This window comes from Podarcis gaigeae (genome assembly GCF_964106915.1).
Source record: "Podarcis gaigeae genome assembly, chromosome: 4".
In the NCBI taxonomy this organism is placed as follows: Eukaryota; Metazoa; Chordata; class Lepidosauria; order Squamata; family Lacertidae; genus Podarcis; species Podarcis gaigeae.
In genome coordinates, this window is record NC_139677.1 from 736,424 (window position 1) to 808,512 (window position 72,089).

The window sequence follows — 72,089 nt, forward strand, 5'->3', positions numbered from 1 at the left end:
TTGGTGGTTCGATAAGCTGGGCAAACACAAGATGAAAGTTAGCTCATGGTTACATGCTTGATCTTCTGTTCACACCTGAAATGGTAACAGAATGGAAAGGTGTCTGAGATCAGAAATGGGGAAATGTTGTAGAAGTATGAAAACCGGAAGCACAAGTTTAGTAGTATTTCAACAAATTTCCTCCAAGTACCCCAATTTTCCAGGGACAGTCCCAGAATTATGAAAGCCAGAAAGTTCCTCTTTCCCCCGCCAGTGCTGCTGCTGAGCTCAGGGAGCGGGATGAGCTGTGACTTGTCCTGAGTGACAGCAGCTGCGAAGGGAGCATCCCGTGGCCTCTCTGTGGCTGCTGGAGTTTGACAAGGGGCTGCTGTGGCCGAGGCCCAGCCCCATGTGCCAGGCTGGCCTTGAGGGGCAGGCAGAGGGCACGGCTGCTTTGGGTGAAAAGAAATGGGAAGGTGAGCAGAGGGCAAGGAAAATTGGTTTTTTTATTATTTAAAAAGTGCTTTGTCAGACTGTGTCTAATCTTGCCCCTTTCTAAAATTTATTTACTGGTGTGTGCTTTTCTTTTTGTAAATCTAGAATAAAATTAAGTAAAATCTGGATTAAGGGGTGTCCCAATGATGTAGTGGTGGAGGAAATGTTTTGTGGTGGGGGACAGGCAACAAAAAATGGGGGGTAAAGGAGGGTTAGTTGGAGGCAGGGAGTGAGAAATGTCCCCATTTTCATCTGAGGAATGTTGGAGGGTTTGCTGCTAACTTCTCAAATATTTGAAGTTAGTGTAAAGTAAATCAGAATAAAGTTGCACCAAATCCAAACTCCATTCAACAGCAGGGCTGCTGCTGGCTGGGTTTAGGAATGAGTTTAGGATCTAGCCCACCTCCCCTCCCCAGTCCCAGCCCTAAAGGATTGCTTCCTTAATCTGAGCCTGTTGATTTACAAAGTCTGCTCTCTGCCACTCTGCCTCCTTCCCAGTTCGGCATGTTGACTTTCCCCGTGAAGTTATTGGGCTAAACAGGCTACACACTGAAAACAGAAATAAATAATAGATCTCATTTATTGTAAACACTTAATCCTCTTAATAAAGGAATGCTATCAGTGGTTCTTCTTAGCAGCAGTTTATGAGTTTATGTGTTGACACCATTAACCACACCCTCCCCCCAAATTTAATTTGGCATTGGACGTTTTAGGAAATGCTAAAAATGTTTCTTTTTACAGGCTGGGATTTTGACAACCCCGGGGAGGCAATAGTCTCATAATGATTCTTTGCTTTCAGCCACCTTCATTTTTCTCTTTCTTTCTTTTTTATTACTACCAGAAAATGCAGGGCCTTAGAAATACATTTCCTCTGATGCCAACTTATTTATGCCCGCCATAATTATTTGGCTTATTGGAGAAGGCTTTTTTCCTTAATTAAAATTTAAATATTTTAGAGTGTAGGAACCAGGTGGCATTTTGCTGTTTCCTCTTTCTTGTCTTCCACTCAGATATTTATTCTTGGCAAAATGATCATGCCTCTTGGGCACCTGGCAGTCTGCAAGGTCACAATTCTTGTTCTTTTCTCATGTTCTTTACCATTAGATATCTTGAATTTCTTTAGATACCTTGAATTTTTAGATGCCTTGACTTTCTTTAGTACTAAGTAGATATAGAGAAATATCAATAGATAGATGGCTATATCAACTATATCAACTCTGCCTTTTTTCCTGACAGGACTCAATTCTTCCTTGATGAAGATCCAAGCAAGGAGAAGCTTGTGCAAGTGTCTCGCCTGCTTGACCAAATCCTCTTGGCACCTCTGCCCACAACAGACATATGGCTTCAGGGTTGGGTTTGTTGGGTTTATTGCACTATTCTATTCATCCTCCTTGCCTACCTCTTCTCTGTCTGTCTATCACATCCTGTCTATCACATCTTGATTAAAATATTGCAAGTCCTTGGGGCCAGCCAGATAAAACTGTCCTAGAGACTATCAGTAGCCATATGAAAATGCATGTTCTTATGTCAGTGGGATTCCTCTGCTTTGAGGACCTAATGTAGCACCCTGCTTGTGGTTAACGCTTAGCTGGAATGAAATATTCAACGCAGCAATAGAGAAAATAAAATAGTAATTTATTTGTCAGACAAATAAATGAGAGGCACAGTGGTATATGGTTACCAAGCTCTGGCCTGGCCTCCTGCCATTCTGGCCAGCACTTATATTTCCTTAATCCAGCCCCCTTGCTCCTCCTGTGGCTGCCTCTATCCAATCAGCCTGGTTGAAATTCCTATTGGCTGTTTGCTAGAACCAATCACAAAAGATACACCCATTTCCTTTTGTCCTTTTATGGGACACAAAAAGCTATATATTCTTATATCTATAAATGACAAATAAGTAGTAATATATCTTACATGTGTCTCAACAAGGAATCTTAATTACCAGCTCACCTCTTGCCCTCCTTGCCCTATTGCCTTCCAAAACAGATGGTTAATCTTAACTTTTTATCTTCAAGGATCTTGAGTTCACATCATCATTGAAAGATCTCCTTCATTTGGAGGTCTCTAAACAAAAGGCCTGACAACCATATATCAGGAGTGCTTGATGGCGTCTCCTGTCTGGCAGGAGGCTGGGCTCATTTGCCCCTCTGGTCTCCTATTGCAATATGACTCTATGAAATAAGAATTTAACATTTCTTTCTTTCTAGATCCTTTGCATAATTACATTTAAGCTAATATATTTCATACATTATCATAGGTAGCCTTTTAAAAGAATAAACCTTCTCAAAGTGAAAAGGAACAGTTTACAGCCTCAAAATAAAAGAGGGGAAAAAAGCCTCTTCTTCTGTTTACACTCCCCTTCCAGCCAGTTGCTTTCTTTTCCATTTGCTCTTGGCCTTTTTAACCTTGGGAAGAAGATATGGCTCATTTTTAATGGGAAGCACATGGTGTTATTTTACTATTTACCCACTCTTAATTTTGACCACTCTTACAGCTTAATTGTACTCTGTAACATGCAAGGTCAGTGTCCTGCTCTCAGCCTGTAATTCCCTTTTTACGACTTTGAGAATTGTTTTCTGCTATAAATCAGGGGGCCCCCTTGTCCAGGAGAATAAACATTGCCAAGGTTCTCTAGGCAGCTGGTCTTCTGCCTGGCATGAAACATTTGAAAATCTTTAAGCTCATTTTAAAATACAAGCCCTGATCAAACATATAAGCTTTGATAAAAAAATGCAGGCTTATGATTAGATGCCTCACTAAGGCTGTAGATGTTTTAGACAAGATAATTTCTGCTGAATTCTCAGAATACTGATGATCTCAGAATAACCTTTTCCACATCTATATTCAGACAAGAAGGACAACACTTCTAAGCAAAAGTGAGTAACTCAAGCAAAATCAATGAAATTATCCAAATGAAGAGCAGGAAGCTTCAACAACAGCATTTTGTAGGTTTATTATACAACCCAGACAGGGATTTATACTGAAAGTCTGACAGCCTGGAGACAATGTGTGTGACACAGGGCTCCACAAAGTAGAGCAAGCAACAGAAAGTGCCAGTAGAATGACAGCACACTGACCAGAATAGCATTAAGCAGCTCTTAGGCCATTTTGATAAGATTATACAATTTTCCCGCAAGGACTCATTTAAAAACACAGGATATAGCACTGTTGCCATATCATAAAACTGATGGCTGCTCACAAAATACAGAGCAAGGCTTTGGGCATTGGAGTCAGGTGACCTCCCACCAAAAAGGTAACAAACACAGCAAGTGAAAGATTGAAGTTCATAGCAGGTTATGTTGCTATGCTTTTTTGTTTCTCCCAGTGTGAAATAAAGAACAGCACATTCTGACGGGGGGAGAGAGAGAAACATGTGCATTGAATCTTAAACATTACAGTATGCCTCTGTAGTATACTTGCCATTTCAAGGAAGGGTGCTGGTGAGGTTTTTTTTTTAAGTGAGGGGGGCATGACTGATCTTGTAAAGGAAATAGCCAGAAAGTGTAAAAATAAAACCAGTAACTACTTTGCAGGATTCAGATAGTTGGACTGAGATCAAAATTATGTATACTCTGTACAAGTGTTATGCATTCTAGATAATAACTGTACTGGTAGTTTTACTAAAAAAATACCCCCCCCCCCCCAAAAAAAGCAGCTCAAATTTTGAACCATGAAAAGCAGATTTGTGAGATCAGATTAATGTAAAATGGGGTGGCCTTTGAAAGAGTTACTGGAAACTACTGCTAAGCCAAGAGGCAAATGGAACCTCAGCTTTCATTTTTTAAAAATTCTCTAGCTATTGCAGAACGCTATATAAAAAACAGAATTATGGGCCCTGTTGTCCTAGACCACTCCTACCTTTCAATGATTTCACTATTGTACGAAGGCATAGCAAAGACTGACATCTAGGAAAAGACATCCAATTTAAAGAAATAAAAGGTTCAAGTGAAAACCCATTGCTTAGCCTTTTAGTTGTTAAGTATAATTATTCAATTCACACTGAAATGGGAAATGCCTAAATGTAGAAAAGGCTAAAAGCTTAAAGCTAAAGAAGTGCTCTCTGAGCTGATCTGAGTTGAAAACTTATTGTTCTCAAGTCGCTCCTGTGTAGATGTTAAGGTTTCGGAAGGGTGGTTGCTGGACATCTTTGTTCTCAGACTGTGAGAGGAAGGATGTAAACGACTCTCCAGGATCTGCATTCCCTAAGGCCAGTGGAGGTTGGAATGCAGGCAGTTGGGAGAGACAGACCTCTGCTTCTAGGACTGTTGGAATTGTTTCATATTTTGCAAGATGCTGAGCCTATGTCATATGTTATGGAACTGTTTGGATGTATCATTTGGTGTTCCTGTTCTGTTATGAAGAAAGTTCTGTAAGTAAAGTTTTTGAATGTCTTATGGGTCTGGACAATGCTTCATTTCCAAAAGGAGTAAGTTTTCATGTATCTAGTCACTTCAATATGTCCAATATTAATATCTGCAATATTAGTTTGGTCTTTCCTTAGGGAGAAGGCAATTCCTGCCCGCTAGGAAAATAATCACTGTCACATACGTATGCAGGATTTTAGTGCAGCTATGATTGGGCAGTTGTCCATCTACCCAGAAGCAAAATGTAGCAGCAGAGACCTTTCTTAGATCTAACTTCATACCCCCCCACCAAAAAAAGTTATCTTCCATTTGAGTTTTTTAAAAAATATTTTAAAAACTACTGGGCGAAGGCATATAAAGTCCATTGGACCGTAGCTGAGAAAGTGTGAGTTATGCAAAGTAACCCACTGTTGTTGTACCTAGTTTGCTGAGTGGAGGGAGTTGCTGGAGACAACCTTGAAGTGCTGTTGTCCTGATGTGTTTGGGGTATTTTTGGCAGGGGGTGAGATCTAAACATACAGTGGGGGCTGTAAAATTGACTGTAGCAGTTGTACAATTAAGAGCTGCAGAGGGTGAAGAGAGCCCAGGAAAGAATTGGGGATTTCAATGGCAGTGGAAGGCATTGTTTAGATGCCAGGTCTGTCTATAGATGCTGGACTGCAGATCTACTGGGAAATACCAGTTTCTCAGTGTCCAGATCTCCCCAGACCTTGTTGCTGCTTAGTAATCAGATCTACAATAAATTATGACCTTTTCTGTGCTACTAGTATATTTATTTTGCCTATTTACTTTGTCACCCGACTGCAGGAAAAAATCCTGCAGGAAGCCTGGAAAATCCCTTCACACGAGTATTTCCTAAATGCTGGTTTATATCTCTCTCTATAGAATGCATTTCAGGAATAAGTTGCTTTGTGAAGCATTTTAAAATAGTCTATTCTGGTATCCAAAGGACTGTGCATCTATTTTCTTTTACCTCAACACTGTCTTCAGTAACTTCCATTATTGTTATTTAGTGAAGTTCCCCCTGGGCCAGCAGGGGGATACTGTAGATAGTTTTCACTCAGGTCTGTAGATAGTTTTCACTCAGGTCCACGTCAGTTATTTTAGGCGGGAAACTCTGGGTTGTTGTTGCTACAATGTTGACAGCCGGCTGCCTATAAAAGCAGGCCGGCTGAGCTGTTTGCTGTTCAGTTTGCTGTTCCAGCTTACAAAATAAAGAGCTGCTTTGGAGACATCGCTGTGTTGTCTGCCATGTCTACCCACTATTCTACAATTATATTCCCTCTTCCTATTTCCAATCTCTCAATTTATTAGCTACATAACCAATCACTAACACATAGGCAGTGCCAGGAATGCAAATCCTACAGAGTCTTTTCTTTGATTTTTAAAGAGCCTCAGGACAGTCAGCTGGATGCATCTAGCCAATTATTCTTTCTTGAGGTTTTCAGAAATTGTAATAATTCTATTTATTACATGTCCTTAAAATGAAAACATTGTTCAGGGTTTGTTTTTTTTGAAATGCTGCACTCCACAGTAGAGGAGACAAAAAACTTAATGACATCGTGAATTTCACGTTAAACAAAAAGGCAAGATAACTTTCCCCCTCTATTCCACACCAGGAACACATAACCAATAAACCTGTGTACTGGAGTAAACTTATTGAAATAGATGATTGATCGAAGTTTTGTGTTGCTTTGCTTTGTTGGTGGTGTTCCTAAAACGACCTATATAACCACCAGTTCTTCCCCTCTCAATATGAACTGAAGACGGGGGGGGGGGGGATGGTGACATCATCAACCAAGATGGTTACTTAAATTGCCGCTGAGCTTCTTCCTGAGAACAATAACCAGCACAAACTGAGACAATGATGAGTAAGCACTTAAAAAATAATTCCCCCTGTTAGGTGATGAGCTTTAGGAAGCCTGGATTGCTAAAAGGGACCTTAGATTCGTGGATTTCACTACCTTCTAAAGAATCTCCCTCAGGCACAGGCCAAGCACTAGCACAAGCACTAGCAGGCCCAAAAATGGTTGCCAAGGCTTCCAAAAATGACAAAGCAGAAGCAAGGAAACTGATAGGCCTTGAAAATGCATAAGGCCTAGTAGCCCTAATCAGGAAGGAATTAGCCCAAGACTGGGCAAAAGCACTCCTCCCACTGAGGGAAGACATTGCTAAATTAACTGAGACTGTGAATGATGTTAAAACTACAGCTAACACAGCAATGGAATAAGCTTGAAAAATAAAACATATATTTAGACTCTGAAACGTGTGCAAGCAGACCTTAGAATCCAACTGGAAGACTCTCAAGATCGGGAAAGGAGACTTAACTTGAGGGCCAGGGGCCTGCCTGAAAATTTTGAAAGAAAATGTGAGAAACTACATCTACATAATGTGGTCCTCCTTTATTACATATGCATCAAAGACAGAACATGCATTTAGACTGAAGGGAGATGGGAAGGGTCACTCACAAATATTCTCTGTACCTTGTACCTAAGAAGGAATTTTACTTGCAATATTATCGGCACATAGTGAGTTTTTCGTCAAGCTTACTTCTGCATTTGTGGTCAGTGGCTGTTGGCTAAGTCTGTCTGGCAGGTCGAGAGCCCATTTCCTGCCTTGCATTTCCTGCTTTAGCAAAGAGACACGTACAAGCAAAGAGGGGAGGGGGGAGTGCTTAGCTAGCAGAAAGACACGTATGAGGAATGTTTAGCAAGCAATATAGATGTGCCATATAAGGGAATAAGTTGAACATTTGCCAGCTGATTGGGGAAGTTTGGAGAAAGTATGGGAGGGGGGAGAATGTTCAGAAAAGTATAAGAAAAGTCTGCTGAAGTACATTGCTTTGCAGCCAGTCTTTCAGGAGGTATCCTGCTGGTTGTCTCTGTGCACAGATTGCAATAAACTCTTTTCTCCAAAGAAGTTGCTTTCCTGGTACTTTTGTTCCCTCCATGGTCCAGGGGATGGCGAGGCTGACGGATCCCTAGGTAAATAAGGCTTCAAAACCACCTAAGGCACATGGGAGCATGTGGAATGATTTTTTAAACTAGCAACTGTAGAAATAATTTTTATTTGATTATATTACTAATGTAATTACCTGGGTGTAGTTGGGGCTGTTTTTTGGGGGGCGGGCGGGTTAGAGAAAAATGTATTTGATAGCTTATATTTGATTATATGTTTTTCTTATATTCAACTAATAAAATATTTTTTTAAAAAAATGAATTGAAGACAAGCCTGAATTGAGGACTCCCCTGTTCAGTGCCTAAGAGCCCCAGTCCTGCCCCTCACCATCTGGCCTAGGGCGGGGCCTGATGGGCTCTATAAAGGACTGCTGCTGCTGGGCAGAGAGGTCTCCATTTTGTTTTTTGTTTAAATTGCTGTTACTTTTTACCTATCTCGTTTTAAGCTGTGGTATTAATGCTGTATTCTTAGTTTTAGATTTTGATTTATGTGGAAATTGTTTTCCATTTAGTTTTGGTGTTTTTTTTATGTGGTTTATTTATTGTTTATGACTTTTGTAATTATGTAAATCTTGTCATGTAAGCTGCCTTGAGCAGTGTTTTTAACTGTGGAAAGGCGGCATACAAATAACAAAAATGAAATGGAAAATGAAACCTTTCCAGTTTTCTGTCAGGAGGGAATCTTTAGTGTTCTATATGGCCAGAGCTGTCGAGTGCAATGTGTAGCCAGGCTCCAATGTGTGCAACACTGGAACTGCAGCTACAACTCTTTTTAATACACCCAAGTCTCTCTGGTATTTATGAACAACTTAAATAAAATGCAAGTAGGGAGAAACAGACTTCTGAAAATGCATGCACAATCTCTTCGCAGGAGTTCATGAAATCTTGTAAAAGTTAGGTTTGGTTCTCCAGTTTACAGAGCAATCCTATATGAGTGTTTATTCAAAAGCCAGTCCTACTCTGCTCAGTGAGTCTTGGTCCCAGGCATGTCTGTAGGAATGGAAGGTTTTTCAAGCCCAGTGATAATTATATGCCATCTTGAGCATTTAGTTGCTGGCAGCAGCTGCTTATAACAGTCAAGGGGGAAAAAAGTATTATTGTCCTCTCATTTCTCACCCACTTCCCCACTGCCTCCCCAATTCCATTGTAGGTCTCATGGAATAATCAGAGCTGACTTCTGAGCAAACAGGGTTGGGATAGCAGCTGATGCTTCTAAGAGGAGACTAAAAGGTTTCTGGTCATTTGACAGCATGCAGTATCTACAGCAGATTTAAATTTACTAAGTTATAGAGCTAAGTCAATGATTAAGTTTCAGCACTTGTCAGGAAAACTTTCAGAAATCACCAAACCGTCCCTCTGTTTTTCTTGGTTTTTGAGGAGAGTTGAACAGGAACTTTCAGAGTAAGGGCAATACTGACCTAAGAATAATGCCCTATGATCTCAATGGGCTTTGTGATTCTATCCTATGACCGAATAGGATCAGTTATGCAGCTTTATGTATTTATTTCTAAGTCATTTTTATTAGAAATATCCCAGAGTACTATATTGTAGCATACAATAATATAGTAGACAAGAAACAAAGTTTATATGGGACTGGCAGAAATGACCGGCAGAATCCGAGACCAGGGAGAAGAGTCAGCGGAAGAAGATTGGAAGAAATTTAAAGACCATCTACAGAAATATTATAAAATCAATGAATGTTAGAATTATGTTGGATAGAAATTAAGTGGTTTCCAGCTGTAATGTTATAAGAGAATACGGAAAAAAGGTTTAGAGGTAGGTTAAAAAAAATATTGATAAGGATTTGCTGAATTAACAATTGAATTGGAATACAAAAAAGGGAGGTATGAGGAGGTCTGGGAAATAAGTTAATGAAAAATAAGTTATTGAAATTTTGTGTGTTTTTAAGTATTTTCTGTTTTGTATTTCTGTTATATTTTTCTTTTTTCTTTTTGATTTTCTTTTTACTGTATTAATATTGAAAACTTTAATAAATATCTTATAAAAAAACCCCCAAAGTTTATATGAAACCAGTATTGCCTTAAAACAATAACAATGAACAGGTGCAGTGATGTCAATGTCCATGTCTGTGTGAATAAAGGATATGTGGCTTCAACCAGAAATGTCTACAGCTGAAGTGCCATCAGTTGGGCCCACTTCATGCATGTACTGCCCTCATGCATAGCAACAGCAGGGAGTGGAGCCAGGATTCTAGCTCTGTCCCCAGCACGGCATTCCTTTTACTATTCCATCACCAACCTTGGCATTTTAATTGAAGGTTTGTACAACCTTCAGCGGGTGGCGCTGTGGGTTAAACCACAGAGCCTAGGGCTTGCCAATTGGAAGGTCGGCGGTTTGAATCCCCACGACGGGATGAACTCCCGTTGCTTGGTCCCAGCTCCTGCCCACCCAACAGTTTGAAAGCACATCTAAGTGCAAGTAGATAAATAGGTACTGCTCCGGCAGGAAGGTAAACGGCATTTCTGTGCACTGCTCTGGTTCACCAGAAGCAGCTTAGTCATGCTGGCCACATGACCCGGAAGCTGTACGCTGGCTCCCTTGGCCAATAAAGCGAGATGAGCGCCGCAACCCCAGAGTTGTCCATGACTGGATCTAATGGTAATTACCTTTACAAATAGCAAAATAGGTCTCGTGTGTTCTTTCTTTGCCTCGGATCATATTTCCAGGAAGAAGACAACCAGCAAATATGGCAGCTGGCAGCAGCTGATCAGGAGACTGTTACGATATGGATGCAATGCGACCGCGAGCAGCAGGTGGCTTGGAAGCAAAACATAATGGGAATGTTGGAACTGTTCCGTGGGAACAGAGGGAGGGTCTATTTTCAATGCAAAGCACCGGAATTAGCTCAGAGCGAAATATGACCTGTACAGGAAGTACAGGAGGTGGAGTTTCTCTCTCTTCTGATGGACTCTGATGAGAGCAGACATGTTTTCTCTGTAATGCTGCAAAGACAGAAATAAAGGCATGTAAATACATTTCTGTCTCTCTCTTTCCCCCTGCCTGGGAGGGCGGGAAGAGCGGTGTGTTCTTCTCACGCTGAGGAGGATCGCCGATCGCGACCTAGCCTGCATCTGCCAGGGAATGCAGACAGGGAGGTCACCAGGAGATCATGCCGGGTGCCTGGAGAGTGGCCAGTTTCTCCAGAGATTTGGCAGATTTCATAACATGACTGTTGGATAAAAAGGAAGTTTAGGAAAAGCATTTTTCTCCTGTATGTCACCCTCCCCTACTCACAATGGGAAATATTCAATGAGAAATAAGTCCCTCACCATTTAATCATACTTTCCCTATGAAATGAGAAAAATGTACTTATGCAAAAGTATCCAAAAATTCTTAGCACCCTCACCAAGCTACAACACACTGGATTTTTTGCAGGGTGGGAAGACATAGGAGTTATACAGTAAAACCACATCTGTGTATAAAACAGATCTATAGTTTGGAATGAAGCCAAGGTAAATCCCAATGCATATTTTATCCCTGCTGCAGAGTCTGGGAATATGGCTCATGATTGCACCAATCCATTCAATTATGTACATAGAACTCACCTCTCTTTTTTGTAAAGTGGATCCTATGGTTTTGGTTCATATGGGGAAGGGTAGTTTCTCATGGCAGAACATCTGCCTTGCCTGCAGAAGGTCCCAAGCTCAATCCCCAGCATCTCCAGGTCAGGCTGGGAGAGACCCCTGCCTCAAACCTTGGAGAGCCCCTTCTGGTCAGTGTAGACAATGTGGGAATGTTCAGGGAGGGAGAGGATATATTGTTTATTAATATCCTTCCTAACTTGCACTAGCGAGTTCTATAACTTATCAGAGTTACATACCCCTTTTAAACACACAGCAGGCTTGTTTAAGCCTCTTAATATTAGATTCCTGGTAAATTCCCTTATATCCCTCTTAAAAGAATAGACATGCCACCATATTGTGTAAAGCATATAAAAGAAGTTTACTCACATCATCAGTTCACAGTTGGATCCCTGAAGGCAGATTTAGTTACAAAGTATATACATGTGGGTCTATTCCATATGGAGATAATCCTAGTATCATCTGTTGGCTGAGAGCCAACAGAGCATTTTTAGCTAAAAAGAACTGCTCCAACGTGGAAGTCAGAAAGAGAGGGTGTACTTGTCCTTTTGTTACCTGGACAGGTAAGGTCATGTCCACCTCTAGTCACATGCACAGGAAGTATGTCCCAGCCAGGAGGAAATGAAGTTTTTGACTGGCTGGAGCAAACATTCCCCCGCATGTCCACTCTAGAAAAACAAGGAATGTTGTACAGTGGTTCCTCGGGTTAAGAACTTAATTCGTTCTGGAGGTCCGTTCTTAACCTGAAACTGTTCTTAACCTGAAGCACCACTTTAGATAATGGGGCCTCCTGCTGCCACTGCGCCGCCGCCGTGCAATTTCTGTTCTCATCCTGAAGCAAAGTTCTTAACCCGAGGTACTATTTCTGGGTTTTTCAGGGGGTTGGACTAGATTGCTTCCAGATGCCCTTCTAACTCTTCAATTCTACAATTCTATGATTCTAAAATTTCTACCAGGATCTCTCCAATCACCACCAGTGTATAGAATTAACACAGTGAGAAACCAATCACTAATATGAGCTTTAATTTCTGTATAATCCTTTAATTCCAATTCTCCATTTTCTTCCTTTAATACCATTTTATAGGTAGCCCAGTTTTCTTTCATATTTAATTTTTTCACTGCGACAATTTCTGCTGGTGATGTCCACCAAGGAGTTTTCGGTTCTAGGAATCTTTTATATTTCTCCCATATTTTATATATAGACTTTCTGACTATATGCCCTAGGAAGCCTTTATGCACTTTGACTTTTTCATCTATTAGATAGGCATGCCATCCAAATCTCGTCTCTACTCCCTCTAAATCCAATACATCCGAGTCATCTAATTTGATCCATTCTTTTAACCAAGTCAGACCCACCGCATCATGATATAACTCCATGTCAGGGAGGCCAAATCCTCCTCTCTCCTTATCTATCATTATTTTGTGTTTTATTCTTGGTTTTTTCCCTGACCACACGAATTTAGCCAAATCTCTTTTCCAATTATTAAAACATTTATCTCCTCCTAGTATTGGGATACTTTGAAATAAAAACCTCATCCTTGGTAATATGTTCATCTTTATTACCGATATTTTCCCTAGTAAGGAAAGATTTAATTTCCCCCATATTTGCAAATCATTTTTTATTTCATTCCATGTTTTCCCATAATTCTTGTTACTTATATCTATAGTGTTTGATGTTAAATTTATTCCAAGATACCTTATTTTCTTTTTAATTTCCAATCCTGTAATTTCTTGTAATTTCACTTTATCTTTTTCTTCCATATTTTTCACTAGTATTTTGGTTTTCCCATAGTTTAATTTGAATCCTGCTAATCTGCCATATTCATTTATATATTCCAATATTCTAGGTGTGCATTGTAGGGGATTTTCTGTTGTGATCATAACGTCATCTGCAAAGGCTCTTAACTTGTATCTTTTTTTACCAACTACTATTCCTCTTATTTGGCTGTCCTGCCTTATTTTCTTTAACAGAACCTCTAATACTATTATAACATTGGGGATAGGGGGCATCCTTGTCTTGTACCTTTAAAGATATTGATTTCTTCTCCAAATTCTCCATTAATAATAATTTTTGCTTTTTGTTGGTTATATATTGCATTTATACCTTTTTGGAATTTTTCGCCGAGACACAATTCTTTTAATAGTTTTTCATAAATTCCCATGAGACTTTACCAAAAGCCTTCTCCGCATCGATTGAAATCAGGGCTGCTTGTTTATCTCTTATTACTTGTAGATATTCCATTATGTCTATTATATTTCTAATATTATCCTTTATTTGTCTTCCTTCCACAAATCCAGCCTGATTTTTATGCACTATTTTTCCTATAATTTTTTTCACCCTGTTAGCCAATAATCCTGCATAAATTTTATAATCCGAATTCAACAACGAAATGGGTCTATAATTCCAAGTCCATGCCTTGTTTTGGCAGGAGCGTTATATACACTTGAGTCCAAGAGTCTGGAATATTCCCCTTCTCTACCGCTTCCTCTATTACTTCTTTTAGTGGGTCAATTAATTCATTTAACATTTCTTTATAGTATTCTGCTGGTATGCCATCTGGACCTGGGGATTTCGCTATTTTTAATTTTTGAATTGATTCCTTAATTTCTTTGGTCGATATTGGTTCATTTAAGAATTTATGGTCTTCTGCTATCTCTATTAATTTATTTTTCTTTATATATTCCTCTATTTCTTCTGTTGGCAATTCTTCTTTTTGATATAATTTTTTATAATATTTTTTGAATTCTTTTTTAATTTCTGTCATATCCCTTATTGTCCTCTCTTCTACTTTTATCTTATTTATTAATTTTCATTTCTTTGTTTCTTTAATTGCCAGGCAAGGATCTTGCCTCGTTTATTTGCCCATTCAAAATTTTTATATTTCCAAAATTTAATTTGTTGTTCTACTTCCTGTTCTATAATTTTATTGTATTCTACTCTCAGTAATTTAATTTCTTGATTTAATCTCTCTTTATTTTTGCTTGCATAGGCCAATTTTTCCTTCCTTTTAATTTCTTCTAAAAGCTCCCTTTTCTTTTTTTCTTTATTCTTAAATGCTATTGAGTTTTGTTGTATGAAATATCCCCTAACAACTGCCTTCCCAGCATCCCACACTGTTTTTACATCTATCCCTTTCCTCCAGTTGTTTTCAAAATATTCCTTCATCTACTTTCTGGCTCCTTGTATTACTTTTTGGTTTTTTAATAGGAAAACATTCATTCTCCACCTTTTCCCCCCTTTCTCCTCTTTTCCTTTAAGAGTTAATGATACTGGATTATGATCTGTAAGTGGTTTTGGTAATATTTCGGCATTCTCTGCTTTAATTGTCATATCCTTGTCATATCCATATACTATCGATTCGACTATATGAATTTTTAGGTTCTGAGAAATATGTGAACTCCTTTTCAACAGGATATTTATATCTCCATATATCCACTAAATCAAAAATCCTTACCATTTCCACAAAGCTTTTTGGCAGCTTCCCTTCATCCCCCCCCCCCCTTTTCTTCTGCGACCTATCCAATTCTGGTTCCATTACTCCATTTAAATCCCCTAACACAATAATTCTCATATCTATATATTCCATTAATAACGATCTTACTTTAAAATAGAATTCTGATTTTCTTTCATTTGATCCATAGATTCCCGCTACTACAATTGGCTCCCCCTCTAGTGATATTTTGACTATTACAATCCTCCCCTCTTTATCTTCATATAACAATTCTGGTTCATATTTGCTTTTAACATACATTACAACCCCCCCTCTTTTTTCTTACATCAGATGTGATGAATTCTTCCCCTAACTTTGGTTTTACCAATAATCTTTTATGCTTAGTATTGATGTGGGTTTCTTGTAAACAAACAAGGTCCCACTTCTGCTTCTCTAAGATACATTCAACTTTCTGCCTCTTCCTCCTATTGTTTAAACCATTTACATTCCAAGATAACTGTCAGGGGTTCAGAAGGAGAGACACAGGAGGGGGAGCAAATGGAGAGTGAGGAGGAGGAGTACGAGGGGGGCGCAGGCAGTGACAGTGGCCAGAGTTATTCCACAAGCCTCTCTAGCGAATCGGAGGACTCACAGAAGGGAGCGCCGGTGGCCAGAGCAAGGGAGATTCCAAGGGAGAAACCTCAAGAGGGAGGGGCCAGCGGGGAGTCCCTGAACAGCAGCTGGAGATCAGGGCCAGCGTCTCCACCAGAGCGCAGTGGGGAGGGGGAGTCCCAGGAGTCGGGACCAGTGTCCTCACCACCAGAGGGAGGAGAGGAGTCAGGTTTGGCAACACCCACATCAGGAAGCGGGGAAACGGTCAGAAGGAAAGTCACCGGCTGGGCGCGCGCGCCAAGTTCAAATGTACAGGAGCGCGGCACAGCGGGGAGCCCGGGAAGGGAGCCAGGTCCTAAAGCCCGCCGGAGGGAGGGGCAAGACTCAGGAGGCTCCTTCCAGTCCAGGAAGGAGGGAACCCCAGAGGGCAGAAGGACCCAACGCAGGAAAGAGCAGCGCAAGAGGTGGAGCCGGGCTAGAATCTTAAACTGGTGTGGGTGGAGCAGTGAGTCAGAGGGGACTTAGCCGGTCTAGCGTTAAGACGTGGGCCTGCGCGCCCAGAGCTTGGAAATGGAAACTAAACTTCAATAAAGACTTTTGTATATAATATCCACTGGGCGTTGGTCCTCTGTGAGCTGGGACCTAGCGGCAGTCCTGACAGTAAGTCCCCTCTCTATTTTCACCAATTTTGCAACCTCGTGGAGTGCGGGAAAGCAGCGAGGGGTGAAGATTGGTGCTTCGCGAGCTCACGAAAAACAGGGAAATGACTACCGAAGAGAGGATAGCGAGTTTGCAAAACGCAGTGACGCAGCTGACTGCAGAAATTGCGGCTTCCAGAAAGAAAGAACAGGAAGCAGCTGCTGCCTGCCAGGATCTGCGAACCAGGTTAGAAGTGCTAAGTACACAGAGGCTACCGGCCACCAGACCAGAAGGGATTGGGCTGGGAAACAGAGGAGGGAGCCTGGTATCTCACTTCAATGGGGACCTGCAGGAGTATCCTAACTTCAGAGCAGATGTAATTTATGCATTGCAGCTGCTTGACAAAGACTTTAAAAATGAGGAAGAGAGAGTGGGATTTATTATTTCGCATTTACGGGGGGAGGCAAAATCGTGGCTGCGCAATCTATGGAGAGACAAGGATCCAGCCCTCCAAAATGCGGCTGCCTTCATTAAAGTGATGGATGCGTGTTTTTTATCTGAGATTGATGTGGATATCGCTAGGAGGGAGATTCACGGACTAAGACAAGGTAAAGCCACTGTGAGGCAATATCATTCACGTTTTTTCGGATTGGTGAATGTACTAGCCTGGGAGAAAGAATCGCCTGCCGTCAGAGACCTGTTCTGGGAGGGGTTGAGCGGAGCTGTGAAAGACGAGATCGCAAGGGGGGGAAGACCCCAAACCACCAAGGACGTGGTGGAACGGGCACTCTCCATTGGGGTTCGGTTGGAAGGACGCCCTTGGGGCAAGGAGGAAGGGCATTTGGGACGCACGCCAGCGAGAGGACTGCCTCCCTTCCCCAAGGAGGCGGCGCGCGCTCGATCCATGCCTCCGCTGGGAGGGGGAGAGGAGCCGATGGAGATAGGTGGTGCTAAGGCTCACTCCACAGTCGGAGCCCTAACTCCGGCAGCAGTCAAGATGAAGCCTCCTAGAGGAACCAGGAAGTGCTACATCTGCGACAGTGCTCAGCATATGGCAAAAGAGTGTCCCCAGCGGTTTCACAAGCATACTGCAGCCGCAGCGACAGTAACAGACGCAATTCAGCAGAGGGAGTCGCAGCAGGAAAACTCCACTGTCTGGCTGGAGATGGCGTCTCTGGGGACCAGCCAGACAAGTCAGTGAAGCAATCCCCAGGGATCTTACAGCCCACCGACCCCCTCCCACCCAAACCAGTAGTGCAGCTCACCGCATCCCTTCAGCTCCCCAATGGGCTACTTGTGGAAATTCCCATCACCATCGACTCGGGGAGCAATGCAGATTTTATAGACATGCAGTTCATCCAGCAACATGGCATAGCCCTTCTGCCAGCGGCGGTACCTCTGAAAGTCGTCACAGTGGACGGCAGGGAGCTACTGGGAGGGCAAGTGCTACAGCAGACGCCGCCAATGGTGATGCGCATTGGAAACCACCGTGAGGTCATCAGCTTCAACGTCACCCGCCTGTCAGACACGCCCATAGTGTTGGGAATGAGTTGGCTGGATAGGCACAGCCCGGCATTAGCTTGGTACCAGCGGCAACTGACCTTCGGCTCCTCTTACTGCGCAGAACACTGCATCCTGGCGGACTTGGAAGATGAGGGGCACGAGGATGGACCACAGCTGAACTTGGGCATGTTGCAAGCGGTGCCTAACAAATACAAGGAGTTTTTGGAGGTCTTCTGCGAGAAAGAGGCGGATAAGCTGCCACCCCACAGACCCTACGACTGCAAGATCGACCTCCTGCCCGGGGCGACGCTCCCGACGGGGAAACTGTACTCCATGTCTGAGGATGAATTGCAAGAGCTCAGGGAGTTCATAGATCACAACCTGAAGCGGGGATTCATCCGGGAGTCCAAGGCGGCAGGAGGCAGTCCCGTGTTCTTTGTAAAGAAGAGGGATACGCCCCAGAAGAGGCTGGTCGTTGATTTCCGCTTCTTGAACCTCAAGACCAAGCCCTCAGCCTTCCCTATGCCCAAGATCGATGACCTGCTGGCGACGGTGAGGAAGGGTCGCATCTTTACCAAGTTGGATCTGCGCGGAGCGTACAATCTCATTCGCGTACGGGAAGGCGACGAGTGGAAAACTACCATGTTTACGCCGCTGGGCACTTATGAATACAGAGTTATGCCTTTTGGATTAAAAAATGGTTCCCACTGCTTTCAAGCCTTCATGCATCATGTCTTGGCGGGTCTCCTCTACAAGAAGTGCGTCTGCTTCCTGGATGACATCCTAATCTTCTCGGAATCGCCGGAGGCTCACGAGAGAGATGTTAGGGAAGTTCTGCAGAGGCTGCGGGAGCACAGGCTGTACGCCAAGCTGGAGAAGTGCCAGTTCGACAAGACGGAGGTGGATTTCTTGGGCTACAAACTGTCCGACAAGGGACTGGCTATGGACGGTGCCAAGGTACGTGCAGTACTGGACTGGAAGAGCCCACGCAATAGGAAGGAAGTACAGAGGTTTGTCGGTTTTGCCAACTTTTATCGCAAGTTCATCAAGGGTTTCGCCATGCAGACAGCGGCCATCACCGACACCCTCAGTTCCAAGAAGAAGAGGTTCATCTGGACGGAGCAGGCAGAGCAGTCCTTTCAGAAGCTCAAGCAGCTCTTCGCTTCCGAAGAGAACCTACTGCACGTAAATCCCAGCAGGCCCATGAGAGTGGAGACGGACGCCTCAGACAGGGCCGTGGGAGCCGTTCTGTTGCAGCAAGACCACCAGGGGGACTGGAGGCTGTGCGCTTTCTACTCCAGAAAACTCAGCAAAGCGGAGCAGAACTACACCATTTGGGACAGGGAGTTGCTGGCCATACATGCAGCCTTCAAGGCGTGGCGGCACTTCCTCGTCGGAGCCAAGCACACGGTGCAGGTCCGCACAGACCATAAGAACTTGGAGTACTGGCGCACGGCGAGGTTCCTGAACCAGCGACACATCCGCTGGGCGGAGTTCTTTGCAGATTTCGACTTCAGAATTGAGTACATCCCAGGAAACAGCAACGTCTTGGCGGACGCGCTGTCCAGAAAACCGCAGTATCTGGAGGCAGAGGCACCGGCGGCGGCCAAGCACATTTTCACACCACAGGCGTGGGCATGCGCGTCAGCCACGGTGGACCTGGACGCAGTGCGCCGCGCGCTGCAAACGGACTCGTTCGCCCGAGCCAAGATGGAGGAGGTGTGCAGTGGCAAGGCGAGGGGCGACGAATTCCAAGTGCGCGACGGCCTGCTCCTACGCAAGGGAGTCCTCTACGTACCAGGAGACAGCCTCCGCGCGAAGGTCCTGCAACAGCTGCACGACGCGCCCAGCGCGGGGCACTTCGGCAAGGAGAAGACGGTGGACTTAGTAGCCAGAGACTTTTGGTGGCCTAAGATGCGGGGGGATGTCGCGGACTATGTCAATAGGTGCGACACCTGCCAAAGGGCTAAGCCTGTGCACCAGCCGCCGGCGGGCCTGTTGGAACCGCTACAGACACCGTTCGTACCGTGGGAGAGGGTGGCCCTGGACTTTGTCACAGATCTACCCAGCTCAAGGGGCAAGACGGCAGTGCTCGTGGTAGTGGACCTGTTCACCAAGATGGCCCACTTCATTCCGTGCGCGAAGGTGGCCACGGCCGAGCAGACCGCTAAGATGTTCATAGACCACGTGTTCAAGGTGCACGGCCTACCACGGTCTATTTTGTCCGACCGGGGGCGCCAGTTCATCTCCAACTTCTGGCAAAAGCTGATGGGATTCCTGAACGTCAAGGTCAGCCTGGCGTCGGCGAGACACCCGCAAACTAACGGGCAGGCGGAAAGGGTCAACGCCATCATGCAGCAGTACCTGAGATGCTACGCGAACCAGCAGCCATCGACCTGGGTGGACTATCTACCGTTGGCCGAGTTTGCCTACAACAACACGAAGCACGGGTCCACGGGGGTGACACCATTTTTCGCCAACTACGGGAGGCATCCCAGAACCTTCCCGGGTCTGGACACAGTGCGGGAGGGGGAGCCACAGGGAGCAGAGGGCGTGGCAGCGGAGTTGCAGGAGATCCACGAGCAGCTCAGGAGGCAGTTAGAGTTGGCAAAACAGGCTTACAAAGTGCAGGCAGATCGACACAGGAGGGTTGGGGAGGACATCCAGGTGGGAGACTGGGTCTGGTTGGCAGCACAAGCAGTTCCAGCCAGATCGTTAGCCAAGAAGAAACTAGGGCACAAGCAGCTAGGGCCTTACCAAGTAGAGGCGCAGATCAACCCAGTGGCCTTCCGGTTGACACTCCCGGAGGGTTCCAGAATGCACCCGGTCTTTCATAGATCAGTGCTCACGCCCTACAGAGAGCCCCACAGGTTTCAAGCACCGGGGAAGGCGCCAGACCCGCTCAGAGAAGCGCCCAAAAAAGGGGGGTCGCCGAAAGGGGAGCCACTTAATGAAGCCACTGAGATTTTAGACTCAAGGTGGGGGGAGGACGGGATTGAATATCTTCTCGCCACAGAGGACACCCCGGCCAGCGCCAACAGGTGGGTGCCGGATTACGCAGTGGAAGAGCAGTTGCTCAAGGAAGAATTCCACACACTTTTCCCGCACAAGCCTATGCCGGCGGGCTTTTTCGAGGATTGTTTGTTCACACCCACACTCTCGGCCAGCACTTTCCGGGGTTTCTCGTCAGCTGAGGACTCGGCTCCGGGAGGCAGCTCCCCGGAGGGATCACTTTCAGGTTTTGGCACGGGGGGATCTTATTGGTGGGAGGACCAACCCGAAGTGGGCTGGCGCAGAGACATGCCGAAGGGGCCCTGGGAGGTGGACCCCCATCAAGCAACAGGGGGAGGAGGGCTCTTGGGTGATTTGGGGTCGAGCTCAGATTTCGAGCACACCGCGCAGGAGATGGAAGCGGAGGAGGTCGTCGTCGACGAGCCCATGGGGGACTTCCCGGACTTATCTCGATGGTTGCAAGCCTCAGGGGACGAGCTGTATCCTGGACTCACCCCTACAACAATGGAGCACCCGGAACCCGCACCGGAAGAGGGGGAGGGGGGAAGGGGGGGCTTCGAGGGGGGGATGGATGTCAGGGGTTCAGAAGGAGAGACACAGGAGGGGGAGCAAATGGAGAGTGAGGAGGAGGAGTACGAGGGGGGCGCAGGCAGTGACAGTGGCCAGAGTTATTCCACAAGCCTCTCTAGCGAATCGGAGGACTCACAGAAGGGAGCGCCGGTGGCCAGAGCAAGGGAGATTCCAAGGGAGAAACCTCAAGAGGGAGGGGCCAGCGGGGAGTCCCTGAACAGCAGCTGGAGATCAGGGCCAGCGTCTCCACCAGAGCGCAGTGGGGAGGGGGAGTCCCAGGAGTCGGGACCAGTGTCCTCACCACCAGAGGGAGGAGAGGAGTCAGGTTTGGCAACACCCACATCAGGAAGCGGGGAAATGGTCAGAAGGAAAGTCACCGGCTGGGCGCGCGCGCCAAGTTCAAATGTACAGCGGGGAGCCCGGGAAGGGAGCCAGGTCCTAAAGCCCGCCGGAGGGAGGGGCAAGACTCAGGAGGCTCCGCGTCAGAGGAGTCCAGGAAGGAGGGAACCCCAGAGGGCAGAAGGACCCAACGCAGGAAAGAGCAGCGCAAGAGGTGGAGCCGGGCTAGAATCTTAAACTGGTGTGGGTGGAGCAGTGAGTCAGAGGGGACTTAGCCAGTCTAGCGTTAAGACGTGGGCCTGCGCGCCCAGAGCTTGGAAATGGAAACTAAACTTCAATAAAGACTTTTGTATATAATATCCACTGGGCGTTGGTCCTCTGTGAGCTGGGACCTAGCGGCAGTCCTGACAATAACAATTTAAATTTAATTCTTTATTAGTTATAGAGTTAGTAGAAAGAGTTAAAATTATCTGCAGTGGTAAAGGAAAGGGGTTTTGTAATAGTTATTGGTCTGATTATTTACCACTGGCGTAGTTCTTTATCCTTCCACCCTTTGCTGAGCTCTTTCTTCTTCTTTCTCCTCATCTGATAGCTCTCCCTTTTTCCTTCCTCATTTCTTCCTTCACTTTTCCCTCCTCCTAATTCTCCTCGATACTTCCTCCAAAACATATCTGCTTCCTCAAATGTCTCAAATCGTCTTCTTTTTCCTTTGAAACTGAAGGAAATCCCCACTGGGTATTCCCATCTGAAGGATATTGATTTGGCCTTTAGTGCTTTTGTTAGAAATTGGAATTGCTGTCTCTTTTTTATCAACCTGGGTGGGACCTCCCGTAAAATGATTATTTCCTTTCCATCGATGATTAATTTGTTCTTACTCTTTGCTTGGAGGATCTTATCTTTCATCCAATTCGATGTAAATACAATGATGCAGTCTGCCGGCCATTTGTTCATTTTTGCTTTTCTTGAGTTCACTCTGAAGATTTTCTCTGTCCGTTCTGTTATGTCTTTTTCCTGTAAATGTAGCCACCTTGCTAAATTTTCAGTCATCTTCTTCCAAATATCCTCTCTTTCCTCTCCTGGAACATTTCTGAATCTCAAGGTTTTCTCTTTAATCTGCATCTGTATCATTGCTAGCACATCCCCAGTAGCTTCCTGGATTGCTTTTTGTTCCTCCATCTCCTTTTTTGATTTGTCCATTTCTTTTCTTTGTTCCCTTTGTTCTTTGCTAATTTTCTTCACCATCTCTTCCATTTGTTGATTTTTATTCTGAATTTCTTGCACTTTCTTATCTGTCTCCTTCATTCCTTCTAAGACTTCTGTTAATTTTTCCTTTATTTCTTCATTTTCTTTTTCATTTTTTCCCATTGTTTTCTAATTTTTCTAATTTCCCGTCAATTGTATTAATTTTTTCTTCCAACTCTTTTCTCAATGCTCCAACATCCAATTTCAACTAATAAGGTCCCTCAAATCCATTTCTTCAAAGCCTGAGTTTCTTCTTAATTGTTGCTGTTGACTTCCAGTTCCAGTCTGTTTTTTAATTGCATGAGACATTTTGCGTTCTCTTTTTCAACCACCAGATGTCCTTCTATTACTTCAATTTTCCTTTATTGCTGCTTTTCCTACTTTGTCCACTGGGTGGCACTGTGTTCTTATTTACTCAGCTTGCCAGCTTCTGCCCTCCTTTAAGCCTCTGTTTCACTGTTTTGTCTTCGTCACTTCCTCCTTCTTTCTCCTTCTTGGTGATTACTCAGCATCTTCAGACACTCAACGCCATCTTATCTGTTAAATTCCCCTCCTTTCCGCCACAGCGTTCCTTATTCCTTTGTCCTTATCTTTCCTTCAAGGACATTCAGTTTCAAAGCAGCTGCTTTACTCCACCCAGCTCCAACAACAGGCAGCCTGCACTGCTTTGCACTTTGTAGTAAGTCCGTTTCAGATAGTGTGCTTTTAAATAGTTTAATTGCAATCTGAGTGATTTCTTTACACTCTCTCCATATATTTTTTTTCTGCTCTTCTGTCTTCCCTTTACTTTTGTGGTAGCATTACTTCCCCTCCACTATTTTTACTCCTTATTTTGTTTTGGGTTTACTCGCTTCTTGAGGGGTTCCCCCAGAGTTTCCTTTTTCCCCCTTGTCTTATTTCCTTTTAGGTTTTATTGTTACTGCTACCACTTTACGTTTATTTTAATATAGAAATAGAGATTTTACCATCTTGTCGCTGCTTCAGTGATGTGAGGCTTTTCACCGGTCTGTTTGATGTTCTTCTCTGTGCCTGGATTCCCCCCCCCCCACCTCAGCCTTTTATTCTTTTGGTGAGGGGTGCCAGGACTCCAAAAAGACACTGCCGAAGTTTCTTTGGCTTGAGCTTCCTTCCAAGCCTTTTCAGAGGTTGTTTAGCCAAACGTTGCCCCTCACAGTACCGGTGTACGCCCTGACTTGCTTACTGCAGTCAGAGCTCACACTGTTGCAGCTGTTGTAAAAGTGGAAGTCTTTCAATATATTCAAATTAAGTACAGATTAGCGAAAGACAAAAAGTTAGGATTTGAAAAAGAAATATCAAAATTCGATAAATACTTAATACAAGAAAAATTTAAAAAAATCTAAATTGTATAATCTGATCTTAGAGTGGGAAACAAAGGATGAATTGGTTAAAGCATCAATGATCAAATGGGTGCAAGATATTGGGAAAAATATTATGTTTGAACAATGGGAAAAATTGTGGAAGGAAGATATGAAATTCACTATGTGTTATATATTGAAAGAAAATTATCTCAAAATGCAACACAGATGGTATTTAACACCTGAAAGAATAGCAAAAATGAATAAAAATTGTAGCGATGTCTGCTGGCGATGCAACACTGGAAAAGGTACTATGATACATATATGGTGGAATTGTTTAAACATCAAACAATTTTGGGAAACAGTATATAACAAAATGAAAAAAATGTTCAGATATTCATTTAGGAAAACACCAGAAGGTTTTTTATTGGGAATAGTACCAGGAAGCCTAAAGGAAGAAGACAAGACCTTATATTTATATGCAACAGTAGCCGCAAGGCTATTGATTGCGAAAAATTGGAAAAGTGGTACTGTACCAACAAAGATAGAGTGGCTTGCCAAATTATTGGAGTACTACAATATATCCAAAACAATGGGAGAAATTGGAAGGATCTCAAAAGAGAAGGCAGACAGGGACTGGAAGGTGTTTAAAAGATACTTGCAAAACTATATCAAAAAATCAGAACTCCTATTAGAATAAACAAGTTTCGTTTCAAATATTGGAATACTAAATAAGATGGATAACAATGTGTAATAGAAAAAGAAGTATGAAATTAGGTGTGTGAAAGAAAGTAATAGAAGTGGAAAGAAATTGCAATTGAGTAGATTGGAAGTCTAACACAAAGGGTGAGGGGTGGTGGATGGTGATGGGAATTATCTGTGGGATTGAGTGTAGGTATGTTGTAGGTATGTTGTATGTATGTAGGTATGTTGTATGAAATGTATGTTTGTATGTGTATTAATGTTGAATTATTTTAACAATAAAAAAATTAAAAAAAGAATTAACACAGTGAGAACATATATAATCTGGCTTTATAGCAGGAGGGAGCAGGAATCTAGGAGTTTGATGCTGATATAAAAACTATTTGGTGATTCACACTTTTTAATGATATGTGCCACAGGTTTAGGTGAACAAATCTGTCTGTTTCTGGATCATGTAAATTCCATATCTTTTCACTCATAATTCTGTTCTTTTCACTTTTCACATTAAACTGCCGTTTAAAAACCCTCTGAAAATATGTATTTAAGTAAGCATCTCAACACATATTTAAATGTGTATTTTGTCTCAATGTAGTATTTAAATGTCCATTTTTATATGCTTAAACTGTTGAGAAGTGCTAAATCTGGTGAACAGCTAAATTGTAATCTGAACAAAAGTCTGGGAACTGCAGACTTAAGTGCATATAGGAATGTGCAAAGAATTAATTCCTCACATGTCTGGAAGCTTAAAGATGCTGCTGTAGCTTTAAGGGTTTGTTTGATGCAGAGGAAGAGTAAGTGACCCAACTCTTGGTGGTTTTTGGTACACTTGCTCAAATTGCCCCAGTTGCCTGTTTATATAAGCAGGAAATGACCCTGTGGGGAAAGTCCCATCAATTTAATGTGGCCACAATTTCACTGTTTGTAGCTATATTGAGCAGTGAACACAATGCTGATGTGATAGAGCAGCAATAATTAATTAAACATGGGCCACATCCTTAGAAGTAATAAGCAGCTGCACAACCAGCATTGATGTTGACTCTTTTCAGGAATCATCTCGTTAATAATGGAGAGGGGCATAAAATAGTAATACAGAATTCTGTATTTTCTCATTACCCTAAACATCAAGCTCTTGTTTAACACTGTTCCATTCCTTTTTTACACTTAGTACATGCATATGCATCAAGATGTGTTTAGGAATGTGGTCACATGATTTCTGCATGCAGGCATAACCATCAGCATAAATTAAGATCCTGCACGGTTTAAAATTTCCCTTCAACAATTTTAGGTATATTAATTCAGTTTTCCCTCTACTACACAACTTTCAACTGGGAGCATATCTCCCAGTTATTCATGTCCCCATCAAACAGTATTTATAAATCAGGATTGTTTTTAAGCAAGAATGGCAAACATGTTTGAAGCATATGCAATAGAAACTAGATTAAAATGCAAGCTCCACAGAAGCCTTCCTTAGGTTGATCTCAAAAGAAAAGAAAAGAAAAGAAAAGAAAAGAAAAACAGAATAAATGCTTGTGACACTTGGACTACTTTGTAGACTTTCAGTCCTAAAACAGGGAATTTTAAATAGGCACTTAAAGGCAATGAGGCTTTGGATCATGACACAAAGTTGGAGAGCAGTTTGGCAAAATGAGCACAAGAGAAACCAATGTCCTGGAGTCTGCATTTCTACACAAAACATTTACAGTTTTGAGCTGTTGAGGGGTTTAAAAAGATTTTTCCTTGCCTGCACGGTGTTGTTTTTTAGGAAGAAAAACACAACTGCTGCTAAATCATTGACTTGGAATTGACTCTCTTAAAGTTGTCATTGTTATTTACTGTCCACCTTGTTCCAGCAGAAGAGCATGTTTTCCCATCATTTTTCTCCACAATGACTGTGTGGCCTGTCAATGTATTTCCCATTTTACAGGTAGAGAAACAAGGCTTGCCAATGGCCAATACAGAACCTATTGCCAATTCGGGATGTGAATTTAATCTTTTCATCACCACATCCAGTTCTTTGCCTCTTACACCATTGAAGATCCTTGACTTCCATACTTGGCAGCAAAGATCCTCTCACAGTTCATCATTTAGGAAACTATTGCCGTAGAATGCAACTATTGCCCTGCTCATTCTTCATGCACAACTCTTATTTTCGTGCTTTCAGTTTTCTTAAGGAATACAGCAGAGTGCCCTGAAATTACAACTTTCCCTGTTGGCTTTGGTATTAAACAGCAGGCTATTTTGGGGGGTAAAATTATAGTTTTATAGTTTATTTTATTAAGCTTATTATACTAGGTTTTTTTAAGGACTAGAATATTGATTTTACAATAATTACTTCCTGCTCTGCAAGCCATACTCAGGGAATATATAAAAGCTGGCAAATGGGTGCCAATGTCAACATTTCCATGCCTAGTTATGAAGTGTTGATAGAGAACCGTTGTTATGGAGAACATAAAGGCTCCAGTGAGCAGTAGATAATTCACTTTCCAAAAAGTCATCCCTATTTAGTAGTAAGCACTGAACTGTAGTGAACATTACCAACTCCAGTGATTTGGAGTAGGAAGAGAATTGAAAATATAGGCAGGAAATTTCAGTGCAAAATATGTGAGAATGAGAACAGATTGTATGTCTAAAACTCTAAAATGGAAAAGACAGCAAGGGGAAAAGAATGTGAATATTATAACTGTAGTGGTTGATAAACAAAACCTATAGTAAGATAGAAAATAATATTTATTTTGTATACTTTGACTTTATTTATATTTGGGGAAAAATCTACTTTTTCTAAGACTCTTACTTTTTGCAAAGTCTCAGAACTAATCTGCTTCTATACTTACTAAATATCCAGCCGGCCTTGTTGCATAACTGTTCTGTTGGGCATTTTAATATATGTCAACTGAGAAAATGAATGCTCAGAGGTGCCCCACTTCTGTGGCACCCCACATCCCTTGATGCCCTAAGCTTGTGCTTATTTTGCTTGATCCAGCCCTGCCTCCTCCTATAATTCTACCTTGTGGTCCCATCAATAGCTGTTGAACTGCATTTGTTAAGTCTCGTTACTCCAAGACACACTTCCAGTGTGGTGATTCATTTATAGTGCTTTATCTCTTGCACTTTTTATTGGTGCTTAATTTGATATGTGATTTGTTTGTTTGTTAAGTATAGATTCATTTTAAAATGCGTCTTGAGGACACATCAATATGTAGGACAGAAATTTGATAAGTAAATATATCACTGTTTTCTTGAAGGTAAGTAAATTTTGTAAGTAAATATGACACATTTCTTGAAAATATCAATGAATTCAGTCTCTTGTAGAAAGTGTGTGTCTCTCCAAGAAATATTTATTCTGTCATAGTGCATTCTTCAATATTATACTCCCATTACATTACATGGCAAAAGATAACAGAGTATAGTGAAATGCACATATCATCTGAAACCCAGGAAACTTCAGTTACACTGACTAGAGACTCACAAGTTGTACTTAGACAATAGGGGGGGGGGGAGAGAAGCCAAATACAAAAGATCTGTTCTGCTGACCTGACTTGATCCTTGATTCAAAGACAAATTGAAAGGCGGCTTCAATGGAATTCATGGGACCAAGAAGCTCTCTGGGATGACAGCCCAACCCATGTCATTGCCCACAATTACCTTTTGCCTCTTTTTCTCCTTCCAAGTAAAAACCACTAATTAGTTCATCTTCAAAAGGTTACACTTCAGACTTGGAGCAGCTCCCTGAGCAACGATAGCTGGTTGTTTTTTACAGAGAGAGAAAGAGAGGCAGCTGCTTAGACAGTGACAGAGAGAGAGAAGATGGGAAGAAATCTGTATGCATTCTTTATGGCAAACCTTTCCCAATATTGCTACCAGAGGGAAAAGGGCTGCGAATAATGGATATGATTTTGTGCATCAGAAAGATTAGGATGAGGTCATTTCTCTAACAAAATTCTAATGATGAGCAAGTACAAGGAATTTTGAAAGACTGTTGGTATACATAGGAAATACAATTAACCCTCACTCATTAGAAGCTCTTAAATCTGGACTTATTGTAGACAAGCTTTAGGTCTCCCCTCATTAGGGACCTACAAGCAAAGTGTACCCAATATGGTTGCTAAGCAGCATAAGAGGATGCACTTGGCAAAGCTTGTCTGGATCCTTGGCTCAATGAAGAGAGATAGCATCACCGCTGAGAATGCAGTGCATGCTCACCCTCTGTCCACAAGCACACTGCACTCTCTGGAGCTCAGAAAAGTATGCCACACCAGAAATCAAACAGTGATTCTTATAGCGCTGCATGGAACGCCAGCAATGCAAAAGTGACTTTGACAGCAATGATTGCTGCCGGTATGTATGAATTAGTCCAAAGTGTGACTAACATATAACAGGCTTCATTCCCACCAGCTGTTCTTTTATAGATACATTTGTGGTCTCCTTAAAGAATCTTATAAGTTCAACAGTTCCTGCTTTTCTATGCAGCCGGATAATGCATAGCTCACATTCCTAAGATTCCACCTGAGCCACAGATGGCCATGCAATGGAATTTCACTAATCACAAGGACAGAAGTTCAAGGAAAAGATCCTAAAACATGAAGAGAAGTCTACCAGCCATGGATAATTTTCTTTAATACAAATATAACTTAGTCATACTTCATGCTTTGTTTATTTCCAGCCCCCTAACTAGACTCTCTTTTTAAGCCTGCTTTTGGGTCATAATTTAAATGAACATTTTTACTGTCAGGGGAGTAGTTTCTTTAGTTTGCTTTAGTAATTTATAATAGTTTCAAAGATAATTAAAGAAAGGAGGCTTGGTGGGTCTTTACCCTAGAGATAAACTCTAATGCTATTAAATGATGTTTGGGAGGGCTGTATTTACTTCCACTCCAGACTCACCTGTCTGAAGATTTCTTGATCCCGCAACAGATAATGATCCTTTTGGAAGTTCATCGCAACATTATCTCTGTCCTAAGAGATAATAATGACAGATAAACTATCATAAATCCACCACTTAATTACATCAGAGCTTTTGACAGGTACAGCTGACCAGTTCTGTTGCCTCCTCAGAAGTCTGTCTCCTTAAGGGCTCTTGATCATACACTTCAAATGCTTTTGTGAGAGACACTGAAGATAGGCAAAGCTTCAAAAAAATTCCAAATGCTGCAACTGAATAAACTGAGAAACTAGGGACTGAACTGCAATGGCTTAGATTCCTTCAGAACCCCAAGTCTGACTCTGGCTTTTAGAGGAGACCTGGAGTATCCTTTATCTCTTTTTTCAGGAACCCTGGGACCCTCATCATCTCCAAGACTCCCAGCTTCAACCTGTTGGTTTTTTTTTGTTTTGTTTTTTTGGGCCATCCAGTCTGATAAGACCTTAAATGGGGAAGAATTTCAGTTATAAAAATGAATGTATTGCCAATAATGTTATTTTTATTTCAAACAATACCCGTGGTCAGCGGAGAGGGACACTTCAAACAATGGCAAAAAAATATTTCCAAATTTATCTGGCAGGGAAAGAAACCAAGGATTAAATATAAACTATTAACAGATACCCCTGCCCCCCAAAAGAGGTGGCTTGTCTCTGCTGGATTTGAAATTATATTATGAAGCGTCATTTCTCTGCTGACTACGGGAGTGGATAACTTTTAAAAATACAGATATCTTAGACCTTGAGGGTCATGATAACAGATTTGGTTGGCATGCATATTTATGGTATGAGAAGACCAAAGTGCATAAAGTGTTTTTGAATTATTTGGTAAGAAAAGCAATTTATGGACTATGGGGAAAATATAAAAACCTGTTAGAGAAGAAGACATCATGGTGGCTTTCACCAGTGGAAGTGATATCCCTGAAAAAGACTAATGCAAAAGGTGAATGGGCAACCTATAGAGAGTTGCTCATGGAAGTAGAGCAACAATTGAAATCGAAAAGTTTTGAGGATATAAGACAGTAACAGACTGGTTGCAATATCATCAATTAAATGATGTGTTTAAAATAGATAAGAAAATTGGATTCAGTAAAGAAATGTCATGGTTTGAAAAATATTTAATGGAAAATAACATGAAGTTATTTTCTAAAATGTATACCGTATTTTTCGCTCTATAAGACACACTTTTCCCCTCCTAAAAAGTAAGGGGAAATGTGTGTGCGTCTTGTGGAGTGAATGCGGACTCCATGGCTTCAGCGAAAGCAACGCGAAGCCTCTGGAGCACAGTGGGAGCTCCTGCTGCGCTTCGAAGGCTTCACATTGCTTTCACTGAAGCCAGGAGAGCAAGAGGGATCGGTGCACACCAATCCCTCTTGCTCTTCTGGCTTCGCTTCGCTGGAGAGGCGTTGTGCATCTTTCCCTCTCTGCGCAGCACCCTTTCAGCGAAGCTGGAGGAGAAATGGAATGAGCTCCACTTCTCCTGCCGCTTCGCTGAAGGGGCGCTGCACAGAGAGGGAAAGAATGTTTCTTTTCTTGTTCTCCTCTAAATCTAGGTGTGTCTTATGGTAGGGTGCATTTTATAGAGCGAAAAATACGGTAAATTGTTGCTAGAGTGGCGTACCAAAGACGAAGTAGTTAAATCGGTAATGATACATTGGGCACAAGATATTGTCAGAAACCTGGCTCTTCAGGATCCAGCAAACGAGGCAGGAGACGGGGCAGGAGAGGAGAGTCAGCTGGCAGAAGAGACAGAAGGCTTGGCTTTCCAACCCCCCCCCCCCAGATTCCACAACCCTCCCTTTCTAGACCTGGCACTCCATTACCGGTGGAGGGGAGAGGGCTGGAAGAAAGCCCAGAAAGCAGTCTGCCAAGGGTGACTCTCGTGACTCCGGAAACACTCTCTAGCAACAGTGATTGAGAGCCAATTAACACTCTCAGTCCAAAGTCCTCACGTTGGACAAACCTACAGGAAGAATGTAAGCACAGAGGCAGACTTAAGGGGTTTTGGCACCGATCTTGTTGGAAACGTAACCGCAAAGACTCCGATTAGGACATCTTTGATGTATGATGGATATGTGTGAGAGCAGTTCTGTGAATATGCTTGTAAATAAAGCTTAATTGAATTGATAACCGTTCACATGCTTGCTGGCAGGGCTGTCTTAAGCAAATGTGGCGCCAGGGTGTAAAAGATCCACCCAGCATCCCCCCCCAGGTTGCCCAGTCCCAGGCGTGCAGGAGGGTGGAGCTAGCCGGCTGCCTCAGCGTCTTGCTGGCTCAGTTGCCCCCGAACTTGTGGCGCAGAGCCACCTGTAGCAGAAGAGCCCGTCACAGCGCTCTGACTGATGGGCGGCCTCTTCCCCAGACTCAACTGTCGGGCCCCGGACTCTCGGCCTGGCGCCCCTAAGAGCCTGGCGCCCAGGTGTCCTGCACCCTAGCACCTATGGATAAGACGGCCCTGCTTGCTGGGCTGTTCACTGCTAACAATCATTATAGATATTGCGCACAACATCCAATTTTCATCTTGGGAAAAGTTATGGAGGGAGGATTTAAAATTTATAGCATGCTGTGCGTTGAAGGAGAATTATATGAAAATGATGTATCGGTGGTATTTAACACCTGTAAAATTAGCAAAAATGTATAGAACTGCTTAAATTATTTTTTTTTAATGTAAGGAGAAAGAAGGCACATTCTACCATATGTGGTGGATGTGCAAGATAACAAAAGCATTCAGGGAAATGATTTACAATGAGTCGAAAAAAATGTTTAAAATAACATTTGTGAAAAAACAGAGGCTTTTTTTGCTAGGTATTCTAGGTACAGAGATTCCAAAGGAGCAGAAACGACTATTCGTGTATGCGTTGACAGCAGCACGGATACTACTGGCCCAAAGATGGGAAGAAGATAAAGTTCCAAGCAGAGACGAATGGTTGATGAAGATGATGGACTATGCCGAAATGGTGAAACTGGGAAAATCAGAAACCAGGAAGAGAAGAATTTTAAGAGGAAATGGGAAAAAATATAATGTATTTAAGAGAACACTGTAAACAACTAAAAACTTTGATCAGGATTTGAGTAATGCATGTAATGTAATGTATGAAAAGCTATGGTAAAAATGTTTACCATATGTTTATGGTAAAATTTTTTACGTTTCTTAAAAAATTAGAGCAAATAAGGGAAGCAGTTGGGGGGGGAGTTTGAGAATGGTAACAATGGAAGGGCGGAAGGAAGTCAAAGGATTCAGGGAATCCTAAATAATGATGTGGATGATTTGTTTGCATTTAAATTCATTGTGTAAAACTTAATAAAAATATGTGTTTTTTAAAAATAAATGTTATCTGCTTTCTCTCTATCCTCCCTTCTACCCAGATCTGTGAAGTTGGGTCACATAGTTCTCATATTATTTCCCTCCCCCTTCACTGAGTCCCTTTCTGGGGTTTTCTCTCTTCCTACATTGTGGGAAAAGGCTCCCACCTGTGCATGCTGCTGAGAATCCCAGTAATAATGCAATGGCAAAGCTGAGAGCCAAACTCCCAGCACTGTTCTCTCCCCCCGCCCCCCGGCCATTTGCCACTCAACTGGGATGAAGCATGCAAGGGTTGGTGGAGGTGGGAATTGTGCATCCATAGACTGGACTCCAAACATGACAGCAGTTGTGGTTCATTCTTAATAGCACATTGGATAGTCTGAACATTAGAGGAGGCTGTATTTGGATGCTGGAGTCAAAGCTTGAAATAAGTGGGGACCATAACTGCAACAGCTGAGGCAGAATGCTGCTACCAGGCTGTTCATAGGAGCCCGTTATTCAGAGCACATTACCCCAGTGCTGAGCACAGTGAAAAGAGTAGCTTGTAAAATAGAATATTTGAAGCCTTAAACCAGCCTTCTTCAACCTTGTCCCCTCAATATGTTGCTGAACCACAACTCCCATGATCCCTGGCTATTGGTAATGCTGGTTGGGAGTGATGGGGGGCATCAGGTTGGGCAAGGCTTCCCTAAGCAGTTTGGAACCAGGATAATGGATAGAATGCCTGCTAACACATGATTCTGCCCAGTCATTGATATCCTTTGGAGCCTTTCTCCATGTTCTACCACCATCTTGATTAAGGCCAGTGGGAATGGGGGACAGGGTTTTCTTAGCTGCGGCAGCCAGCCTTGGGAATGTCTTCCCCTTGGAAGACAACCTTGTTAGCAGTTACGAAGATTGTGGAAACTGTTCTGTTTTGATGGGCCTTCAGCACTGGATGATTTCCTCACACCACTCCCTGCTTATTTGAGTGTGTCCTTTTTGTTTCTATACATTGGAATTGCTTACATTGTTCCTTGTTTTGAAATCATGTGTTAGTTATGACTATGCTGTGTTGGGGGACCACATGGGCTGAAGAGTGATCTATATATATATACATATAAATAAAAATAAAATCAAAGTAATGTATTTTCTTAAAAAGCAGGAAAGGACTTCAGCTGTAAGAAAGCAACACTGCCCCCAAGTGTTTATGGAACCACTAGAGGATGAGAAGTCACCATTTATTTCACCTGTAGTGAATATGGCATGCAAAACAATGTTTCTGGAGACTTCAATGAAAATAAACCATTAAAGTATTCAAGCTTTAGTTCAGTCAACTTGTTTGAATTGGCCAATCAGTTTTCCTTGGAAATGCAATATAAAATGGTGGTGGAAATAGATTTTGCACAAAACCAACTGCATTTGGGATACCAAGATAATCTGAATGACTTGATTTTTGATGCAGAATGAAGTTGTGTAGTTCTGCTGGTGTGGACAATTATTTTGAACCCACCTCCAATATACTTTCCATCAGGAAAAGGATTATTGGAGCTAGATGAGCAAATTCTTTGCACAGCTTGTCAAGAGGTATAAGCGATATTGAAAGAAATGGACAGCTTCTGAATTTGAAAATCCATGTTGATGTTAACCAGTTTACATCTGCAGTCTCTATAAGCAATGGAGTCTCTATGGATATCCAAAATAATGAGGCTGAAAATTGAGAAAACTCGTAGATGATGAACATTTACCGTATTTTTCGCCCCATTGGGCGCACTGGCCCATAGGGCGCACTTATTTTTTGGGGTGGGGGGGAAATAAAGAAAAAAATTATTTCCCCCCCCCCCCCGAGCCCCAAAGAGCAAAGAAGCCATGACAGCGAGCGGGATGGATCCTGCTCGCTGTCTTGGCTTCGTTTTTAGCCTCAGGGCTGGGGGTCCGGGAGCGAAGCCGAGGTTGCGCTGAACCTCGCCATTGCTCCCGGAGCTTGCGGGGCTGGGGGCAGGGGAAGCCCGAGCTTCCCCCGACCCCAGCCCCCAGAAGAGATCCAAAACCGATGGCGAGGTTGCGCCGAACCTTGCCATCGCTCCCGGAGCTTGCTGCTATCTGAAGCCCGGGGAGCGCGGCACTGTAGCCCGCTGCGCACCCCGGGCTTTGGGCAGCTATCCGCAAGCCTGCGGCGCCCGCGGGAGTTCCCGCCGGGCTCTGCAGGCTTGCGGATAGCTTCCTGAAGCCTGGGGAGCTAGAGGGGTCGGTGTGCACCGATCCCTCTCGTTCTCTAGGCTTCGGTGAAAGCCTCCATTCGCCCCATAGGGTGCACACACATTACTCCTTCATTTTTGGAGGGGGAAAAGTGCGTCCTATAGGGCGAAAAATACGATATATACCTTCATCACGAGATCTTAGGGTGGTTTGCAGAATGAAATACAATATAAAAATATAAGTAAATAAATAAACAAAACAAAAACAACAAAACAAAAACCTCCTACTTCCCACAGACCTATTTAAAAGGCTGTAGAATATTAATCAGCCAAAGGCCTGGTTTAAGAGAAATGTTTTCACTTGGTGCCTAAAAATATAAAATGAAGGTGCCAGGCGAACCTCCCTGGGGAGAGCATTCCACAAACAGGAAGCCACTGTAGAAAAGGCCCGTTCTCGTGTTGCCACCCTCTGAACCTCACGTGAAGGCAAATAAAGAAGGGCCTCAGTTGATGTTCGCAGAGTCCGGTTTATATGGGGAGAGCCAGTCCTTGAGGTATTGTGGCCCTGAGCCGTTTAAAGCTTTATACATCAAAACTAGCACTCTGAATTGGGTCCAGAAGCTAACTGGTAGCCAGCGCAGTTGGGCCAGGATTGATGTAATATGACCAAACCATCTTGGCCCAGTGTGCAACCTGGCAGCCAAATTCTGCACCATCTGAAGCTTATGATGCATCTTCAGAGGCAGCCCTATGTATAATGTGTTGCAGCAGTCAGCCTAGATGTTACCAGAGCATACATACCCTCCAACATTTCACCAATGAAAATAGGGACGTCCCATTCCATAATGATAATTTTACTATTTTTTTTAATATTTATTGCAGTTTTCAAACAATACAGCAAACCTCACACTCAAAACCAAAATAAAAAAAGAATAGAACAAAAACACCATCACAATCAATCAATCAAGCAAAAACAGAGATACAACACAAGACATCAAAAACAGAAAAACAAGAAAGTAGACCTGAAAAGAAACATATATATCCAGTTTCTTACCCATTATTTTCATATCCTTCTTTCCTGACTTCCTCACATCTCCCTTTTCTGTGTTCCCTTTTTACACAATCATATTCAGCAATGCCTAACCTTTTTTCAAATCTTATTCTGTATTATACCTTTTGTGATGGGATGATGAGCTGCTTGTGCGTAAAAGCGTAGTCCCTCAGAGTTTGCCCAGATTAGCAAAGCTCTGTCTATAGCGGAGCCCCTTAAGCATGGCTCCCTCAGTCGCTGGCAGAATCCGACAGTGGGCGTTTGCGGAATCTCTTCCAACATAAAAGCTCCTTAACGGAAACGCGTCTTCTGGACTCTCGGCGCGACAGTTTCCGGCGAGGGGTGGGTGTCCCTATAGGAGGTCCTGAAACCTCCTCACTGTTTTCGCTAGAAGTGTCCCTGAGCCATCCCTCCGACTCACTTTCCCTCGGAGCTCCTTCTCTCCCCCTGCTGGTTCCCTCCTCTGCTGCTAGGTCTCTCCTAGCCTCCGTGAGCCCTTCCACCACCTGCCCTTCCGATGGCAGTTCCCTGACATCCACCTCCCCTCCAGGGGCCCCTTCACCCCCTCCCGTCCCTTCCTCCATGGGCGGTGAGGATGCAAAACCCCTGAAAGAACCTCCCTCATCTTCCGAAGTCTCGAACACTTCCCTCCACTGGTTGCTGTCCCTTGTCCCCGAGTACTCCTCCTCATCGGAGTCTACTCCTTCTTCCAGCTCCGATTCCGGGAACCCTTCGAACTCCTCTTCCTCGTCGGTGGTGCCAAAATGTTCCCTCCGGAACCTCGTTACAGACTGAGGTTTCCTTGGGAACCTTTGATGAAACGTTTCTATTAAAACCTCATCATTGACTTCCTCTGCAGTTACCCAGGTATTTTCTGACTCTGGTTCCCCTTCCCAAGCTACCAAATACTCCACCTGATTACCCTTCCACCTGGAGTCAATGATTTCCGCCACATGGTTGTTGTGTTCCCTTTCTTCTATGACTGGTCCCTGTGTGAACACCCCTTCACGTCCCCCTCTGTACGGTGACAACAATGACCTGTGGAATACTGGGTGTAGTTTCATGTGGTTCGGTAACCTGAGTTTGAACGCCACCGGATTGACCTGTTGAATGACCTCAAATGGTCCCAATCTTTTGGGTCTCAATTTCTTACAACCCCCTTTGAACGGCAACCCTTGGGTCGACAGCCACACCTGGTCCCCCACCCTTATGCTTTCACCTTCCCTTCTATTCCTGTCTGCCTGCTTCTTGTATTCTTCTTTGGCCCTTTCTAGGTTGAGTTGGAGCTTACGGTGGATCGCTTCCATCTCTTCTACAAAATGTTCTGCTGCCGGGACGCTCCATCTCTCCCCTCCTTCCCCTGGAAATGCCGTGGGATGACACCCATAGTTGGCCAAAAAGGGGCTCATCCCTGTGGACACATTCTCCGCATTATTGTAGGCAAATTCTGCCAGAGCCAACTTTTCTACCCAATCATTTTCTCTGTCATTGACATAATACCTCAAGTATTGTTGGAGGATACCGTTTGCTCTTTCCGCCTGCCCGTTGGTTTCAGGGTGTCGGGCAGTCGAAAAATTAACCTCTACGTGCAGTAAGCTCATGAGCTTCCTCCAGAACCTGGACGTAAATTGTTTCCCTCGGTCGGAGACCACCCTCAAGGGGGCGCCATGCAATCTAAAAATGTGTTCTACAAACAATTTGGCTGTTTCTTCTGCCGTGACCGCATGTGAGCATGCTACAAAGTGGCACATCTTGGTTAACAGGTCTACTATAACCATGATGGCTGTTTTCCCTTGGATTTCGGCAGATCCGTCATAAAATCTATTGATACTGCCTCCCATGGTCGTTCTGGTATGGGTAGTGGTTCTAATAACCCCGCCGGCGCCCGCCTTTCCCCTTTTGCTCGCTGGCATTGGTCACACCCTCTTACATACTCCCGTACATCTTCCCGCACCTTGGGCCACCAAAATTCCCTGGTAACCAACCACATGGTTTTGTGTTGCCCGAAGTGCCCCGCTGTGGTGCTGTCGTGCAACTGTTTGAGTACTCTCCCCCTCAATTCTCCTTCGGGTATATACAGTGCCCCTTTGTAATACAATGCCCTGTTTCTTTCCTCAAACCCTCCCGGGTTCTCTCCCTCCCTCCAAAGACCTCTGAGCTTATCCTGGGCGTATTCATCATTCTCAGTCCCCTCTACCAGTTCTCTTTGTCCCACCAATGCCACCCCACACACCCAGTGGTCCTCTGGGATGATATGTCTCTCTTCTGGCGCCCCCTCCCCCTCCAAATATTCTGGTTTACGGGAGAGAGCGTCCGCCCTGACGTTTTCCGGGCCTGGCATGTAACAAATTTCAAAGTGGAATTTGGAGAACTCCTGGGCCCATCTCACTTGTCGTTGGTTGAGTACTCGTGCCGTTCTCCAATACCCTAGATTCTTGTGGGCAGTGTGCACTTGGACTTTGTGTTGTGCACCAATTAGTAAGTGCCTCCATCTCCGGAACGCTTCATGAATGGCGAGTAGTTCTCGGTCATACACGGTGTAGTTCCTCTTGGATTTATTCAGCTTTTGCGAGAAGAAGGCACACGGTCTCCACTCCGACTCACTCTTCCCCGGCTGTAGAAGCACCGCCCGTACCGCTCGGTCCGATGCATCCGTTTCTACTCTCATCGGTTTTTGTAAATCCACATGCAGGAGCTGTTCTTCAGACGCGAACGCTTTCTTCAGTTCTTCGAAAGCTTGCTGCGCCTCTGCCGTCCAAACAAATTTCTTCTTGCTGCTGAGACAGTCAGTGATGGGGGCCGTCAAGTGGGCAAAGTTCTTGATGAACTTCCGATAGAAGTTTCCAAACCCTAGGAACCTTTGCACGTCCTTCTTCGTTTTCGGGGTCTTCCATTCCAGTACCGCCTGAACCTTGCCGGGATCCATGGCCAATCCCTTGTCTGACAAGCGGTACCCCAGGAATTCCACCTCCTTGGTATGAAACTGACACTTCTCCAGTTTCACCCACAGCTGGTTTGCTTGCAGCTTGCCCAGCACTTCCCGGACGTCCCTTACATGCTGCTCCTCGTTCTCTGAGTATATCAACACGTCATCTAAGAAGGCCATGCAATTCTTGTAAAGCAAAGGTCCCAGGACGTGGTTCATGAATGCTTGAAAACAGGCTGATCCTGCTTGTAGACCGAAGGGCATAACCAGATACTCAAAAGCCCCTAAAGGGGTGAACATGGTGGTTTTCCATTCATCCCCCTTCCTCATCCGTATCAGGTTATACGCCCCCCTCAGGTCCAGTTTGGTAAAAATCCTTCCCTTCCTCACTCGGGTCAAAATGTCATCAATCCTGGGCATGGGGAAAGCCACTGGTTCCGACACTGCATTCAGGGCCCTGTAATCAACTACAAGCCTGGGTTTATCCGTGTTTTTTTTGTCCACAAAAAATACTGGGCTGCCCCCCACCGCTCTTGACTCTCTGATGAAACCTCGTTTCAGGTTTTTGTCAATGAACTCCCTTAACTCCTGCATTTCCCTATCGGACATGGCGTGCAGCTTGCCCACTGGTAGCTGGGCCCCAGGGAGTAGGTTGATTTGACAGTCAAAGGGTCTATGCAGGGGCAGTTTGTCTGCTTCTCTTTCGCTGAAGACGTTACCCAGGTCGGCGTATTGTCGGGGCACCTTCCCTTTATCCGTTACTTTAGTCCCTGCTAGAGTGGCCTTGGCTCCTTCCTGAGCCTTCCCCTCCTTGCAGTGTTCTAGGCAATGTGCTGACCCAAAGGAAACTACCCTCTGGTGCCACCCCACTAGCGGATCATGCAGCGCTAGCCAGCTCATCCGCAAAATAATGGGCGCTCCTCCCAAGGTGGCCACATTAAACGCTATCAGTTCTGTGTGTCTTGCCACCCTCATTATCATTGGGACAGTCTTTTGGTTGACTTCTCCCCCCAACAGCTCCCTCCCATCAATCGTGGTCACCTGCAAAGGGTTACTTAAAGGGATAGTCTGTATCTGGTGTTCGGCTGCAAACTCCTTACTCATAAAATTACAGGAGCTGCCTGAGTCCAATAGCGCCTTTATCATTAGTGGGTGTCCGTTTGGCAGCTCTAGCAACACCTCTATTACAAGCGCTGGTCTTGGGGGTTCCGGCGTGGGCACATTCACTGCTCTTTGGCCTGGCTGCTGTGCCCCGATGGTGGCAGGCAGGCGTTGGCTTTTACTTGCTCCTTAACTCCCTCCTCCTCCCCCCAACAGCTCCCGCCATCCCTTGCCATTCCTTTCTTTGCGGGCAGACTCTGGCAAAGTGACCTGGCTGTTGGCAGAGAAAACATTTCTTGGCGCTCTTTCCCTCCTTCTTCCGCCCTTCACTGGGGTTTGAAACTGCGCGCGCACGCGCTGTTCCAATTTCCATCGGCTCTACTGGCGGGGAATGCTGCTCGGGAATCTCTGGAATGCGGAAATCCCTCCAACGTTCCCGCTTCTCCAAAGCTCTTGCCTCCTGGCGTGCTCCTATGGCCAGCGCGGATTTAGTCAGCTGGTCCATAGACTCCGCCCTGGGCACCCGGGAAAGTTCGTCCTTCACCGCCGAAGATAGCCCTTCTTCGAAGAGCATTTGTATCGGTTCCGCCGACAGGTCCCATCCCAATTTATGGATCAACATGGTGAACTCAGTCCAGTACTCACGGACAGATCGGCTCCCCTGTTTACACGCCATTAACTGTCTGCGCACCACGCCCTGCTCAATCTCGCTGGAAAACATCAGATCCATGGCGCGAAAAAACTTCCTCGAGTCCTTTAGTGCGTCATTATTAGCTGCCATCAGGGACCTCACCCAGTCTTTCGCCCCCCCTTCGAGATGGCCAATCACAAACGCTACCCTCGATTCCTCATCGGGAAAGTCATCAAACTGCAGATTGAGGGCATATTGCATCTCTGTCCTAAAGGCTTGATAGTTCCTGGGATCACCCCCAAACTTCTGCACCAATCCTGGCACCTTCCTTGTGAGTGGGGTGGTTTTTCCCTTTTCTGCATCCTGAGCCCTCCTCTCCTCGAGCCTCGCCGTTTGCAGCGCTAGCTGGACTTCCAACACCCTGTACCTTTCTTCCAGGCTTGGACCCGCTCCAGCTCCTCCTGCGTCTCCGGCTCCGGTTGGGTTGCTCATGATGCCTCTCCTTGCACAAGCGGCTTTCAGGGACTGTCGGATTGCTGTGATGGGATGATGAGCTGCTTGTGCGTAAAAGCGTAGTCCCTCAGAGTTTGCCCAGATTAGCAAAGCTCTGTCTATAGCGGAGCCCCTTAAGCATGGCTCCCTCAGTCGCTGGCAGAATCCGACAGTGGGCGTTTGCGGAATCTCTTCCAACATAAAAGCTCCTTAACGGAAATGCGTCTTCTGGACTCTCAGCGCGACAGTTTCCGGCGAGGGGTGGGTGTCCCTATAGGAGGTCCTGAAACCTCCTCACTGTTTTCGCTAGAAGTGTCCCTGAGCCATCCCTCCGACTCACTTTCCCTCGGAGCTCCTTCTCTCCCCCTGCTGGTTCCCTCCTCTGCTGCTAGGTCTCTCCTAGCCTCCGTGAGCCCTTCCACCACCTGCCCTTCCGATGGCAGTTCCCTGACACCTTTCAACTATTATGTCTCCAATTTTTTGCCCTTATAACCTTTTGTTTAAGTTTGACATAATGTTATTCTTACTTTTCATCCTTATTTCTCATAAAACATTTTTGCATATTCCTTTCAGCTATGTCACTAATGCCATATTGCCTTTATATCCTGCATCATTTTAACATTCAAATATTTTGCAATGTTTTTGCAGATTTTGCAGAATTTCTTCCAGTCCTCTTCCGTTTGCTCTTCTCCCATGTCTCGGATTCTGCCAGTCATTTCTGCCAATTCCATGTAGTCTATCAGATGCGTCTGCCATTCTTCCAGAGTGGGCAAATCTTGTGTCTTCCAGTACTTTGCGATAAGTATTCTAGCTGTTGTTGTTGCGTACATAAAGAAAGTTCTATCCTTCTTTGGCACCATCTGGCCGACAATGCCCAGGAGGAAGGCCTCTGGTTTCTTAAGGAAGGTATACTTAAATACCTTTTTCAGTTCATTATAGATCATTTCCCAGAAAGCCTTGACCTTTGGGCACGTCCACCAGAGGTGAAAGAATGTTCCCTCAGTTTCCTTACATTTCCAACATTTATTATCAGGCAAATGATATACTTTTGCAAGCTTGACTGGTGTCATGTACCACCTATATATCATTTTCATAATATTTTCTTTTAAGGCATTACATGCCGTGAATTTCACACCGGTGGTCCATAACCATTCCCAGTCAGCAAACATAATATTATGACCAATGTCTTGTGCCCACTTAATCATAGCTGATTTGACCGTTTCATCCTGAGTGTTCCATTTTAACAGCAGGTTGTACATTCTTGAAAGTACCTTAGTTTTAGGTTCTAACAATTCTGTTTCTAATTTTGATTTTTCCACCTAGAAACCTATTTTTTAATCCATATTAAAAACCTCTCTAATTTGATAATAATGTAGCCAATCTCGCACTTTATCTTTTAGTTTCTCAAAACTCTGCAATCTCCATGTGTCTCCGTTTTGTTCTAATATCTCCCAATATTTCGGCCACTTGGCCTCCATATTGAGTCTTTTCAGAGCCTTAGCTTCCATAGGTGACAACCACCTTGGGGTCTTGTTTTCTAATAAATCTTTGTATCTTGTCCAGACATTAAATACTGCTTTCCTGACAATATGGTTCTTGAATGCTTTGTGAGCTCTAACCTTGTCGTACCACAAATATGCATGCCACCCAAACGCATTGTTAAACCCTTCCAAATCTAAAATGTCAGTGTTCTCAAGAAGTAGCCAGTCTTTCATCCAGCAAAATGCTGCTGATTCATAATATAGCTTCATGTCCGGCAGGGCAAACCCCCCTCTTTATTTAGTATCAGTCAATATTTTAAATTTTATTCTGGGCTTTTTGCCCTGCCAGACAAACTTAGAAATGTCTCTCTGCCACCTCTTGAAACAGTCCATCCTGTCCACAATCTGCAAAGTTTGAAACAAAAACAACATTTTTGGCAATACATTCATCTTTATAGCAGCAATTCGACCCAACAAGGAAAGCTTCAATTTTGACCAGATTTCTAAATCTTTTTTATCCTCTGACCAACATTTTTCATAATTATCCTTAAATAAATTCAGATTTTTGGCTGTCATATTTATCCCTAGGTATTTCTCTTTCTTCACCACATTTAAATCTGTCTCCTTCTGAAACCTTTCTTTTTCCGTTATTGTCAAATTTTTCTCCAAAACCTTAGTTTTTTGCTTATTTAATTTAAATCCTGCCACCTGACCAAATTCCTGGATCAGTTCTAAAACTCTTTTTGTACTGGATTCTGGCTCCTGTAGTGTCAAAACCAGGTCATCTGCAAAGGCCTTAAGTTTATAATTTTACTATTTATACCCCCAGCCACTTTGGACAGCTTCCAACATATATAAAAACATAATAAAACATTAAACATTTAAAAAAACCTTCCCTATACAGGATTGCCTTCAGATGGCTTGGGTACTGGATAACTGCATACCCTCCAACATTTCTCCAATGAAAATAGGGACATCCTAAGGAAAAGTGAGACATTCCGGGATCAAATCAGAAACCAGGACGGCTTCTCTAAATCAGGGATGTCCCTGGGAAATAGGGACACTTGGAGAGTCTGAGCATAGACAACAGAAGCAAAGCTATCCCTGTCCAGATGGGGGTGAAGCTGATGGAAGTCATGCCACTGAGGCTACCTGAGCCTTAAGCTACAGCAGAGGATCCCGAGTCCCCCCAGCTACATACCTGTTCCATCAGAAGGAGCGTAACCTCACCAGAGCAGGCCACCTCCCAGCCATCCGGTCCAGGGAACCACCTACTAACAGTGGCTCTGTCTTATCTGGATTGAGCTTCAGTTTGTTGGCTCTCACCCAATCCATTACCAAGGCAAGACATAAAGAGGCAAGATATAAAGTGGCAGTTTCATACAACCTTACTTATTTGAATGAGAAGTGAAGCTATTTGAATAATCATCAAAACCACTTATTAATTTCTTCCTGATGTACTAGATTTTGATAATCTGACTGCCTGTTTTAAAATGCCTTTGTTTATTGTTCTTTGTTCATCTTAAGATGTAATTTAATTAATGTATGCATTAATACTTCGAAAATGTAAAGTGATGTGTGAAAACTTTTAAATGTCCTATTAACTACTATTCAGAGGAAATCTAGTCTAGGAGGTAGAAGGTACAACACAATACACTGGAGATAAAATGGCAGACTCTGGGAGCGAATATAGTTGAGGTGGGCACAGCTTTTCAAATGTGTCTGTTGGACTTCAGCCCGGGTGTAATATGGGCATGCCCAATGGCTCCACTTAACAACCTGGCTGCAGCACTGCATCAGCTGCAACTTCTGGGAAAATCCCAAAGGAAGTCCCACATGGATCCCATTAATAATAATAGTAGTAGTAATAATTTTATTATTTATACCCTGCCCATCTGGCTGGGTTTCCCCAGCCATTACAACAAACCCATTGTGAAGTTACTAATGCATGAATCACAGTGACCAGGCCACCTGTGTCCAGGACATATACGAACCTAAGCCGATAACAGGCGCTCCTCCTCACAGAGGTAATCTGATCCCCCAAACTTCACATCTCCTCCTCTTGTCCACAGAATTTCCGTATTTCCAGAATTTCTTTGCCACCACACAGCCCACCCATGCATCCAGGCACCAGTTTAAAACAGTTTTAGTCTTTTTTGCTACAGAGGCAACAGAGAAATAGAGATGCACATACTGATGCTACCATGCTCCAAATCCAAATCTCCCAGCACCTTCATGTACATATTTAACAGCCCTTTAGCATAATCTCCCAATGCTATTCTCTGAACCCAACTCTGTAAGTCGGGGCAGAACTACTGCAGTGCTGCCAGCAACTCCTAAGTTGAGTCAGCGACCCAGGAATATTAAAAGCTGCTGAGAGATCAAACATGAACAAGGTTGCACTTTCTTGTCTCTCTCCTGAAATGGGACATCCATCAGGCTGACCAAAGCCAGTTCTGTTCCAAAACTGGGTCTGAACCAAGACTGAAATGGGCCAAGATATTGGCTTCCTCCAAGAATGTCTGCAGGTGGACTGCCACAACCATCTCAAGCAATTTAGCTCTCAAAAGGGGTATTTGTGATCATGTGGCATTTTTCAAGTACCTCAGGGTAAGTGTAGCAACACTGCTGATGGGAAGCCCATTGCACAGAGGTGGCCCTCGCTGTGGGCTGCTGCTGATAACCATATGATCATAACCTCTTGATCATTTTCAGAGCTTTTTCAGAGGCTTGGAAGCTTTTTCAGAGGCTTGGAAACAGAATGCTGGGCTGCATAATCTCTTGGTTTGATCAATTCCTGCCCCCCCAACTCGTTTGCACATTTTATGCAAAGTATGGTAATTGTTACTTAATGTGGGAATATTTTTTCCCCTTTATCTGTCCTCTACTGTGCCCCCCACTCCCAAGTTTGGCATAAAGGAAATATCAGCATAAAATAAATCAGCATATTTACCCCTTAGAATTGCACGTTCCCTTCTGATTTTCTTCATCTGGCATGTGTTTATACCTTTCACAACAGAACCTCTGATATGGAAAGGATGAACACCTCTGCTCATTCACAATCAACGCACCTTGAGTGATAGCTTTGGAATCATTGCCTTTTATGCATCAAGCCAGCCAGTGCAAAACTGTCAGTTGACACCTTTACATCAATCAGTTTACAGAGGATTTGTACCCTTCAGTAAAAGTGACACTTTCTTAATTTTTGTTTTATCTGTTCACTGTTAGCAGACTATTCTGCTAGTTTAATTTCAGATGGAAGGCAGTAATGAACAAGATGAAGCAAAAATCTTTTCAGCTTCCTTCAGAAGATGCATAGTATGTACTCCTTGGGTACTTTTATTCTTGATGAGAGAAGCACAGGCAATGATAGTACTGTTCTGACAGATCAAAAACTTCAGTCACTCACTTTTGATTATTTTCCTGAGAGGAAAGCATTTACAAAATGTAGCATTTTCTCCTGCAAAGACTTCTGAGTAATTTAAGTGCTCCAATGCAAATACTACTAAAACTATTTTGTCCAGAAAACAGCTATTGATTGATTAGGTGTTCTTTATCTGGCTAGTGGAGGTGAGCAGAAAGCAAAAAAGGAGCACCCAGCATATTTGGTTTTCGTAAACTGTGTGTGGGATAATGGGAATGTCTACTGAGGGAGATGCAGTGATAGGGGTAGTACAAAAGGAATCTCAATAACTGGAAGGTTCAGGCAACCAAGATTCAGAGAATGGGTGTTCTTTGGTTCTTGCCATTTCAAAGTAGCCTTGTAATATAATTAGATGACATATGTGAAGTCTGGGGGCAACAGTTAAGAATCAGAATTACTTAAGGCAAAGACTATATTGTGTAACTTAATTTTCCATAGTGTTTTTCACAAAACTTGAGAATTCAGGTACTAGAAACCATGGTTATAGTCCAACAGGAATGTCTCTGTCCATCTCCCCTTCCTTTCCATAGAGATTGTAATGGAGGCTTTCATAGTCCATGAATACAGGAGGCTCCCTGCTTCAGACCTTCACCCTCCAGGAGTCAGTGCAGGCTAATGGGAACTTCGCATATTTGTTTCTGCTTGCTTGCTCATGTGCACATTTTACAGATGAGCAGAATGTGTGCTCTGGGTATGCTGAATCATCGGCATACCTACCCAAGATCTCCAGCAGTGTTGTTACCTGGAAATGTGTGCATATGGAAACAATGCTTCTCTCTTACACAGAATTATTATTATTATTATTATTATTATTATTATTATTATTATTCTCCACTGATCTGGCTGGGTAACTTCCCTTTCTTCCTATACAACTGCAAGCTATGATGCTTTGCATACCCCATTATATCTTGATATTTTCGAGTGGCCACCATAATACCAAAAAGGTATTTTCCCCATAGCATGAAAGCAGGAGGTTCAATGCCCTTTATTACAGGCCCCACGATGGCAGCCACTGGAGTAGTACTGGCACAGCTGCTGTGGGTGAACAAAGAATGAGGCTGGCTTCCTTTGTGGCTCCTCCAAAAGGTATATAATGAAAGCTATTTGGGCAGCATCCCTGAAGTGAATGCCCAGCTGCCTGGCTTGGATCTATTCCAGGAGTTCAGAGATGACTTGACCTGATTAAACTTTGATAGTCTCTTTGTTCAAACCAGCACTGGCCCCATTCAGGGATTTTGGCCCTCAGCTTTTTCACTATCTTGGGTTCTGTTTACAAAAGTCATTCTGTCAGCCTGGTGTTGGACCATCCATTCCAGTCTCAAGCACAAAGAAAAGACTGTTACACAGGAAGAGATTACTGTTGTGTTTGCAAAGTAAAGGTAGGATTGAACTCTGATTAATAAGAATACACACAGAGGAAATAGTCAGAGATGCAGAGGTGTAGATTGATCAAGAATCATATCAAAATAGTTTAAACCCAGTCAACGCAATGCTTTCATTGCTGACACAGATGGCTTACTCTATATTTGTTATAATTCCTCATAGCAATCCCACCTGATCTCTGGATATTTGCACTCCTACAGATTACACTGAATTCCTGTGTAGTTGGAGAAGTGGACTATTAATTTCCAAGAGACTTCCATTTTCCCTCCTCTCTTTCTTTTGAAAACCTGCAGGGAGAGAAGCAGCATTAAACAGCCACAGCTGGGGAATTAATATGTGAGCCAGGAAAAGGTCAGCTTGCTGAGTTCAACCTACCTTTAGAATACATGACAGCCACCTTTTCACCTCCCCTATGCAGGATGCAAGTTCATGCAGGCTGCCATAGAAGAGGGAGGCTTGGCTGTAAATGACATAGCTGGCTTCTTCTGAAAGCCAATACTAAGTATGGCTAGCCTAGCAGTTATGAGAGAATAGATCCACAAGTAAAATGGTACCCTTGCTGTGGTTTGTGAGAGTGCTTGGCCAACAAAGAACCAGGCTGAGGCAGCAGAGTCAAGCAGGGAGAGAATAATGGGAAGTGAGGAGAGCCTGCAGGTTATAGGATCTTCTAGCAGACAAGCTTAGCCCCAAGGCCTGTGGGATTAAGGATGCTTCACATACTGAGAGCCAATCACGTACTGACAGATTCAGGTTGCATGCTTATGGTTGTGCAATAAACCCTTTCCCCTCAAAGACTGGACTTTCATGATAAGGAAAGTGACAGGAAAATGTACTAGAATATATGGGAAACCACAATGCATGTGTTTGTAAGGTACACACTGAGCTGCAGAGCTCAACTGATAACTTGGAGCGGTCTTATTCTTAGAGGGGAGGGCCAGGGGATATGACAAATTATGGAATATTATTTACAAACAAAATTTTAATTCCCCAATTTTAAACAGAGAATGAATAAGACTTAAAGGAAGCATTTTCCAGTCTTCTTAACAGTTCAAATGTCAGCTCTGAATCAGAATGCTCCATTTCTAAACATATGCCACTCATTAATGCACTGGAATCTTGGCCATAAAGCTGGAAGAGACTCAAGGAATTGTTTGGATTTTTTTATCATTGAATTTCCATTGTCTTAAACCTATATTTATGCTAGCTTTTCTTGTATTTATACTGGCTGTATTATAAACTCACTTTGTGAAATGGGAGGTAAAATACCTCTGTAAATAAATATGGATTCCTATGGTGATCTGACAATTTTGGACACCTCTGTTGGGGCAGATAGAGAGTGAGTCCTGGCAACTGGGACACAGATTCTTTGGAAAGTTTGAGTCATTCATTTCAAAGGTTGGCAACCTTAGATTGACATGTTCTTCTAATGGATATAACTGGGAATGTATGAACTTTCTGAACTGGCCACCCCTCAGCCTCTGCCTGACAACATGACCCAACTTGAGTTCAGATGCAATGATTACAAAGCTATTTTTCAGCAGAGCTACAGTTTTACCCCAAAGGCAGATCTAGCATGCAAATTGTATGCACACTGTCTGAATATAAAAATTGTACTCTTAATTGTTGGATATAAGCTCCACTGGTTTTGGATTAACAGTTGGAGCTGTATTCATTAATCTGAACAGGAGAGAAAAGGCAGTCTGTCACAACATAGCCCAATTCAGTAGTGAAGCAGAACAGGTGATGGAACACTTTCCATTTGCAATGCACAGCAGCTGATCTCCAATGTGATGCAATTGTTGAATGAAATTAAAGAGGACATAAAAGGAAATACACAGGGCACTGAAAAATTGGGTAAAGATTTTGAGGACTTGAGAGTGGAACTGAGAGAGGTGAAGACAGAGGTTACAACCCATGAGACGAGACTGACACAACTTGAGACAATTAGAGTGACTGATTTAGAAAGTTTACAATATGAAAACTCAAATTCGATTGCATTTCTTCAAATGAGAGAATGGGAATCTCAGTTAAGATTGAGAGGGGTACTGCAACTGGTACAGGATCGGCTTAGGGAGTGGATGATAGACAAATTTGTGGCTTGGTGGGATTTGAAGAAAGACGAAGTAGCCTGTTGGATAGAAAAGGCCTACAGATTTGGTCCTTAAAAAGTCTCAAAAATTATCTATGATTGTATTGTGGTCTTTAAGACTAAAGAACAAAGATACTATTTTGGGCCTGCATTACAAAAAAGGTTTAAAAAATTCAGGACAAAGCAATTGTCCTTTTCAAGGAGATCCCTAAACACATTTTGAGCTTGAGATCCAATTCCACAGACTTGGCAACTACCCTGAGAAGGAAAAATATCTTTTTCAGGTGGGAATTCCCAGAGGGCCTTTCCTTCAAATTTGAGGGAAGAAAACAAAGAATTAAGACTGTTGGAGAAAGGACATGTTTCTGCAAAAACACTCAGTTGAACTCAGGTTGGAAAACCCACGACCGCCAGGGGCAGGGGCAGCAGCTCCCTAATTTATCAAGATGGCTCTGAGAATCTGTTATTGGAATGTCAATGGTTTAAACTCCCCACAAAAACACAACCAGATTCATCATGTTTTGTCAAAGCAGAATTTGGATGTAATTTGTTTACAGGAAACACACATTACAAGCCTACACAGAAAAATTCTTTGGAATAAACTTGGCCAAGAATTTATTTCTTCAGATAAAGTTAAAAAAAGAGGAGTGGTGTTTTATGTTAAAGAAAAATGGAACCCAAAATTGATTTTTAAAGATGAGGAGGGAAGATACATAGCAGTAGAAATTACAGCACAAGGCGAAAAACATTTATTATTGGGAATTTATTCACCTAATGATGGCAAAGAGGAATTTTTTAAGAATCTGGAAACAAGGCTCCTGGACTATTTGGACTATAAATAAATTTTAATGGGAGATTTGAATGGAGTTGCATCAACTTTAATGGATAGGACCCAGAGGCAAAAAATATTGAATGCTGACAGATTACTTGATCTGTCAGACATGGAGAATTAGAAATCCAACTGAAAAAGACTTCACATTCTATTCAGATGCAAATCAATCATTCTTTAGAATCAACTACCTATGGATATCCAGAGACTTGGTTCCCAGAGTAACAAAAACAGAAATTTGCCCTAAAACTTGCTCAGACCATAATGCAGTATTTATGGAAGTAAAATTGTCTCTACAGGGATCTTTCAGATGGAGAATGAATGACGATTTGTTGAGGAATGAGCAAATAATCAATAAGGCCCAAAAGATTCTAAAAGATTATTTTGAGATTAATATGACTCTGGAACGGAATCAAGAGTCTTTTGGGACACAAGTAAAGCAGTAATGAGAGAATTCCTCATTCAACAAAATTCAATAAAAAGATAGATACAGAATGAAAAGAAAGATAAAATCCTGGATCAACTAAAAGACAAAGAGAAGAACCTCAGACGTAATCCAAAGAATTTGCAGATATGAAAGGAAATTAAAGCTTTACAAACTCAGTATTCACAGATCATAAATCAAGAAATAGAATGGAAATTAAGAATGATGAGACAAAGGAATTTTGAGTCTGCAAATAAATGTGGGAAACTCTTAGCTCGGCAGTTAAAAAAAGAGGCAAAAACAAAGTACGATTACAAATATTGTATCAGAAGGAAAGTCTGTAGAGAACCCTGTGGAGATAAGAAGATGTTTTCAGATGTACTATAAACAACTGTATAAAAATGGTAAAGAAGATAAGGTTAAAATTGAGCATTTTATTAAAACTAATGGTTTGCAGAAGATTCCCGAAGGTAAAAAGATCCTACTAAATGATTTAATCGCACGACAGGTGGTTGAAAATGCAATAAATTCAATGCAACTTGACAAAGCCCCGGGACCAGATGTCAGCAAAATAATACACAAAGACTGGCTTATTCAGCCATTGGTGGAAGTTTGCAATAAGATAATTGGAGGGGACACAGCACCCGAAACCTGGAAGGAAGCTTATAGAACCCTGATTCTAAAACAAGATCAAGATTGATCTAATGTTAAAAACTATGGGTCAATCTCATTACTTAATGTGGATTACAAAATCTTTGCTAATATCTTGGCCAATAGGCTGAAGAAGGTCCTGTCAGATTATATTCATAAGGACCAGGCAGGATTTCTGCCCGGAAGACATATGAAAGATAATATTAGGAATATACTTGACATCTTGGAAAAGTTGAAAGCAAGGAAAAACTGTAAAGCAATGTTGACTGATGTGGAGAAGGCCTTCGACAATGTATCTTGGAGTTTTATGATACAAAATTTAGAAAGTATTGGGGTTGGACAAGAGTTTTTAAATGGTATTAATGCAATTTATCACGAACAAAAAGCTAAAATCATAATAAATAATGTGGTATCAGAGGAAATTAGAATCAAGAAGGGTACCAGGCAAGGGTGCCCACTTTCCCCTCTGCTTTTTATTTCGGTCCTGGAGGTTTTGTTAAGTATGATAAGGAAGGATGAACAAGTTAAAGGTATAACAGTAGGATCCAAACAATATAAATTAAAAGCCTTTGCTGATGATTTGGTGTTAACACTTCAAGATCCAGACTCCAGTGCAGTGAAAGCACTGGAGTTGATACAGGAGTTCGGACAGGTAGTGTAATGGTTGTGAGGGGTTACTTGTGCGTAAATTGCCTTCAGTTTAGTTAGTTTGCTTGCCCAACCATGCTGAGGGTCAGAGCTCGCCCTCCGTGACCTGTTAGTCACTTGCAGAATCCTCTCTTCTCTATGGGTGTTACGCTGAAATCCTTCCCCCCTGCTAGTCCCCTCTCTGGCATCGCTCGGGAGCCCTGCCTCCGTTTCTTGCTCTGATGGCAGTTCCCTGACATCCACCTCCTCCCCAGGACCCCCTCCACCCCCGGCCTGACCCTGTGACGGGACCTTGTCCCCTTCTTCAGCCGACGATGCCGGGAACCCCCAAAAGGAGCTGCTGTCGTCGTCCGTGGACACAAACCCCACTTCCCACCTGCTCCAATTTCTCACGGGTGGGGCTTCCCAATCTGATTCCTCCTCTCCTGGCGATTCTCCTCCTTCCTCCTGGGAAGCCCGAAAACCCACGAAATCCTCCTCCTCCTCATCGGTGGTGGCAAATTGCTCCTCCCAGAATCTCTCAAGGGGTTTGGGCTTCCTCAGATACCTGTTGTGGAACTCTTCCACCAGATATCCATCATCTATTTCCCCCGCAAGAACCCACGTGTTTTCTGACTCGGGTTCCCCCTCCCAAGCCACTAGGTACTCCACCAGCCACCCTCGCCAGCGCGAATCCAGGATCTCCATTACCTCGTGGTGGCGTTCCCTCTCTTCCATTAGTGGGTGTGTGAGCCCTTCCCCTCCTGCCTCCCGGACCCTCCGCTCCCCTCTGTACAGTGAGAGCAGCGACCTATGAAATACCGGGTGGATTTTCATGCTGTCTGGCAACTTAAGCCGGAACGCCACCGGGTTCACTTCGTGTGTCACCTCAAATGGTCCCAGCCGTCTTGGCCTCAGTTTCTTACACCCGCCCTTGAAGGGTAAGCCTTGTGTGGATAACCACACCCGGTCCCCCACCCTAATGGTCTCCCCTTCCTGGCGACGTTTGTCTGCTTGTCTCTTGTACACCTCCTTGGCCCTATCCAGGTTCATCTTAAGCTGCTGGTGCAGGGCTTCCATTTCTTCCACGAACTGCTCTGCGGCGGGCACGCTCCACTCTTCCTCCCCTCTCCCGGGAAAAGCCCTGGGGTGACACCCATAAATAGCCATGAACGGGCTCATCCCCGTGGACACATGCTCAGCGTTGTTATACGCAAACTCCGCTAGTGCTAGCTTCTCTACCCAATCGTTCTGTCTCTCGTTGACGTAGCAGCGCAGGTATTGCTGTAAAACGCTGTTCGCCCTCTCTGCTTGCCTGTTGGTCTCCGGGTGTCTCGCCGTCGAGAATCCCACTTCCACCTGCAATAAGTTCATGAGTCTCCTCCAGAACCTTGAGGTAAATTGTTTCCCTCGGTCGGAGATAACCCTCGAAGGAGCCCCATGCAACCTGAAGATGTGATCCACAAACAACCGGGCGGTTTCCTCGGCCGTTACTGCATGTGAACACGCTATAAAATGGCACATTTTGGTTAGCAGATCTACTACTACCATGACTGCTGTCTTCCCTCTGGATTTGGGTAAATCTGTCATGAAATCAATCGACACAACCTCCCATGGTCTCCCCGGTGTGGGTAAGGGTTCCAGTAACCCTGCCGGCGCCGCCCTCTCCCCCTTGGCCCGTTGGCAGTGGTCACACCCCCTTACATACTCTCCCTCACCCTTGGCCATCAGAACTGCCTAATAAACAGTAACATAGTTTTGTGTTGCCCAAAGTTTTGTGTTGCCCAAAGTTGGGTTGTCGTGAAGCTGTTTGAGCACCCTTTCCCGCAGGGCTTCCCCGGGCACATACATTGCTCCCTTGTAATACAGCAGTCCTTCCCTTTCCTCAAAGCCTCCCTGGTCTCCCCCAGTTCCCCTGAGTTCCCTGATTCTGGTTTGGGCAAATTTGTCCTGGCGAATCAGCTTGGTTAGTTCTCGTTTCCCAACCAACGCTCCCCCACAAACCCATCGTTCCTCAGGGAACACGTGTTGAGCTTCCGGCGGTCCTTCTCCTTCCGTATACTCCGGCTTCCGGGAAAGCGTGTCTGCCCTCACGTTCTCTTCCCCCGGCACGTACTTGATCTCAAAGAAGAACTTGGAGAACTCCTGTGCCCATCGAATCTGTCTCTGGTTGAGGACTTGAGTTCTTGTGATCAGTGCAAACCTGAATCTTGTGCTGAGCCCCTATTAGGAAATGTCTCCACTGCCGAAACGCTGCATAAATAGCTAACAGTTCGCGATCATACACTGTGTAGTTCTGTTCCGATTTGTTCAGTTTCCGTGAGAAGAAGGCGCACGGCCTCCAGGTGTGTTGGCTCCGTCCCGGCTGCAGCAACACCGATCCAATGGCTCTGTCTGATGCGTCGGTCTCCAGCCTCATCGGCTTCTGTAGATCCATGTGCAGGAGCTGTTCCTCCGAGGCGAACGCCTTCTTTAGCCTTTTGAAGGATCGTTGGGCACTTTCCGTCCAGACGAACTTCTTGCTACTGAGACAATCCGTGATGGGTGCAGTCAAGTGGGTGAAGTTCTTGATGAACTTCCGGTAGAAGTTGCTGAACCCAAGGAACCTCTGCACATCCTTCCATGTTTTGAGGGCCTTCCATTCCAGGACCGCCTGCACCTTGCCGGGGTCCATGGCTAGTCCTCTGTCCGACAACTTGTATCCCAGAAATTCCACTTCTCTGGCGTGAAATTGGCACTTTTCCAGCTTGACCCACAACTGGTGCTGCTATAGCCTCTTCAGCACTTCCCTGACGTCCTGGACATGCTGCTTTTCATTGTCCGAATAGATCAGGACGTCGACCAGAAATGCTACGCAGTTTTTGTACAGCAGGGGGCCCAGCACATGGTGCATGAAGCTTTGAAAACATGCTGAGCCCGATTGTAATCCAAATGGCATGACTAGGTACTCAAAGGCGCCTAGGGGGATGAACATGGTGGTTTTCCATTCGTCCCTGTCAGAGCTGCCCTAGGTCCCAGCTCACAAAGGACCAACGCCAGTTCGTTGTTATATACAAAAGTCTTTATTGAAGTTCAGTTTCGATTTCAAAGCCGCGGCGCGCAGCTCTATGTCTCAACTCTAGAACGCTGAAGCTATGTCTGAATCTCCTCCCCCAAACACCAGTTTAAGACTCTAGCCCTGCTCCACCTCTTCCTCTGCTCTTTCCTCCTCTGGGTCCGCCTGTCCGCTGGTGCCTTGCCCTTTCTGGACTCTTCTGACGCTGAGTCCCCTGAGTCTTCCCCTTGCCTCCGGCGGGCTTTAGGACCTGGTTCCCAATCCGGGTTTTCTGCTGTCCCGCGTGCCTGTACATTCGAACTTGGCACGCGCGCCCAGCCGGCAACCTTCCTCCTGACCGTTACACTGCTCCTGTCACTGCTTCCCCCTTCGGGGGGGCTAGCTGGACCTGACCTCCCCTCCGTTCCCTCACTCTCCAACAGAGGCGTGGTCAGCCCGGACTCATCAGGACGTTGGTCCTGATGCATGGGACTCTTCCCCCCCACTACGCTCTGGTGGGGGAACTGGGCCTGATCTCCCGCTGCTGCTTTGGGAGTCCCCGCTGGCCCCTTGCTTCTGGTGCGTCCCCCCTGGGACCCCCCTTGCCCTGGCCATCGGCGCCCCCCTCTGGGAATCTTCTGAATCGCTGGAGAAGCTCATGGAATCTCTCGGACCACTGTCATACTCCCCTACGCTGCCCTCAGATTCTTCCCCTTCGCTCTCCGTTTCCTCTCTCCCCTGTGCCTCTGCTCCTGAGCCCCTGACAGTCCCCCTTCCTCATTCTAATCAGATTGTATGCTCCCCGGAGGTCCAGCTTGGTGAAGATCTTACCCTTCCTCACCCTAGTCAGAATATCATCAATTCTGGGCATTGGGAAGGTCACGGGTTCCGATACGAGGTTTAATTTTCGATAGTCCATGACCAGCCTAAGCTGATCCATGTTTTTCTTGTCTACAAAAAACACAGGGCTCCCCCCTACTGCCTTAGATTCCCTTATAAACCCCCTTTTTAGGTTTTTGTCAATAAAGTCCCGCAACTCCTGCATCTCTCGGTCCGACATGGCATACAGCTTACCCACCGGCAGCTGGGCCCCAGGGAGTAGGTTGATTTGGCATCGAAGGGCCTATGTGGCGGCAGCCTGTCCGCTTCCCTCTCGCTGAAGACTTCCTGTAAGTCCGCATACTGTGGCGGCACCTCCGCTCTCTTCTTCAGTGTAGTTGCTGCCACTCTGGCCAACCTCACCCTGGGCTTCTCCCCCCTAGACAGTGTTCCAAACAGTGCGCTGACCCGAAGGTGACTGTCCGTTGATGCCAAGCCACCACTGGATCATGTAGCACTAGCCAGCTCATGCCCAGTATTATCGGGGGTCCCGCCAATGTGGCCACGTGAAAGGCAATGGTTTCGGTGTCCCTGGACACACTCATTCTCATGGGTGGGGTTTGATGTGTTACCTCCCCTCCTAGCAACTCCCCTCCCTGCCATCTATCGTGGTCACTCGGAAATTAAGTGGCAGCAGGTGGAGTTGGTGCTCCAGTGCAAATTCCTTACTAATGAAATTACAGGAGCTGCCTGAGTCCAGCATTGCCTTCACCTTGACTGGGTGTCCATTTGGGAGTTCTAGCACCACCTCTATCGCTATGGAAGCCTTGGGTGGGTCTGGTTGGGGCACTTCTGTTATCTGTTCGCTTGGCTGCTGCGCCCCCCTGTGGGCAGTCAAGCGCTGGCGTTTCCCTGCACCTTTTCCTCTGCCCCCTCCTCCTCGCTTCCAGCGGCTCCCACCATCCCTTCCCAAGCCTTTCTTTGTGGACAGACCCTGGCAAAGTGTCCTAGCCGTTGGCAGAGGAAACAGTTCTTGGTGTTTCTCCCAGCCTTTCCCTCCCTTTTGACTCCTTGGTGGGCGCTCAGAGCCTTGTGGGCGCGCGCCCCATCAATTTCCATTGGCACCACATCACCGGGAGACTGCTTTGGCATCTCAGGAATGCGGTAGTCAGGGCAACGCTCTCCTCTCCCTTCCCGCCTTTCCAAAGCACGCGCTTCCTGGCGAGCGCCTATCGCCAGCGCAGCTTTCGTCAGCTGATCCATAGTGTCAGGGGTTCAGAAGGAGAGACACAGGAGGGGGAGCAAATGGAGAGTGAGGAGGAGGAGTACGAGGGGGGCGCAGGCAGTGACAGTGGCCAGAGTTATTCCACAAGCCTCTCTAGCGAATCGGAGGACTCACAGAAGGGAGCGCCGGTGGCCAGAGCAAGGGAGATTCCAAGGGAGAAACCTCAAGAGGGAGGGGCCAGCGGGGAGTCTCTGAACAGCAGCTGGAGATCAGGGCCAGCGTCTCCACCAGAGCGCAGTGGGGAGGGGGAGTCCCAGGAGTCGGGACCAGTGTCCTCACCACCAGAGGGAGGAGAGGAGTCAGGTTTGGCAACACCCACATCAGGAAGCGGGGAAACGGTCAGAAGGAAAGTCACCGGCTGGGCGCGCGCGCCAAGTTCAAATGTACAGGAGCGCGGCACAGCGGGGAGCCCGGGAAGGGAGCCAGGTCCTAAAGCCCACCGGAGGGAGGGGCAAGACTCAGGAGGCTCCGCGTCAGAGGAGTCCAGGAAGGAGGGAACCCCAGAGGGCAGAAGGACCCAACGCAGGAAAGAGCAGCGCAAGAGGTGGAGCCGGGCTAGAATCTTAAACTGGTGTGGGTGGAGCAGTGAGTCAGAGGGGACTTAGCCGGTCTAGCGTTAAGACGTGGGCCTGCGCGCCCAGAGCTTGGAAATGGAAACTAAACTTCAATAAAGACTTTTGTATATAATATCCACTGGGCATTGGTCCTCTGTGAGCTGGGACCTAGCGGCAGTCCTGACAGTAAGTCCCCTCCCATTTTCACCAATTTTGCAACCTCGTGGAGTGCGGGAAAGCAGCGAGGGGTGAAGATTGGTGCTTCGCGAGCTCACGAAAAACAGTGAAATGACTACCGAAGAGAGGATAGCGAGTTTGCAAAACGCAGTGACGCAGTTGACTGCAGAAATTGCGGCTTCCAGAAAGAAAGAACAGGAAGCAGCTGCTGCCTGCCAGGATCTGCGAACCAGGTTAGAAGTGCTAAGTACACAGAGGCTACCAGCCACCAGACCAGAAGGGATTGGGCTGGGAAACAGAGGAGGGAGCCTGGTATCTCACTTCAATGGGGACCTGCAGGAGTATCCTAACTTCAGAGCAGATGTGATTTATACATTGCAGCTGCTTGACAAAGACTTTAAAAATGAGGGAGAGAAAGTGGGATTTATTATTTCGCATTTGCGGGGGGAGGCAAAATCGTGGCTGCGCAATCTATGGAGAGACAAGGATCCAGCCCTCCAAAATGCGGCTGCCTTCATTAAAGTGATGGATGCGTGTTTTTTATCTGAGATTGATGTGGATATCGCTAGGAGGGAGATTCACGGACTAAGACAAGGTAAAGCCACTGTGAGGCAATATCATTCACGTTTTTTCGGATTGGTGAATGTACTAGCCTGGGAGAAAGAATCGCCTGCCGTCAGAGACCTGTTCTGGGAGGGGTTGAGCGGAGCTGTGAAAGATGAGATCGCAAGGGGGGGAAGACCCCAAACCACCAAGGAAGTGGTGGAACGGGCACTCTCCATTGGGGTTCGGTTGGAAGGACGCCCTTGGGGCAGGGAGGAAGGGCATTTGGGACGCACGCCAGCGAGAGGACTGCCTCCCTTCCCCAAGGAGGCGGCGCGCGCTCGATCCATGCCTCCGCTGGGAGGGGGAGAGGAGCCGATGGAGATAGGTGGTGCTAAGGCTCACTCCACAGTCGGAGCCCTAACTCCGGGAGCAGTCAAGATGAAGCCTCCTAGAGGAACCAGGAAGTGCTACATCTGCGACAGTGCTCAGCATATGGCAAAAGAGTGTCCCCAGCGGTTTCACAAGCATACTGCAGCCGCAGCGACAGTAACAGACGCAATTCAGCAGAGGGAGTCGCAGCAGGAAAACTCCACTGTCTGGCTGGAGATGGCGTCTCTGGGGACCAGCCAGACAAGTCAGTGAAGCAATCCCCAGGGATCTTACAGCCCACCGACCCCCTCCCACCCAAACCAGTAGTGCAGCTCACCGCATCCCTTCAGCTCCCCAATGGGCTACTTGTGGAAATTCCCATCACCATCGACTCGGGGAGCAATGCAGATTTTATAGACATGCAGTTCCTCCAGCAACATGGCATAGCCCTTCTGCCAGCGGCGGTACCTCTGAAAGTCGTCACAGTGGACGGCAGGGAGCTACTGGGAGGGCAAGTGCTACAGCAGACGCCGCCAATGGTGATGCGCATTGGAAACCACCGTGAGGTCATCAGCTTCAACGTCACCCGCCTGTCAGACACGCCCATAGTGTTGGGAATGAGTTGGCTGGATAGGCACAGCCCGGCATTAGCTTGGTACCAGCGGCAACTGACCTTCGGCTCCTCTTACTGCGCAGAACACTGCATCCTGGCGGACTTGGAAGATGAGGGGCACGAGGATGGACCACAGCTGAACTTGGGCATGTTGCAAGCGGTGCCTAACAAATACAAGGAGTTTTTGGAGGTCTTCTGCGAGAAAGAGGCGGATAAGCTGCCACCCCACAGACCCTACGACTGCAAGATCGACCTCCTGCCCGGGGCGACGCTCCCGACGGGGAAACTGTACTCCATGTCTGAGGATGAATTGCAAGAGCTCAGGGAGTTCATAGATCACAACCTGAAGCGGGGATTCATCCGGGAGTCCAAGGCGGCAGGAGGCAGTCCCGTGTTCTTTGTAAAGAAGCGGGACACGCCCCAAAAGAGGCTGGTCGTTGATTTCCGCTTCTTGAACCTCAAGACCAAGCCCTCAGCATTCCCTATGCCCAAGATCGATGACCTGCTGGCGACGGTGAGGAAGGGTCGCATCTTTACCAAGTTGGATCTGCGCGGAGCGTACAATCTCATTCGCGTACGGGAAGGCGACGAGTGGAAAACAACCATGTTTACGCCGCTGGGCACTTATGAATACAGAGTTATGCCTTTTGGATTAAAAAATGGTTCCCACTGCTTTCAAGCCTTCATGCATCATGTCTTGGCGGGTCTCCTCTACATGAAGTGCGTCTGCTTCCTGGATGACATCCTAATCTTCTCGGAATCGCCGGAGGCTCACGAGAGAGATGTTAGGGAAGTTCTGCAGAGGCTGCGGGAGCACAGGCTGTACGCCAAGCTGGAGAAGTGCCAGTTCGACAAGACGGAGGTGGATTTCTTGGGCTACAAACTGTCCGACAAGGGACTGGCTATGGACGGTGCCAAGGTACGTGCAGTACTGGATTGGAAGAGCCCACGCAATAGGAAGGAAGTACAGAGGTTTGTCGGTTTTGCCAACTTTTATCGCAAGTTCATCAAGGGTTTCGCCATGCAGACAGCGGCCATCACCGACACCCTCAGTTCCAAGAAGAAGAGGTTCATCTGGACGGAGCAGGCAGAGCAGTCCTTTCAGAAGCTCAAGCAGCTCTTCTCTTCCGAAGAGAACCTACTGCACGTAAATCCCAGCAGGCCCATGAGAGTGGAGACGGACGCCTCAGACAGGGCCGTGGGAGCCGTTCTGTTGCAGCAAGACCACCAGGGGGACTGGAGGCCGTGCGCTTTCTACTCCAGAAAACTCAGCAAAGCGGAGCAGAACTACACCATTTGGGACAGGGAGTTGCTGGCCATACATGCAGCCTTCAAGGCGTGGCGGCACTTCCTCGTCGGAGCCAAGCACACGGTGCAGGTCCGCACAGACCATAAGAACTTGGAGTACTGGCGCACGGCGAGGTTCCTGAACCAGCGACACATCCGCTGGGCGGAGTTCTTTGCAGATTTCGACTTCAGAATTGAGTACATCCCAGGAAACAGCAACGTCTTGGCGGACGCGCTGTCCAGAAAACCGCAGTATCTGGAGGCAGAGGCACCGGCGGCGGCCAAGCACATTTTCACACCACAGGCGTGGGCATGCGCGTCAGCCACGGTGGACCTGGACGCGGTGCGCCGCGCGCTGCAAACGGACTCGTTCGCCCGAGCCAAGATGGAGGAGGTGTGCAGTGGCAAGGCGAGGGGCGACGAATTCCAAGTGCGAGACGGCCTGCTCCTACGCAAGGGAGTCCTCTACGTACCAGGAGACAGCCTCCGCGCGAAGGTCCTGCAACAGCTGCACGACGCGCCCAGCGCGGGGCACTTCGGCAAGGAGAAGACGGTGGACTTAGTAGCCAGAGACTTTTGGTGGCCTAAGATGCGGGGGGATGTCGCGGACTATGTCAATAGGTGCGACACCTGCCAAAGGGCTAAGCCTGTGCACCAGCCGCCGGCGGGCCTGTTGGAACCGCTACAGACACCGTTCGTACCGTGGGAGAGGGTAGCCCTGGACTTTGTCACAGATCTACCCAGCTCAAGGGGCAAGACGGCAGTGCTCGTGGTAGTGGACCTGTTCACCAAGATGGCCCACTTCATTCCGTGCGCGAAGGTGGCCACGGCCGAGCAGACCGCTAAGATGTTCATAGACCACGTGTTCAAGGTGCACGGCCTACCACGGTCTATTTTGTCCGACCGGGGGCGCCAGTTCATCTCCAACTTCTGGCAAAAGCTGATGGGATTCCTGAACGTCAAGGTCAGCCTGGCTTCGGCGAGACACCCGCAAACTAATGGGCAGGCGGAAAGGGTCAACGCCATCATGCAGCAGTACCTGAGATGCTACGCGAACCAGCAGCCATCGACCTGGGTGGACTATCTACCGTTGGCCGAGTTTGCCTACAACAACACGAAGCACGGGTCCACGGGGGTGACCCCATTTTTTGCCAACTACGGGAGGCATCCCAGAACCTTCCCGGGTCTGGACACAGTGCGGGAGGGGGAGCCACAGGGAGCAGAGGAAGTGGCAGCGGAGTTGCAGGAGATCCACGAGCAGCTCAGGAGGCAGTTAGAGTTGGCAAAACAGGCTTACAAAGTGCAGGCAGATCGACACAGGAGGGTTGGGGAGGACATCCAGGTGGGAGACTGGGTCTGGTTGGCAGCACAAGCAGTTCCAGCCAGATCGTTAGCCAAGAAGAAACTAGGGCACAAGCAGCTAGGGCCTTACCAAGTAGAGGAGCAGATCAACCCAGTGGCCTTCCGGTTGACACTCCCGGAGGGTTCCAGAATGCACCCGGTCTTTCATAGATCAGTGCTCACGCCCTACAGAGAGCCCCACAGGTTTCAAGCACCGGGGAAGGCGCCAGACCCGCTCAGAGAAGCGCCCCAAAAAGGGGGGTCGCCGAAAGGGGAGCCACTTAATGAAGCCACTGAGATTTTAGACTCAAGGTGGGGGGAGGACGGGATTGAATATCTTCTCGCCACAGAGGACACCCCGGCCAGCGCCAACAGGTGGGTGCCGGATTACGCAGTGGAAGAGCAGTTGCTCAAGGAAGAATTCCACACACTTTTCCCGCACAAGCCTATGCCGGCGGGCTTTTTCGAGGATTGTTTGTTCACACCCACACTCTCGGCCAGCACTTTCCGGGGTTTCTCGTCAGCTGAGGACTCGGCTCCGGGAGGCAGCTCTCCGGAGGGATCACTTTCAGGTTTTGGCACGGGGGGATCTTATTGGTGGGAGGACCAACCCGAAGTGGGCTGGCGCAGAGACATGCCGAAGGGGCCCTGGGAGGTGGACCCCCATCAAACAACAGGGGGAGGAGGGCTCTTGGGTGATTTGGGGTCGAGCGCAGATTTCGAGCACACCGCGCAGGAGATGGAAGCGGAGGAGGTCGTCGTCGACGAGCCCATGGGGGACTTCCCGGACTTATCTCGATGGTTGCAAGCCTCAGGGGACGAGCTGTATCCTGGACTCACCCCTACAACTATGGAGCACCCGGAACCCGCACCGGAAGAGGGGGAGGGGGGAAGGGGGGGCTTCGAGGGGGGGATGGATGTCAGGGGTTCAGAAGGAGAGACACAGGAGGGGGAGCAAATGGAGAGTGAGGAGGAGGAGTACGAGGGGGGCGCAGGCAGTGACAGTGGCCAGAGTTATTCCACAAGCCTCTCTAGCGAATCGGAGGACTCACAGAAGGGAGCGCCGGTGGCCAGAGCAAGGGAGATTCCAAGGGAGAAACCTCAAGAGGGAGGGGCCAGCGGGGAGTCTCTGAACAGCAGCTGGAGATCAGGGCCAGCGTCTCCACCAGAGCGCAGTGGGGAGGGGGAGTCCCAGGAGTCGGGACCAGTGTCCTCACCACCAGAGGGAGGAGAGGAGTCAGGTTTGGCAACACCCACATCAGGAAGCGGGGAAACGGTCAGAAGGAAAGTCACCGGCTGGGCGCGCGCGCCAAGTTCAAATGTACAGGAGCGCGGCACAGCGGGGAGCCCGGGAAGGGAGCCAGGTCCTAAAGCCCGCCGGAGGGAGGGGCAAGACTCAGGAGGCTCCGCGTCAGAGGAGTCCAGGAAGGAGGGAACCCCAGAGGGCAGAAGGACCCAACGCAGGAAAGAGCAGCGCAAGAGGTGGAGCCGGGCTAGAATCTTAAACTGGTGTGGGTGGAGCAGTGAGTCAGAGGGGACTTAGCCGGTCTAGCGTTAAGACGTGGGCCTGCGCGCCCAGAGCTTGGAAATGGAAACTAAACTTCAATAAAGACTTTTGTATATAATATCCACTGGGCGTTGGTCCTCTGTGAGCTGGGACCTAGCGGCAGTCCTGACACATAGTCTCCGGGCGGGGCGCGCAGGAGAGCTCATCTTTAACGGTTGGGGACAACCCCTCCTCAAACAGCATCCGTATGGGAGGGCTATCCAGATCCCATTCGAGCCGGTCTATTAGCATCGCAAAGCGGGACCAGTAGTCTCTAACGGAAAGGTCCCCCTGCTTGCATCTCATCAGCTCCCTTTGGTTCACACTCTCCCCCAACTGGCTAGAATACATAGCGTCCATTGCCTGAAAAAACTTCCGAACGTCCTTCATGGCGGGGTTCTGCGCAGCCATCAGGGGTCTAACCCATTCCCTCGCGTTGCCCTCAAGGTGCCCCATGATATACGCCACCTGCGCTGCCTCGTCAGCAAAGTCATCATGCTGCAGCTGCAAGGCGTACTCTATTTCCGTTCGGAATCCATTATATTCCTGGGGCTCCCCCCAAATTTGTGTACTACTCCGGGCACCTTCTTTGCCACTGGGGTGGGTCTAACCTGCGCGTCCTGGGTGCGCCTCTCGTCCAGCCGCACCATCAGCAGTGCTACATGCCGTTCCAGCTCCTGATTCCTCTTCATTAGGTCCTGCACCCCCGCAGCTGCCTCCGCTGCCCCGGCGCCTCCAGTCTGGGTCATGTTTCCACTGCTTGCGCACAAGTAACGTAAAAGACTCTCGGATTGCTGTAATGGTTGTGAGGGGTTACTTGTGTGTAAATTGCCTTCAGTTTAGTTAGTTTGCTTGCCCAACCATGCTTAGGGTCAGAGCTCGCCCTCCGTGACCTGTTAGTCACTTGCAGAATCCGAGAGTGGGTGTCTCTTGAACCTCTTCCAGCATAAAAGCTGTTTGACCCCGAGTCTCCTCCTATGCTCCCTGCGCGGAACGCGTCTGCGCAAGTAAGGGGAAGGCAGGGGCGTCCCAGCGCTCTCTCCACTAGTTTCGGGTGAAGGGTCTTGGAGCCCTGTCACCAATTCCTCCATCTCCCTCTCTTCTCTATGGGTGTTACGCTGAAATCCTTCCCCCCTGCTAGTCCCTTCTCCGGCATCGCTCGGGAGCCCTGCCTCCATTTCTTGCTCTGATGGCAGTTCCCTGACAGGTAGCAAGATTTAAGTTAAATAAGAGCAAAAAGAGTATTAGAGAAAAATTTGGACAATGAGGAAAGGAAATCATTGCAAGAAAAAACGGGCCTTGTTTTAGTGAAAAAAGTTAAATATCTGGGTGTAAATTTGTCGGTGAAAATTTTGAATTCATATAAAGATAACCATGAGAAGCTATGGAATGAAATCAAGAGAGATCTTGAGAGTTGGACGAATTTAAAATTGTCATTAATGGGCTGAATATCTGAGGTTAAGATGAATGTGTTGCCAAAGATGTTATTTTTGTTTCAGGCCCTCCCAATTATTGATAATGTGAAATGTTTTAAAGAATGGCAGAAAGCTTTATCTAGATTTATCTGGCAGGGGGGAAAACCCAGAATTAAGTATAAATTACTAACAGATTCAAAAGAAAGAGAAGGATTTTCCTTGCCAGACTTGAAGATATATTTTGAAGCTGCAGCCCTTTGTTGGGTTAAGGAATGGATACAATTAGATAATGCGGATGTACTAGATTTAGAGGGACTTGATAATGTGTTTGGATAGCGTGCTTATCTATGGCATGACAAGATAAAGGCCCATAATGGTTTTAAAAATCATGTAATTAGAAAATCTTTATATAATGTTTGGATAAAATACAAAGATCGCTTAGAAAGGAAAACACCCAGATGGCTTTCACCAATGCAGGCAAAGGCCCAGAAAAAGTCTAATATGGAGACTAATTGGTTGAGATATTCAGATTTATTACAGGAAGATAAAGAAGGATTTAAATTAAGACCACTTGATCATATCAAAGATAAAATAAATTGGTTACATTATCACCAGATTAATGAATTGTATAAATTGGACAAGAAAAATGGTTTTGCGAAAAAAAACCAAATTGGAAATGGAGTTGTTAGATTCTAAAGTTAAAAATTTGTCTAAAATGTATAATTTATTGTTGGAGTGGCACACAAAGGATGAACAAGTTAAATCTGTGATGATAGATTGGGCAAGAGATGTTGGACATAGCATAATGTTTGAAGATTGGGAAACCTTGTGGAGGAAAGGGGTCACGTTTACTGGCATGTACGCTGTTAAAGGAAAATGTTATGAAAATGATGCATAGATGGTACTTAACGCCTGTAAAACTAGCAAAGATTTATCACAAGAGTAATAATCTATGCTGGAAATGCAAAAAAAAAGAAGGTACCTTTTACCATATGTGGTGAACATGTCCCAAGGTGAAAGACTTCTGGGAAAAGATTTATAATGGATTGAAAAAAAAAAGTTGAAATATACATTTATTAAGAAACCAGAAGCCTTTCTACGTGGAATAACAGGATTAGAATTGCCCAAGAAAGATGTTAGATTGTTTTTGTATGCCACAACTGCAGCTAGAATTTTGTTGGCCCAAAATTGGAAATTACAAGAAGTACCACTTGGATGACAAGAAGTACGACTTGGATGATGGACTCAAGGGCATCCTGATCAAATTTGCAGATGACACCAAACTGGGAGGGGTGGCTAACACAGAGCAATGGATCCAAACTACAAGAAAGAAGATTCCACCTAAAAATTAGGAAGAACTTCCTGACAGTAAGAGCTGTTCGACAGTGGAATTTGCTGCCAAGGAGTGTGGTGGAGTCTCCTTCTTTGGAGGTCTTTAAGCAGAGGCTTGACAACCATATGTCAGGAGTTCTTTGATGGTGTTTCCTGCTTGGCAGGGGGTTGGACTCGATGGCCCTTGTGGTCTCTTCCAACTCTATGATTCTATGATTCTACCAACAGTGGAGGAATGGCAGATGAAGATAATGGACTTTTGGGAGCTAGCCGACCTGACCGGAAGAGTCCACAACCAGAAAGAGGAGGAGTACCAAGAGAAATGGAAGAAAATTTAAGATTATTTAGCTAAATATTCTAAGATAACTTAAATAGAATTAATTGCAAATATCAGATAGAACTAGGAATTAAATATGTGATGTTATAGAATAATATGTTTAAAGTTAAAATGAAAAGAAAGAAAGATGTCAATCGACTTAAGTAAATTTTATGTGAAAATAGTTTTGGAAAACTGTTACAATGATTTATATGGAAACCCAGCCACAGGGATTGGAGGAAGTCACTTAACAATGTTAACAAAAGTAGAATTATTAAAGTTAAGATAAATGTTTGTCTGTATGTTTGTTTGTTTGTTTGTTTGTTTGTTTGTTTTCTGATGTTCTTTTTTATTTGTTTGTTATAAATTTGGAAAATTAATTTTTTTTTGAAATAATAATAATAATTTATGTTTGATCCGTGGCTTTTTGCCTTGCCATTTTGTTAGGTCCATTTTCCATTTTTTAAAACATTCATCTTTACCTATTATGGGGATCATTTGAAAAAGGAACAGGAATTTTGGTAAGATATTCATTTTAATAGCCGAAATTCTACCCCAGAGTGTTAAATTCAATCTTGTCCACATTTCTTAGCACAGGACAGGAGCCCTTGCAGAGGACTTCAAAGGCACTAATTTATGGAAAATATTGCTGTCAGGACTGCCTCTAGGTCCCAGCTCACAGAGGACCAACGCCCGGTGGATGTAATGTACAAAAGTCTTTATTGAAGTTTAGTTTCCATTTCAAAGCTCTGGGCGTGCCGCCCCACGTCTTGACTCTAGACCGGCTAAGTCCCCTCTGACTCACTGCTCCTCCCACACCAGTTTAAGATCCTAGCCCGGCTCCACCTCCTGCGCTGTTCTTTCCTTCGCTGGGTCCTTCTGCCCTCTGGGGTTTCCTCCTTCCTGGACTCCTCTGACGCTGAGCCTCCTGAGTCCTGCCCTTCCTTCTGGCGGGCTTTAGGACCTGGCTCCCTTCCCGGGCTCCCTGCTGTGCCGCTCGCCTGTACATTTGAACTTGGCGCGCGCGCCCAGCCGGTAACCTTCCTCCGGACCGTTTCCCCGCTTCCCGATGTGGGCGTGGCCAAACCTGACTCCTCTCCTCCCGCTGGTGGTGAGGACACTGGTCCCGATTCCTGGGACTCCCCCTCCCCACTGCGCTCTGGTGGGGAAGCTTGTCCTGACTTCCAACTGCTGCTCAGGGACTCCCCGCTAGCCCCTTCCTCCTGGGGCTTCCCCCCTGGAACCCCCCTCGCTCTGGCCATTGGCGCTCCCTTCTGTGAGTCCTCCGATTCGCTGGAGAGGCTTGTGGAGTAACTCTTTCCACTGTCACTGCCTCCACCCCCCTCGGACTCCTCCTCCTCACTCTCCATTTGCTCCCTCTCCTGTGTCTCTCCTTCTGAACCCCTGACAATTGCGAAGGAAGCAGCAAATATCAAATGGTGACTTGTCATGCAATTAAGCCAGTTGAATGGAAAACTATTGTGCACTTCATTCAAAGATCAGAGGGCAGTGTCCAAAATATAAAGCTAGCTAGCCTGTGCTTTATATGGAAAATCATTATTAATGCTAGTTACAAATGGGAAATAACAATTGAACCTTGAAGGAGGTCCATATTTTTCTTTTTCTGCCCCCCCCCCAGCTACCCTTCTTATATATTTGAACATGGCTATCATATCACCCCTCTTCTCCAGGCTAAACATGCCCAGCTCCCTTAGCCTTTCCTCATAAGGCATCATTTCCAGGCCTTTGACCATTTTGGTTGCCCTCCTCCGGACACGTTCCAGTTTGTCAGTGTCCTTCTTGAACTGTGGTGCCCAGAACTGGACACAGTACTCCAGGTGAGGTCTGACCAGAGCAGAATACAGTGGCACTATTGCTTCCCTTGATCTAGATGCTATACTCCTATTGATGCAGCCCAGAATTGCATTGGCTTTTTTAGCTGCTGCGTCACACTGTTGGCTCATGTCAAGTTTGTGGTCAACCAAGACTCCTAGATCCTTTTCACATGTACTACTATCAAGCCAGGTGTCACCCATCTTGTATTTGTGCCTCTCATTTTTTTTGCCCAAGTGCAATACTTTACATTTCTCCCTATTAAAATTCATCTTGTTTGTTTTGGCCCAGTTCTCTAATCTGTCAAGGTCGTTTTGAAGTGTGATCCTGTCCTCTGGGGTGTTAGCCACCCCTCCCAGTCATCTGGAAATTTGATCAGGATGCCCTTGAGTCCATCATCCAAGTCGTTGATAAAGATGTTGAATAAGACCGGGCCCAAGACAGAACCCTGTGGCACCCCACTAGTCACTCTTCTCCAGGATGAAGAGGAACCATTGATGAGCACCCCTTGGGTTCGGTCAGTCAGCCAGTTACAAATCCACTGAATGGTAGCATAGTCAAGACCACATTTTACCAACTTCTTTACAAGAATATCATGGGGCACCTTGTCAAATGCCTTGCTGAAATCAAGGTAGGCTACATCCACTGCGTTCCCTTCATCTACCAGGCTTGTAATTCGGTCAAAAAAACGAGATCAGGTTAGTCTGACATGACTTATTTTTCAGAAATCCATGCTGACTATTGGTGATCACAGCATTCCTTTCTAGGTGCTCACAGACTGTTTGCTCCAGAATCTTCCCTGGTATTGATGTCAGACTGACTGGGCAGTAATTATTTGGGTCCTCTCTTTTCCCCTTTTTGAAAATAGGGACAACATTTGCCCTCCTCCAGTCTGCTGGGACTTGGCCTGTTCTCCAGGAATTCTGAAAGATGACTGCCAGTGGTTCTGAGATCACATCTGCCAGTTCTTTTAAATACTCTTGGATGCACTTCATCTGGCCCTGGAGATCATCAAGATCAAGCCGGCTTTCAATCTGGCCGCCAGATGAAAGATAATATAAGGAATGTAATTGATATAATAGAATATTTGGAGGCCTGGAGCAGGCAATATTAATGTTTATTGATGTAGAAAAGACCTCTGATAAAGTTTCATGGATTTTTATGGGGGGGGGAAACATTGGAAATGATGGATTTTGGAGAGATGTTTTGTGATCCTGTCCTCTGGGGTGTTAGCTCCCCCTCCCAGTTTGGTGTCATCTGCAAATTTGATCAGGATGCCCTTGAGTCCATCATCCAAGTCGTTGATAAAGATGTTGAATAAGACAGCTGGAGCAGCTGGGAGCTGGGGGTACTGTTATGCAGTGGTTCTGCTCTTTCCTCCTGGGCCGTGTCCAGAAAGCAGTGTTGGGGGATGAGTGTTCAGGTGTGTGGGCTCTCACTTGTGGGATGCCTCAGGGTTCCATCCTCTCCCCCATGCTTTTTAACATTTACATGAAGCCACTGGGAGAGATCATCTGGGGGTTGGGCTGGGTGTTCATCAGTATGCAGATGACACCCAGCTCTACCTGTCTTTCAAATCAGAACCAGTGAAGGTGGTGAAGGTCCTGTGTGAGTGCCTGGAGGTGGTTGGAGGATGGATAGTGGCTAATGGATTGAGGTTGAATCCTGGCAAGACAGAAGTACTATTTTGGGGGGGGCAGGGGGCAGGTGGGTGTGTGGTCCTGCAAACCTACAAATGTAATCGAATCATCACAATTACTTTTCATATAGTCCGTAAATTTACGCCAATCTTCTGTGAATCTCTGGTCCCGCCGGTTTCGGATTCTTCCTGTTAATTTGTCCAGTTCTGCATAGTCCATCAATTTTATCCTCCACTCTTCTTTCATCGGTAATTCTTCTTGCTTCCATTTTTGTGCCAATAAAATTCGTGCTGCCGTCATGGCATACAAAAACAACTTACAATCACTTCTATTTATATCAGTTCCTACAATGCCTAATAAAAATGTTTCTGGTTTTTTAATAAATGTATATTTCAACATTTTCTTCATTTCATTATATATCATTTCCCAGATGTTTTAAAACTTTTTACATTCCCACCACATATGATAAAATATTCCTTCTTTTTCTTTACATTTACAACATTTACTGCTTACCTTATACCAATCCTAATCTGACCTAATTATTGCATGTTTCAAATGTGTAAATGTCACATGTATTCAACTGAGCTTTCTCTCATGTTAATATACATAGGGGACAGATTCATACAAGGTGTTTTCTTAGGCCTGTAACCACTGAGGATGAGGATACTGTGGAAAGTTTTAAATTTTACACTAACTAAAAAAGTGAGAAAAAGCATACAGACAGTATTTTTCTTCATTGCTCAGAATTTTTTTTTTTTAACTTGCCCCACATTATAATGTTCTGCCCCAATAGCAAAACTACTGGCTAAAAACATTGAAAAGGAGGAGCAGCCAAGATGCTGCTCACAAAAATCACATAGAAGCTTGCCTGCAAAGTTTGCTTCTTTCCAGAAGGACTAGAAACTTACTCCCCCCCATGAAAGCTCAGAGGTTGTTGTTTTTTTAAAAAATATATATTTATTGAAATTTTCCACTTTAGTACATTAAAAAATCAAAAAAGAAAAAGAAAAAAGACCAGAAAAAAAGAAAATTAAAAACACATACAATTTACAATCCTTATTTTTCTATAACATATTTCCCTGACTTCCCCACACCTCCCCTTCTTATATTCCAATTCAACTTTGTTAATTCAACAAGTTCTTATCCCCAATTTTTAAACTTTTTATATTTAATTCATTTTTTAAAAAAAAAACAAAAAACCAATTTTACCTTATAAGCATCAATATTTGTACATCAATTCTCAATTCTCAATCTTAAAGCTTCTTTTTTTTCTAAAGTCGACCCAAATTCCCTTCCACGAATTCCCCAATTTTTCATGCTAATAACATGACGAAAATAAAAAAAGAACATGTTATAATTATACACCCTTTGGATTCCCAAACCCCACCCTTCCCCTTTCCCGGTTTCAATCCCCAACAAATGTCCATCAGTCTTGGTCTACTATCAGCCTGGAGATCTCACGTCCGAGGCTCTTAATTCTCTTTCAGTTCCTCTCTGCCGGTTTTTTTTATAGTCCTTAGTATTAAGCGCCAAATCTTGGAGAAGCTCTGGCCCTATATGGTCCAAGGTTTTTCCAGCCAGACATCCATACTTAAAAGTGGAGCCCAAATCTTGTTTCTTGCTTCTTTCAAATCCAAATGTCCCCAAAGCTCCAACTTCCACCTTAATCAATTTTGTAATCCTTGGGTCTTCAAATCTCCACTTAATGAAATCTC